This window comes from Lichenostomus cassidix, chromosome 2 (assembly GCF_008360975.1).
Source record: "Lichenostomus cassidix isolate B80296 chromosome 2, HeHo_3.0, whole genome shotgun sequence".
NCBI classification, from domain to species: Eukaryota; Metazoa; Chordata; class Aves; order Passeriformes; family Meliphagidae; genus Lichenostomus; species Lichenostomus cassidix.
The window spans coordinates 78,883,257-78,955,345 of NC_139482.1; the positions used below are offsets into that span (position 1 = coordinate 78,883,257).

At 36.0% G+C, this 72,089-nt stretch overlaps 1 long non-coding RNA gene across 2 annotated transcripts; it reads left to right on the forward strand.

The window, feature by feature from the left end:
* The first annotated feature begins 28,688 nt into the window (after positions 1 to 28,688).
* Positions 28,689 to 38,671, forward strand: LOC146441658 (uncharacterized). 2 transcript variants are annotated; one of them, XR_014850468.1, is made up of 6 exons: positions 28,689 to 28,886; positions 32,948 to 33,092; positions 34,559 to 34,638; positions 34,753 to 34,936; positions 36,212 to 36,299; positions 38,549 to 38,671. It is a non-coding gene; the product is annotated as an uncharacterized LOC146441658 (long non-coding RNA). The 2 variants fall into 2 exon arrangements; XR_014850469.1 differs by lacking the exon at positions 34,559 to 34,638.
* Positions 38,672 to 72,089: the final 33,418 nt, after the last annotated feature.

The window sequence follows — 72,089 nt, forward strand, 5'->3', positions numbered from 1 at the left end:
TCTCTTCTCTGTCCCACTGCATTCAGTGTCTTCTAACTCAATGAAAATTGAGACAACTTTGTGCATTTCAAAGAAGTAACAGACAAAAAGATATCTTTATTTTTAAGAGCCTTGAGTAAAATGAAGGTAAAGACATCGTAGAATCTGCCCAGGAAAGATTACCACACAATAGACAGAGTAGCACCAGGTGAAAGAAGAAACATCTTTTATTTTTCTTTCCCTACTTGGATTGAAGACATGTTAAGATCACCGTAACTGAGTGGTTAAACCAGCAGAACACAGGGAACAGCATGTTGTGGTGAGCACAGCATGGCAGTTACCTGCTTAACCCAAACTAGCTGACGGTGAAACGATATATGTATCAGTGCTCATTGAACCAAAATTAAACAAAAGGTAGCCTTGACATAGTTATCACAACCCTGAGAGAAGCAAAAGGCAGAGAAGGTAGTTTCTGTGTAAAAATATTTTACGCCATCTTCATCCCACCAAAGTTGTTGTGGCCTTCCTTCTTCAATAAGGGATAAAATGTGGCAAAAACTCTAGTCTGGCTCATAATTGGGTAAAAGAAAAATCCCTATTTGACATACTCAACACAACACACTTGGTTCAACTGCAGATTTTACTATTACAAAAAACCCACAAAATCATGTATTTAGACTAATTGTTCTACTGCTACACAATGGGTGCTTGTGGAGTTACAGGATACAAGTACCAAAGCAACAGGCCTTGAAAGCCAAAGTGACCTTCTGTCTCTGGTCCAGAAGAAGCCCTGGGATTAGTAAAAAGCATCCTGATTACAGGGGAATTGGAAAGAGTGCAGTGTGGGCCTGTGAACTGCTAGACCTGTCAGAAGTGCAGAACACTGTTATTACATTAATAGGTACTGTTTACCTGTTGCCATAAACGGTAATACTGTGAAACATGATAGTTAATTGGAACACTTTGTAGTGTAGTCATTTCCTGTCTGTGTTGTAGCAGATAAGAAATTTTCACTGCGCAATAAATGTCTTCTTTGCTTACCACCATCTTAAGAAACACCGCAGGTGCTTATTGCTTTGTAGAACTGGTAGCCAAAATGGCTTTTCATGAGTCACAATTTCCTCAGACACAATTACTGACACCTAAAGCTGCATCTCACAAGCAGTGCTTGAGTGCACAGACATCCTGATATCCAGAAACTTAACACTTATCTAGAAAATCTGTTTTCTATTTTGTTTTTCTCCGAAATGACACCACATTTGGGAAGACCTATAATTTGCCTATTTTGAACATTTATTTTCTAGAAACCCAATATTGGCAAAAGCTGTGCCAAAGCTTTCTGCTTTTTTGAAGTAAAAGGGGAGCAGGTTTACCACCAGTCTGACCCATCACCCCTCTTTCTGCTTTCTCCACAGTTTGTGCCTTTAATAGGAAGGGGTATTAACGTTCTACCTGTGACAGCAGCTCAGCAGACTGTCATGTTCAGAAGCAGATTTTGAAAGCAGTTCATGCAAATTACATGCCAGTCTTCAGTAGATGAGAACATTAAGAGTATAAAAGTCTTCAGAAATGACAAGTTAAAAGAGTAAATATGAAAAGTTCTCTGTCAAGACAGAAAAGAGAAGCAAGGTGACAAAAAGTAAAAGAAAGTAGTTTGATTCTCATGAGCAAGGTACAGCTAGCAGCAATGGTTAATAAGTCAAAACTTCTGAATATCTTAGGTGAAGATATGTAAAGATTAAGAGCCCAGTAAGTCTTGGAAATTAGTGATACTAATGAGACTACAGAAACTGAGAGAAATATGGTGCCATATTATGAAAAGAAGTAGACAAATGAAATTTGATGGTAGGAGAAAATTAAATCCTCTTGTTAAAATCTAAAATGACTGCATTTAGCCTAGGGGCAGCAAATACTGAAAACTTAGTGGTATTTTCTGAGACTTTTCCTGAATGTATTTCGCATGAAACAATGTCATTACCCTGGTTAATCTGCATATGTTCATCATGATTAGATAGTGTATAGCCTTGTTAAATGGGAGACCACAGAAAAACTTCTCAGACATTTTCCATGCATTCAGAGAGGCAAAGAGAAAGCACCAAGCTGAAGCCCTTGCGCCAGCTATAGTTGGGGAAACACATTGCACCTACAGGAGTGCAGTGTGTGGTTCTCTTTAAGAAAACTGTCTCTGCAATTAGGCTGTGATGCCCAGTTTATCACAGGCCAACAGCTAAACCTTAGACACCATGTTTATAAAGATGATAAAAACTTCTTGCACCATCTAGATGATGGAATAAGAGTAGATAGCCAAATATTTGCATGCAATAATTGTTTTCCTCAGAAATATTATCTCCAGAAAAAACCCTTTGTGTTTAGATGAAAAAAAAGGATTGTGAGGAAGGCTCACCTGGTTTAAAACTTTCCTTCTCTCCTATGCTTTTGATTAATTTCTTTGTTTCTCATGGTGACTTGGTGACAAACGTTCTGCTATCAGTTTTTACGTATTCTCCTACAGAAGAAGAAAGAAGCACTCTTCATTATTTTTTTCTGCTAAGTACAAGTAAGTTTCTCAAACGTGTGAGGTCACTCAGATTTGTGAGGCACTATTCATTAAATGCTTTTTCTTCTCTTCTACAGATAAACATTATTTCTCTTGTCTCAGTAACTTATCATCATTATGATAATAACCTCCTTTCAGTGTCAAAATCAAAGTGACCATCACAAGAATCCTGTGCTAACAAGGGAGGAAAGAAATGCTATAAATTCTTTTAATTTGTCCAAATACTTCATGTGTAAGCAAAATGAATCAATAAAAAGCATCCAAGAAATAACTCTAACTTATCTTCTTCCTGCGTCACTATAATTTTCTTTTTTTATTATTATTTAATTTTTCCTCATTGCAAATAAGATAATTTGAGAGGATAACAGCAGTTCATTTTCTGTCCTAAAAATTACTGAAAGTACAGCTCTGTGGAAAACATTAGCAAACTGAATACTTTTCATATTATGCAGAACACTTAATTTTTTCAGTAGTTTATTTTCCCACTAGGTATTTTGTAACTGTACAATACGAACATAACATTTAATACATTCAAAATCTTTACAGGCTGATATCCATCAGGTTTCAAATTATTACTCTTCCTTCTAATTAAATATGCTATAAACCTCATTACTTTCTTAAAGAAAAAATATTGAAGCTATGATAAAAGAATTAGATTTACAAATTTATGTGTGTGTGTGTGTGTGTGTGCATGCAAATAAATTATGGCAGAAGTGTTTAAACATTAAAATCTCTAATGTAGCCTTTAGAAATGTTACAGCTAGAATATATTACTATGAAGTAAACACATAAATTTAAGTTGAAGTTATTATTTGAGGTAGCTCAGTTTAAGAGTCAAAAAATTAATCAAAAGCTAATTAAACCTCACAATATAAAAACAATGTTTTTTCCTCCACACTGAGATAATTTCATGCTTTATCAGCTGAAATATCTTAATCTCCAACCTGGATGTTTCAATGCTTTCTCCCACACTGGAGAGTTTTCACTTTACAGAGGACAGAATTTCTTGTTCACTTGCCTGTATAGGTGGTTTGGTATCATCCGTATGATCATCCAACAGGATGATCCTGTCAATCCAGCACTGACCGCTTTTAGTACATTTTCATCCTCTTAAAAATATTCTGAATTGAAGCTATTTATGTATGGGAAAACAAACGATGCTGCAGACTCTCAGCTTAACAATACATTCTTCATTATTTCATTGGTTTGCCACATTCACTTAAGTGGATAGATGTGGGCAGTTTGAAGCAGCCTTTACTTCTACACAAGTTGCCATAGAATCAAGGGGGAAGAAAAGTGCTCAAAGCCAAAAAGAAAAAAAAAATTTTTGAAGTTAAGTGGATGATAAAGTGATCATTAAAAACTGAGTTTACAAACTACTCAAGATCACAGACAAATGAAAGCTGCAGATTTTTATATCTCTTTTTGATTCTGAAATGGCTCCCTGAAATCTCCACCACTGTGTTCTAAATTAAATTACTCTGAAAAAGTAGAGATTCCACAACTTTTTTTCTTACCATAGGGTAATGTCACAACAGTTCCTTGGTAGTTTGTGTATTTTTTTCCCTAAATGAACTAGATACAGGTAATTAAAAAAAAATACATATTCTCTTCCTAAAATATATATTGTTAGTTGCAGACAATAAATTTACCTACAGAAAGTTTTCAAGAGCATAGTACACTTTTAAAAATTGTAGCATTCACTTCATATTTAGAAATAGTTGCTTTACATGACTGCATATATACCTGCCTTAGAGATAATGATTAGCATGAATACAAATTCTTCTAATCTGCTTGTATGTCTTTTAGTACTTGAAATTCTCGATTTCAGGTTCATTTAAAAAAAAAAGTAAATACAGGTAACATTAAGACCAACCAAAGGACAAGTCAATCTAGAATGAGTTGTTCTAGTTTTGAAATATTCAAAGCTTATTACTTTACTGTGATGACTTTTAAGGAAGGAGTGACTTGAACATGAGTTGTAAATGTTCTCTAGGAAACTAATACATTTTGTAGGTTAGGATTTCTGAATTTCAATAGCTTAGATAAATATTGCAGAGATAATGGTGTTGAACTGAAAATATCTGTGTATACAAAGACATAGAATTTGTACTATACACATAAATTAAATATGGAAATGTAAAATGACAACAAAAACTGACAGCTGAGCAGAATCCAGGAGTAGAATCCAGACAGAATCTGTCCATATGTATCTTGCCCTGCAGAAATAAAAAAGAAAAAATATATTCCATGGAAACTATTTAGGGATTTTAGAATCTAATGTGCTTTTCTAAAGTAGTGAATTCTCTGTCCAACTACAACATTGCTAATTCCATGTCAGTCAGTTAACAGATGATTAGGAGGAAAAAATTGTGATCCTTTTGTTTCACACTCCAGCAATAGCATGTGTAAGAGATTAGTTTTGCTGTGCTTATCAGCCTTCAATAGCCTTCTTCAGTTTACCATGCTCAGGAGAAGACACGACAGAAAACTGTGTATTTGGCTCTTTTCCCAAATTGTGCATAGCACTGTAACAGACTTTCTGCTTCCTCCCATAAATGAAGCTTTCATTTCATTTTCAGTTTGTTTGGAAGGGATAGTGGCATCAATAATAAGGTCATTTTGAATCCATCACAAAGTTGGAGAGAAAATAAGTATAAAATAAGCTTTTTCCTTCTTGCAACCAAGTTTTGAATATTCAGAGAAAAGAAAAAAATCTACACGTAAAAATTGTCTTTTTCAACACCAGTCTCCTCCAGAGTGATACAAGTTTCCAAGAGAGGTCAGATGCGCTGACTCAGATTTCAGCCATCCAAAACCATCCAAAAATTCAAACCCATATGATATTGGTGTACTGAACAGCAAATTTCTCAAATTTAATAAGGTTTGTATTCAAAATAATATTAAAACTTTTATCTCTGACCACAATCCTAGGCCTCAGACTTAGCACCAGAAACACTCTCTCTGTAAGTGTAATTTGGCCCATTTTTTCTACAACTCGTCAAACAGTCTTGGGTTTTGAGTGTATCTTATCATCTGTATCTTATTCAGTGGTATGAATATACATTTCAGTCTAGCAATGTACTCTTCCTGCCTGGAAAAGTGAATGACAAAATGCTGAGCACTGACCAGCCACAAGCATTTAGCAAACTGATAGATCACAATGATGACACATTGGAATGTAGCATAAATATTTGTATGTACTGTTTGCACTAACTCAAAAGCTCCTTTAATATGCATGTTGTAAATTGCTCATATTAATTCCCACGCAATATAATATAAAACTTGGATAGCCTCTCACCACTGTGACTAACACACATCAAATAGGGTGCGCAGGATAATAAATTATCTTCTTGTTAATCTGCACTGCAAAGTTCAAACTGTCACATTTCTATCTTACTCTTACAGTGAGAACCAGTAAAAAGGTATAGAATATTAAGAACTATTGGTTATGGAAAACAAACCAAACCAATTTTTTTCAGTGACACTTTAAAACTTCCCATCCTCAAGACTTACAGCAGAAAAAGAGTACGTGCAGAAAAGAGCAATAAGGAGAAACCAAGGTCCATATTAAGGATCTTTCTCTGAACAGCTACCGAAGGGATGAGGGTTCTTACTGACTAAAAAGATGACAAAGAAAATGCAATAATCTACTATAAAGTCATTAGAGACAGGGCAACAACCCAAAGAGGTGTTGATTACTGATTGCCTCTCATAGTATGAGAAAAAGTGGGCATCAAAACAAAGTAACAGGAGGTACATTGAAAATAAAATTTTGAGTACTTTCAGCATGGAACTAGATGGTACCATAGAAGTACATGATGAAAAAATGCACATAAATTCAGAAAATAAGAAAACTAATGGTGAAAAAAAATCTGTCTTGACCTATTTAATACAAGGAGATTACATCCAATTCATTAAGTACTTGGTTCACAACTTGCTGGGAGCTAGGAGATGATAAAAAGGGAATGATTACTACATTGTTGGGGTTTGACCCTGACTAAACACCAGGCACTTCGACTCTCTCTCGCTGCAAAAAAAAACAACAAAAAAACTGTAAAAACACACACCAATCTCATGAGTTAAATGAGATAGGACACTGGTAGGAGGATGCACAGAAGAAAAGAGCAGACAGGCTCCAAATTTAAAGTTCCAAATGGTTTAATTGCCTAACAGAGTTGGAGGATAAATGCAAGGCAAAAATAAACTTTTCATACACTATTTTGTTCACTCACCCCCTCCCTCTTGCAAAGCCATTTTTATTCACCCCCTTTCCTCTTCTTAACCAACAGCTCAGGTAGGGGGGCAGGGTGTGGGGTATTTTCTCAGTCCATAGAGCAGGTCCATAAATCTATTCATCACCACAATTTTTCTACTACAAATACTCGTTATCTCTACTTATTTCTCTCTCTCTCCAGACAGTTTTTCTGCTCTCACCCCCTCCCTCTTAAGAAGCAGTCTCTCTGCTCACCCCCCTTCTCTCTTTCCAAACCAACAACACAGACAGGGGGCAGGGTGAGAGGGGTTCTTTGGTCAGTCCATCAGGGAGAGGAGTTCTCTACTTAGCCACAGGGTCCCTCCCATGAGAGACAGTCCTCTGGGAACTTCTTTGGCATGGGTCCAATCTCACGAGCAACATCCCGCCCGAATTCTGCTGCAACATGAGTTCTTTTGTCCGTAAGGTGCTGTGCAGACTCTCCCGAGCTGAGGCCAGGCTGCTTCCATCCCAGGAGCAAGGCCTTTCTCTCCCTTGAAAGGCCTTTGCAGTTTTAACTCTTTCGATGAGATTTCTACTGGTTCACAGTTTTTTCCAGGCATCCACCTACTCCTCTGGCGTGGGCTGTGGGTAGATTTCTGCACTCCTGTGGACTCCATGGGCTGCAGGGGAGCCTCCTGCTCCCCCCATGGCCTTCACCACAGCTAGCAGAGGGTTTTCAGCTCTGGTGCCTGGAGCATCTCCTCCCTCACCTTCTGCACTGACCTTGGTGTCTCCATGCTGTTCTCCCTTCACATGTTTTTACCTCCACCTCCTCTTCCTCCAACTACAAAGAAGTGCGTGCCTACCTTGTTTTGAATTTTTCTTAAGTATGTTTTCACAGAGGTGTAACTAGCACCTCTAATTGGCCCAAACTTGGCCGGCAGCATGTCCATCACCTTCAGAGACATCAGAGATTGGCTCTGCTGGACTTGATGTAGAAACTTCCAGAACTTTTACTCAGGACACACAGGAGCTATCTTAGTGCCACACCCTGTGGCTAGCACAGGTTTTTCCCACGAGAATTCTTCTTGTGTTTTATAAATAAAGATAAAGTTTGGATGTTATTGGAACAGTGTCCCAGAACTTGGACAGTGCAGGCCTGGCCAATCAGGCCTGGGGGAAGGCTTCTGACTGACCAATCTGGGTGACTTTTGAGAACTCTATATATGTGATGAAATCAAAACAATAAAGGTCATTCCTTCTTGCCACCGAGAACTGGTGCCTTCATTACTCTGCTAGCTGCTCAACAGCGACAACACCCCACTCCTCAGACACCTCCCCAGGCCTACTACAACAGCTTCTGAGGGGTCCAAATTTCTCCTAGATGTTAAAAATTCTTTACTGATGTTTTGGGCCAATCAAAACCACCAAATACATTCATGACTCATTTACTTTCATTGTTAGTCCGAATCCATGTAAGCATACTATTTATTTTTTCTGGTATAGATCATGTCCTGCAATGTTTCTGTTCAAAGGCATCAAAAAATATCAGTAAATTGCACTTTATATCCTCCCATGTGCATGATCCTCCAGAATTAGGTGACTGCAGTAAACTCTGCCTGGGGCCATTTTCAAAATTTTCTTGATCATTTCAGTCGCAGTTCTGTGCTGTACCCATTAGATAGACACGCAAGTTTCACAGCCCTTTCAGGATACAATTGTGGATTGCAGTTTTGACATAAACATAAAACTACTAAATAATAAACAGAATTGTTGTTCACTTTGCATTGCACGTGTAAACCATCATATTATCTTACTGAAAAATAAAATATTTTTAATTAAAGAATCATATCTACAAGTCTCTGCTGGAATCAGAATCTGAAGTTATTTACTGAAAATAAACTCACTGGGGATTTTAAAGCACAATCATTCTGCAGAGTCAGACATATACAGTTCGAATGGCAAAAATTTATCTTTCTTATCCCAGGCTGACCAAACCTAATTCTCTAACATAAGAATGTAGCAGCAGCACTCTGTTAAGTTAAAAAAAAAAAACCACTAACACAATGGTGTGAATTCACTAACTCATAAGATTACTAAATGGGACAAAGTCTTGCAACTAACTATAGGATTTTTACCTTTGAGTTTTGCAAATTCTTTGACCTTTACAGTTATGAGCCCTCAGTCATTAAAAAAAATAAAGTGAGTGTTCTGAATGGTTTTGCTATGTTTCATTTGGAATATCTGAAATGCACCTCTTTTTCTGTTTTGTTTTATTTGGAGGGTTTTTGTTTGCTTTGCTTTGTTTTGTTTTTAACTTATAATCTACAGCTAACACAAGTTAAAAGCAGCAGCATCAGACAATGAAAAAAAGAGCTGCCATCTCTCACAAGATCAGACCTTTATAGATAGCATTGTGACTTTCATTCAAAAGCTATAACAATTCAAATATAATGAAATCCTTCAACAGCATGATGGCATTTTCAGTTTCCAATCTGACAAAACTACTGTCCAGGACATTCCAAGGTTTCAGTATTACTGAAAGCACTTCACAATTCAAAATGCTTTCAAAAGCTTTCTGCAGAGACTTTGGCTAGATGTGAAGCAGTGAACTGTTAAAGAACTGGAAAAAGAAATATGCAAAATCATTTGGCAGATAATTTTCTTCTCAGAGTGTACCCAAGGCTGTTTAAGAACAGCACAGGTATTAGCTGCAGCCTACTCATTCTTTCATGAGGGAATTCTGCTTCTGCAAGCTGTGTTACATTATAGGGGAGGATGGCTTTCCATTGGAAAAATAAAAAATTTGGAGAAGCAACAAAATATAATTGGTTTATAACACCCCAAATTTTCCAGTTCCAGTTTACTGCATGTGAATGATAAGGAGAAGAGGCAAGTATGAAATAGACAGGGAAATGTAAGCAATACTTTATATTGTTATACATAGCAATAGGGAACCTCTGAGTTCTGTCATGGCCCATTTTTAAATTAAGGTCATGTTCTCTCTCCTTTTTTTACTGTCAAAAATATTGAATTTAAGTTTAATGCATTACTAAAATGTATTTCTAACCCTTTACATATTGTTCAATAACATGAAATAAAGGCAAATTGAGCAGCAATTAATGCAGGTGAATTCTCTTCTTCCTTCTCAGTACCACAGTCATCTAATGGCTACATCAATAAATGCAGTGTAAGCAATCTCACCTTCCTGCTGTTAGCTAGTGGGTTCAAAAACCTGAAAAAACCTTTTGTTTCCAGTAGTTAAAACTTTAAAGTAGAGTACTTCAAAATAGAACAGAATGAAAAGATACCACCAATTAATTCAGTATTGACTCTCTCAGGGAAACAATAGAAAATTATTGCCATTTCTGGGTGCAAAAAGGACTGGCTCAAATGATCTTTCAAAAATGATGGGCAACCCATAATGCTGTAAAGCAATGGGACAAAATGGTGTAACAGAAGGACCTTCAATGCAAGGTGAAAAATCTGTTTTCAGCAAGGGTAGGCACTGTTTCCATCTATTTGTCTTGCACTTCAGGAGTATGTAGCAGCAGGATAAATGTGTTTCAAGACCAGCCATATAATACTCAAGGCTCATTTGAGCATTTAATTAGCTTTTTGAGTCAGTTTATAGGAGTCATATGAATGACAGATTTTTGGTGTTCCACAACAGTGGATTGTCAAAAGCTATTTCTTTTCACTTTAGAGCACCCTGCCTTTTTATTTCCTCAGTCAGATGAGCAGCTGATGACCCAGCGCTGGTGATCCGGAGACTGTTTGCCTGCCTTTCTGCTCACTGCACAGAACAGAAACCCCTGCAGATGTACAGAGCCTGTAACAAAGAATTGCAAAGTAGAGCATTGCTGCTTTACAGCCAGTTTTCAGAAAACAGCGCACGACAGTCTTGTAAACCACCACCAATTTATCTGCCATTCATGCCACATGCCACTGGTCAGCAGTTTTATTAGGAATGCAATGTTGTAAGTTTATACATGCAAGGAGAAATCACTCGCTTGCCCATTTAGCATATCTGATTTGCACTGCAGGAGATGCATTGGCAGGTGGTACTGGTGAGACTAACTGTACAAAATAATTTTTTTCTATTAGCTAATTCAAGTATGCAACAACTGTACTTCACTAACAAATCAAGCAGCTCGAGGTAAGTGTAAACTGATTTTTGTGCTTCAAAACTTGGATGTTATAAACAAAATGTAAGCATAGTTGGAAAATAAAATTTTTACTGGAAATAAAATACATTAATCTGGAGTATGTATCATACTGTCTTTCTATTCAGTATTAATAGAGTGGAGGAGACAGAAAAATGAAACGGATATAGTCTCATTTAGCTCCAGTGGCAGTACAAAGTTTTATGAGATGATGCAACTTCCTGGTCATGTAAAGCTAGACAAGCTCCCTCTAAGGAAGAATATGATGTGGAAACAGATGCAAAGTCAGAATCAGAAAAAGGTGTAAGATTTCCATGCTTCGTAATTCTCTTTCTGATGATCTATGATCCTGATGTAGACTCCCACCTTGAGTGATTTGGCAATTCACTAAAACCTTTGGCTTATCAGTGCTGGACATTACAGTGCTCTCTCTAAGACCTCTAGGTCCACAGATTTTCCATAAATTTTTCTTGTCAACAAAAGAGCACAATTACTCTTTGTTGGTTACAACCAGGAGGTACATATGTGCTAACCAAGTCCTGTCACCTCTGGGAGGTTGCAAATAGCTACTATGTCTTTTTGGGAACCAAAAAGCTGCCTTGCTTACGTCATATGAGCTGTCACATTTTACAGAGTCTTAGTCTGCATCCTTGATGACTTATTTCCTGCAACCTTTAAAAGAGGAAAGGATGTTTTATAATTGCCTCATCACCCATTAATCCTAGAGTGGGACTGAAAAGGCATTATTTCTGTGGATCTTGTAGTAAGAACATGGTATGAATGGTAGATATCCTCAGATTTGAATTCAGAAGTTTCTTATGTGCTCTATTATATCAGTTCTGATCTGGATTCATGAAAATATTTACAAATCTGGGTTTAGACCAAGAGAACTGAGGTGAACCCCAGTAAATCTTTCTCTGCTATTATATTTTAAATCAAAATGAAGCACATAATGTTAATTTAGACATATTTGCTTAAAAAAATATAAATGTTTTAGAGGAAAAGTACTGCAATCCACCATTCAAACAACAGGTTCCTGAGCTAAACACAATCAAACAAATCAAGCTGTAAATGAGCTGATTTACCTTGAGAAGCAGTTTTTGTTCAGAGAGCTTGTCCTTCCTTAGTAATATTGCCGGATGGAATTTTGTGTCAAATATCTGTCTGATGTCAAATGTAATAAAATTGGGATCCACAAGACCTTGAATGTCTGGCCAAACATCACAGCATTACTTCCAAACATCACAGCAGTATTTGAACCATTGTCAAATCAGAGGAATTTGCTGATGATTTTACTGATATTGCAAAGTGGTGAAAAGTTTTTAATGCAAATGGCAGTGTAATGAGTTCTTTTGTAAGTGTTATTAAAGTTCCTATAAAGTAGTTGTCTTTCACAAACTTTTAATAGTGATAACAGAACTTGGTAGTTTAATGCATTCACTGCGCAAGGTTTACAGGAACATTGTGTAAGAACAGACCAGGTCCTAACACACTTGACAAAAGAAAATTCTCCCCTTTGTCTCTAATGTTCATGAACAAGGCATTAACTTAAAGAAATAGATAAGGCTTTTATTTCCCCTCTGGATCTCAGGAAGGTTTTTGGAAAATAAAAAAAATTCAGACAGAACATTTAAATGGGGACATATAAAAAGAGAAGTCACACAAACCGATCTCTTGGGAAAGTAAAGGTGAAGGAACCTGCCTGGAAGAGTCAAATTAAATCATGTCTGCATAAAAAGTCAGTCCCCTAAGACTGCCAAAGGACAGGAGAACTAGACTTCATCGCACATGGATGCCATATGTCAGTTACCTTATAACCACGCTGTATAAACACACCCATAAACATTTAAGAAAGAGAATTTTGAACAATACAAATTCAGATGCATTTGTTTACTTATACCATCCTGACACTTAAAAAGTGCAAGTGTAGACAAGGCATGCAGAGACGGAATTATAAAAGTAAACTAAATGATAGACTGTGGAACTATAAGACATATACACTGAGTTAAAACTCTCAGATTCACAAGCAAGTACTGGAAGAATGTTCAGTGATCACTGAAGGGTCACAACCTACATTCAGTTTAGGTTCTAAAATAAGAAACTGAGAATTTTGACAGATTGAGAAGTAAACTGACAAGAAAAACTCAATAAATGGGTAGAGAGCTCTTTCTGTCCATTTGGCTGCATTCCTTTCTGTCTTCAAGGAAATATTTGAAAGTATCTATTAGCTCCTCTCATCTTTAGTTCAACACTGTTTTCCCATTTCCATGGAGTTCTGTTAGGGCCAGCAGCACATCAGTCTGAAAACTATTTTAAAATTTAGGGAGAAAAATCCCACCAAAAGCTGACATGGGTTTAGATAGCAAAAAACTCAAGTACAAAAAAAATTATATATATCTTTGAAAATACGTGAATACTGAGGCACTTAGAAAAAAACAGTGTAATAACATGGTTAGTGTGGTCCAGGGACTGAAAGAAATATGAAACACTTACCACTTTAATTAAGTAACTTTCTGGGTACATTGTAGGAAAACCACTATTGGTATCACAAAAGTAATGGTTTTAAATATTTATTAAACAGGCACTCAAGTCAGACTTATCTCATCATTGTGGAGATGGCACTAAATGTGACTCAGTGCTTTAGGTGTGCTTCCAGTACCAAAGCCAAATTTACTTTGAGTCAGTTTAACTACATCATATAACATTCTTCAGTCAGGAAGAGTTTTATTTCTCACATGTTCCAGATCTTTGTGTGTGTGTCTGTGTGTGTAAACATGAGATCACAAGTCAACTTGATGCTAAGGAAAAACGTTTGTCAAAAGTACAGAATTTTTGACATAAAAGAAAAAATAATAATGGAATGGCTTGACAAGTGGAGCAGCTCTGCTGAATACATTTCTGTAGCATTGTAAACACTTGGATGAGTACCTTACACAATAATAAACTATTTTGTTCTGCTTGCTTTTCTTAAAATTAACTATACACTGCTAAAGAGGACTGTTAACCCTGCTTTTTTTTTCAAGTCTGATGAAAATTTTAGCCCTGTATTTCTAATTTTACAAGCTGAGGCATATGGATACCCTAGTTTTTAAATGTATACTTCAATTGTCAGAGACCAAACAATCTATTAACAGTACAGATCTTCCATACCATCCAGCAGAAAGTAGCTAAAACTTCCACTATGAAGTCTTATTGAGCCTTTTCACCCTGTTGTTTTGGCATGGGATTTCAGAGAAATCTCTTCCTTTGTAGTAATCCTAAAAATGTTACTGATTTTTTTTACCTGAAGGATACTAAATACTTTTTACTTATGAGATATAAGTATAAAATAATTAAAATACAATAAGAAATTTAACTTTTATACATAATAGTAATTCAGATAAAAACTCTGCAATTTTTAAAAAACAATCCCTAAAATAGTTTAAGCTACAGTTTTCTTAGTAATTACTGATCTTATTACGTAGAACCAGAACAGATTTGGTGAAAGGATGAAGGGGAAATAACTGCCAGTTTGGAGACTTTTTTGTCATATTCTAGATACAATCGGCTTCATAAGGTCCCCATTTTCTTCCTTGCTAAAAAGTAGGCTTTTTCTTCTGAACTTAGGATTCATAAATGCTGCATTTTTAAGTAGAGCCAACTGGTTTTCCCAGAACACATTTTCAAAAAAGCAAAGCCTCTTTAAGGTCAGAATGTTTTAATAATTAATCTTATTTGACTCACTTCTTTCTCCCCAGCTCTTTATTACCATATTAAGAACTAAATATTACCCAAATGTGAAGAAGAAAGACTATAATTTGGTCTCTAAGACTGAAAGATTTGAATTTGATCTTATGAAAAGGAGTATTTTTAAAATTATGGTAATTTGCAGCCAAAAGCTAAGTATGAATTCACAGGAATTTATTTAATTAAACCTTTTGTAAAAACTAAACAGTATTTTAAGCTAAAAACCCTGATACAAGACCTGAAGACTCCTGAATTTAGTTATCAGAGCATGGCCTAGTCAAATTAATAGAAATTATTTATTATTACCTGAAATTGTATTGGCTTTAGAATCACAGTGAATTTTTGTCTAAAGCTTTCATGTTACATTTGTAGCTCTTTTCCAGTTCAGACACATTTAACACACTGCAGTGACTTTGCCAGAAATTTCTGACCTTTCAGATTATTCATGAAGTGTAACACCATGAAAATGTCAAAATAAACCACAAAACCTGCTTCCAAACCTTAATTAATGTTGTGATGTAATTGGTATGAATCAACACATTCAATCCCTCTTACAGGCACAGATATTCCAATAATATTGGAACTTCATTTAATAGGAAGGGATAGAAGATATGATAGCCCTTCTGAATTGCTATTAACATACTCTCTAACATTACTCAAGTAGTTTCCATAGTGACTGATTTTACACTGGAATGTAAGACATCCTTTGCATCTGTGTTATTTGTGCTTTGGAGTTTTATACTTAAGAGCACTTAGAAGAATGTATATAGCACTGAAGTGGTTGCACAGGTATATGCTTATTGGCACTGAGGGTAACATTCATTGAAAGTTCTTTTTAGATATTCTCAATATCAAATATTATCTAAACTGTGTCACCTTCAATAAAAGTGAGCTTTAGAGTTCCCTGTAGTTTTGCTCTACAGGGATGATCTTTTTCTCAAAGAGTGTGACTGCTCTGCTTACAGGGTCCAGTATCATCTTTTTCTGGCCAAGCGATAATGTTGTATCCAACGTCTCTGTTTGTTCATCAAACATCACTGAAAACTATTTTTGTTTTGTCTCATTTCCCATCCAGTACAGGTGTACAGTTCTGTACTTAGTTCTCCCCCTTCTTCCTCAGGTGTCTTTTGGATGGGTCTTCTTGCGTCGTTTTACTTGCATGGTTGTTCCTTTGCCTCTCGAATCTGTGTCAAATTCAAGGCACATCCTTTCAGATGTTCTTTCTAAGCATATAACTCTCAAGGCAGTTCACTGCACATGATTGGCTTCCCTATCAACACCTTGCTTCAAGACATTTTTGACATCTTATATGCCACTCCTTGAATGATTTAGCAAATACTTGATCTCGTGATAGATATCAAACTGTGGTATCAGAAGAAGGGCTAACTGAAGTACAAAGGACTTTTCTGCTCAAAATGATTCCTGTATGCTGATTCAGCCGAGAAAAGGCTGCCTGTTATCTGTTCAGTGAGTTCATAATTCCCCAAGTTGAACTAATGGCTGTATAATACTGTGGCTAAATCAGAATTCCTCAAATGTGTTTGACGGGAAGTTTGATGTGCTCTATTCCCTTATGCAATTAGGCAAAAGTAAATAGCACCTATATTCTCTGTTGCAATCCTTTCCAAGTATGAAAGATAACACTTTTTCAGGATCATTTACATTTGTGAAATATATTTAATTTTTCTTTAACTATACAGTGTCCTTTGAAACAATAGGCTGCTCCTAACCTCAAAGCATTTTTATGGATTGTAAACTACAATCATGACAAGGAGTTGGATATTTATGGTTGCATGTTCTAGTTCAAAAAGTGTTTCAGAAAAAAACATCTGAAATCAACTCATAAAACACCAACCCCAAACTCATAATCTTATGGATGTAATTTCTTCTTGGATGTACTTCTGATCCATTATGACTGGCATTATACACCTCATGTCAGAGATATTTCTATGCTAACAATGCCTTGTCCATTGTTGAAATAATTTATTTTCAGTAGAGAATTTTCTTTATGATATAACTCCTAGGAACTCAGGAGAGAGTCTTTTCACAAGGGCATGTAGCGATAGCAAAAAGGAGAATGGTTTTAGACTGAAAGAGAGCATATTTGGATTGGATATTAAGAAAAAATTCTTCATAGTGAGGGTGGTGGGGCACTGGAAGAGGTGTCCCAAAGAAGATCAGCATAGCCCCTCCCTGGAAGTGTTCAAGGTCAGGCTGGATGGGGCTTGGAGCAACCTGGGCTAGTGAAAAGTTTCCCTGCCCCTGGCAGAGGGGTTGGAACTGGGGGATCCATAAGGTCCTTCCAACCCAGACTTTTCTGTGATTCTAATTAAACTTCTTGTCTAAAAGTTAACAAAAGGTACACCATTACTGAGACTGAGTGTACTGTTAAATAAAGTGATGTTGTTGCCAAAATCAGCAAGAAAGTAGACTCTCTGACACTGTAATTTTATTATTAGGGAACAGACATTTTTATTATGGTTCTGGATATATGTATATATAGGCTCCACCTATTGTAAATGGTGAGTTCAGGAAAAGCTCCTGTTTATATGCTGTATTTTACACACATATTCATGGTTTTCCCAGAAGAAACATAAATAAGATAATAATTTCCCTCAAGTTATAAACATATATTCCCTCTCATTGGCACATGCATTCTTCTGTCCTGGGGGCCTCTTTGGCGGTCCCTGGTGATCGACAACCCTGCAGTCATGTTTCACTGCCCAAGGAATTGGTGTTACTTTCCAAAGGAGGAGAAAGCTGGCATAATTGGCCTAATTCATTAATTTATGAGCCCTTAAATCAATGAAGATTAGTTTCTTATTCCTTTCCTTGGTTAATGTTTAGAGCCTAACAGTTTTGCAAAATGATGGTTGTATTAACCCTCTGGTACAAAGAATTCTTCATATGGCAAAAATATCAACAGAGCTTTATAACCCGGAGTGGCTGCTCCTCTTATTTATTGGATAGAACATAGTGCTAGTATTGTCTTACAGGTTCAGAGATGCAGGGCTACCTGGGGTCACCTGGTTGCATGTCTGAATGCCACCAGGTTATTTTTAAGGAGAAACATGGAAACAGATTACAAAGACCAGTAGCTGCTGATGATATGTTGCCTAGTTACTTCTTTGCAGGTCGGATCTTTGCCATTAATGCCAGGTCAGAAGCAATTTCTGCCTCTAGATTTTCATTACATATCCTCCTCTGTGTGGGTTAATGCTTATACTTTTGCCCGTATTACCTCTAAGTGCAAATTAGAAAGAGAATTGCTTGTTTCTCCAAAGTGTTATGACTGTTTCCTTTCTCTCTTTTGAGAGAAAAATTCTTATGCTAACATCTGGCAACCAAGAATTATGATCTTAGCTATATCCTTAAACATATATCTGTATGTTGCAAGAAATTCTGATATCCTGGAAAATAAAATAAATATCTAGGTAGCCTGCTCCATTTCTAATACCCAATCCAACATTTTGTAAAGTCAACAGAAGATTTTGCTGAGCCCCTTTGCTCCAGGAAAGAACGATAACTAGATGCAGGAGTAGATCTAAAAGTCTGAAAACTACCATTGCATTCCTCTAACATGTCCTGCAAAATTAATGAAATCAAGCAGAGGTAGTAGTATAACCAACACAATGTATAAAAGCTAAAATTATGTTCTGTTAATAAATATGTAAAATGTAACAGAGTAAGTTTTTGTAATTTAATATTTAATATTATTATTTTCTTTGTCAGACACGAATAGAGGAATAAAAATAATGAAACCCAAAAACTATTACTCTTTTCCTATTAAGCAAATTCAAAACACAAGGACAGTCAGTTCTGGAAACATTAGCTAAATCTGTTTTTTCAAATACATTCTTGCTACAGCTTCACCTACTACTTATCTCACTATTTTAATTCTTAGAAAAATCAGATTTAAATTATTAATCTCCTCTGTTCTTTGCAATTAAAGAAACACTACAAACTTTCAGAAGAGATGAGTAGAACATGAACGAAATTTATTTATCAGTAAATTTTATGAATCAAAAAGAGATTCACATAAGGAGAAAAATCCCTTTCAAGATTTTAAACTAATACAAGTTTAACTTTATAGATAATTTTTCAAAGCAAGTTTTGAATTTAGTTTGTCAGTCTGTCATTTATTTAGTCAGCTCAGTATTTTGTGCTGCTTCTCAATGCAGAGAATAACTTCAACTAGCAGTTTACTAATGTTTGAAATTATGTCTGCTTTGGGTAATGAATGCTGTACATGAGAAAAAATGTCTTTATTCCAATGAAAAATTCCTTGATTTCATTATTTCATCTATGCAAGGGTTTTCCACTTGTTATTTAGTTTTCTTTTTTGATTTTTCTCCTGGCATCCCTCCTCTATTTGATGTTGTCATTTTTACTCATCCTTGTGCTTAATCTTCTTTTATGTATAACACATATGGACCGTGTTTCATGTTTAATGGACAACTCCTGAACTATTTTTATTTTACTAGACAGAGGAGACAAACTCTTGCAAAATACGACTTCTCAAAAGTTAAGACAAGAACATATATTTCTGGCACCAGGAAAAAAAATGTTAAAGAAATGAGGTGATTGAACAAGCAATATTTTTGTAACTATACCAATATACTGTAGTTAAATATTAAATCCAAACCTAATCTCTATGGATCCATGGTTTATATAATTTAATTTACTTCCCCAGAAGTAAGCAAGTATTGTTATAAAGAATTAAAAAACATATCACAAGGGGTTTTTTTTATGGGTACTCACCTCTCTTCTAGGGAGTTGATATTGGGCAGTGAATTAAGCATCTGCAACATTAGATAATTTCAGTATCTTTAGTTTACAGGTCATAACCTTGGTTTATCTCTGTGCCAGATTACTTGCAGTGCTGGCCTAGCGCTGTGATACAGACAAAGAGCTGACCTAGATCCAAAGCAAAACCCTGGTGATTCTTAAACCTGAATGGGAGGTGACATATACTCATCCCTCAGGAGCCTTTGGTGGTCATATTCCCCCTAAGAAATGGGCAGATAATACTCTAAGATATCTGTGAGCATCCCATTCTTGGCAACCTGCAATAAGCCAAAAAGCAAATAGTAGAGAAAGTCAACCTATTTCTTGTATTAGGGCATAAATCCTTTGTAGTGGATTTAACAGTGAAAAAGAGATTTCTTCATATTGTCTGAAGAAGAGATAATGAGGTTTTGCTAAAGGGTATCACATGTACCATTAGCCAGATTGCACACAACACTTAGCAAAACCCAAGAGGAGCAGAAAACCTGCAGGTGCACAGGGGCTGCAGTTCTCACTCTTTGAAATACCTGGAAAATGCATTACTGCCAATGTATTGATGTTTTCAAAGTATCCAGCAGCCTCGTCCCTTGTAAATTCTGGTTACTTGGCCAATATTTTCACTTAAAAGTATTGCTTTGTCCCTAGGGTATCACCCTCCAAGGGTATTTGTGACAACTGTTACAGTTTTTTTGCCAGAAAAGCACACAATGGAGTTTAGTACATTGTCCACATAGAAACTGAATTACTGTTTCGTTTGTGTTCGGTGTGTTACTGCTTGAATACATGACAGCTATCCTTCAGTCTCTATATTTACTTTGGTGGAAGTTTTTCACTACTGAAGGTAAAAAATAAAATTAAAAGGCACCCCATTAAAACTTTTCAAGTGGGTAGGAACATTGCCAGGTGTCTGCTTGTTTAAAGAAAAGCTGTGTCCATTACTGCAGTAATAAAAACTTGTTCATTTATCTAGAGAAGGAGTTTAGCAAGAATATGACATTAAAATATTTTTTAAGCATGATTAAATAAATAGGAATTTTTCTGAATATGAAATTTCTGTTCACTAAAGATTTTTCAAGTCTGGCAGAAGCTGACACTGAATTGCATTAAAAATTCTAACTGGCTAGAACACATTGTTTGTCTTTGAAAAGTGTGACAGCCACAGAGAGATAATGGCAATTAAACAAGAAAGACCATTCAAGGAACACATCTAAGGGCAATGTAAAAGATAAAAGTAGACATCAGCAATCACCTTCTCATTGTAAAATTCTTCCTTGATAAAAATATAGGAATTCATGCCCTATCAATACAAGGGTGTGCAGTGCACTGCATTAAAACACTTGAAAAGGCACCCTATAAATATTTGCCAAGGTATTTATGAAGGAGTAACCAATTAACATAATTAGTTTATGTAGAACCTCTGTGGTGAGTGGAAAGTTATTTTTCATCTATTGGCTTTGTTGTAATTAATGTTTCCATTAACCATTTTGTCATAAAAGCAGGAGCTTCTTGATTACATCTGATAAAAATGCTAGGAGACATCATCACCGAGGCAGGCAATGGATTATCATGCAGGAACAACTTGATAACTGGAATAAAGGAATTGAAATTGGACACACTCAGGCTTTTGATATTAAGTAATTGGGGTGTGAGATGGGAGTTAAAAGAAAAGGGACTAATGAGTTAATGTTTTCATCATACAGAATCTGAATGATAAGGTAATATCACCATAAAAACCGAAAGTATAGTCCCTTGTTTTACCAGGAAATTTGTTTCTGTGCAAAATCAGATTACACATAGAAGGGGAAAGACGAAATTAAATACACACAAATACAGAGAAAGGCAGCTAAATTAGACAGATTCCCTAATGGCCCATAGTAGATCAGAACAGTTTTTCTTGTCTAATTAGTGTGTTTAAAACCAAATGAAAGAAAATGGACGCTTGAACTGAAATATACTGTAACCAGAACAATAAAAATCAAGACAGACATGGATAAATTCAAACTGAAAATTAGAAAATGGGTTCCAGCTGGCAGTAAAGAGAAATCATGAAAAGAATTAGAAAGAACCCAGACCTAACTACTCATCTCTGGGATATTTTAGAGTGCAGTCAGCAAAAACAAACACACACACATACAAACAAAAATATAAAAAGAAAAAAAAAAGAAAAAGTACTTACCTTCTAGTACTATGTAAAAGTATTCCTTCAGCCTTTTAACCACGTAAAGGCAAAAACTGGAACAAAATGACAGCTGCTATGAGGGTATATTTTCCATAATCACTCTACTGAAACCCTGGAGATAGTATAGCAAAGGATCTAAAAGATCTTCCATTTCTTGTTTTAGAGAAGGAACATGGATGTTTATGTTCTTTTGTTTATGCAGCAATATTGGCCTTTACAGATAATAGAATGCCAGATTTTATCAGATAACAAAAAAAAGTAAGAGAAATATCATATTTGGAAGTGTCCTGCACCTCACATAACAGTCTGTCAGTCACATATTAGAATATGCACATAAGTATACTGAACAGCTATAAACTGCCTTCTAGTAGAGTAGAAATTTCAGACAAAAAAAGTAAAAAATCCTCACTCTCCCAGAAATTTCTCAAAAAAACTTAGCAGCAGTATTTACATTTTCAACTTCTGTCTGTATTCTATTTAGAGAATTGATTTATGATTCTAGAAACTCCCTACAATGATTATTATTGCAGAATAAATTAACTAAATACAACTTTGTATAAGTAGCTTTCTTTTGTCAAGTATTATCAGAAGACCTAATTTGCCTTACAGTTTAGAACAATAGTATAAACCTTGCTTTCTCTTTAAAATACAACTTACCATGCATGCTAACAAAAAAATTTAGTTTAGCCAGACCATTCTTTCTTAAGTTTTGAAAGGGAAAGCATGCACAGCAATCACACAATACCCCAGTAAATAAACTCCAGACATACTGAATGGGATGGTAGGCTAAACTTCAAATATTCTGAAGGGAACCTGAGTCTAGCGTTATTAAATTGCTGAATTCTCTGTTTATCAGAATGATTGCCTGAAATACTGGTGCCAACTGTATATTTATATCAACTGGGTTTTATGAAGAAATACCATTACACAATACTGTAAAAAATTATCTGATCCACTGAATAATGAAGATAAGAAATATTAAAGTTCATTAATGAAAGGCTAATTAATTACAATATTTTAATGACAATTGGCCTAACACTTGTTTCCTTTTTCCACAAGACAATAATGGGATCACATTTAATTGGAGCATGATCTATGAACAAATTTTAAATTATATGATTATTCTTACTCTTTGATGTAGTTATCTATGGCTGTATCACTGGCAAGACTTTCTGATGGAAATCTAGGCAACCGCAAGCAAAACTTCAGTATGTTTAATGATCAACACAGTATGGAAATTACTTGGGAAGAACCTGCATTAAGGGAATGTGAAGAATGAGAAGTGAAAATGCCTCTGAGTTGCCTTAAATCACCATCTTAGATTAATGCAGTACAACAAAGAATTGAATTATATTCTTGCACATATTGCCAGAGCATTAGTGTGTTGATTAATGCCAAGATTTTTTTCAGAAATGGAAAAGGATTTCATAAAGAAGAAGGCTTTTCTACTTTATACCTTTATACAGTGATCTTACAAGAGATTTCAAAATGGCTTATAAGGGAAAATGAGCATTATTATTTCCTATTTCACACCTATGAATTATTTTAAAAAGGAAGTTTCTTGCTTAATATCACTGCCTGTCAGATCCGGTCAGTAATCTTGGGTGCTAGATCAAAATTTATATGTCAGTGATATGTCGCATTTATTTGAAGTGTTTATTTTTTTAAGGAAAGTTTTTGAAAAACATAATTATTATTCTTGTGGGTATGAAGGCCATCTCAGAGAACCAAGTCTTATCCCTCATGAGTATAGGGTATGAATGCTAGCAGTTCACTCAACCAGATGGTGCCTCATATTGCACACTTTTGGTGTCCATGGAATGACTCCCATGGCTAATTTCAAGAAGGAGATGAGCATTTAGCTATATAAGGAATTGCTGACAGTTTTTAATTTGTAAAATTGCAATTGTTTCACTACCAGTGCTCTAAGATCTGTCTCCCTTCTATCAGACACTCTCAGTTTTAAAATACTTAACAGTCCATGTGATGAAGCAAAATGCAGACACTTCAGAAACACCAAGGTCAATAATTAACTAATTAATTAATTAATAAACAAAGAAGCTGCTCTTCTTTGTTAGATACAGGCCTACACTTACTTGCAAAACAATCCCCTTAAAATTCCATCTTCACCTTTTATTGTTTCAATGGTTTAACATTATTGATACAGAGGGATTTGTTTTGAATTAGTTCTGAGAAGTTCCAGACAGGGGATGAGTGAAGTAAATGGTTTACCCACAGCAGCCAGAGTTTGCAAGCAGCTGACCCCTGATTTCCATGCATGCCCTGATCACTTCTCATGTACATGGCCTTCTTCTTTCAGTACCTTGCTTATGGCACTGATATGTACTTTCTTTCTTTTAAAACTGCACTCCTAATTCCACTTCTACAACACAAGACAACATTCCTGGCATTGCCCAATGTCTTTGTAAGATGAATAGCAGCAATTTCCCAGTTGCTCTTGTATGACCAGGTGTCACTTTGCTGTAATATTCATAAGGTTAAAAAGGTTTTCCTTGGCCCTAGGGGATTATGTTTGATGCACAGGTGAAAATTTTTGTTTCCAATTCTAAAATCAGACTACAGAAGACAGCATTTAAGAGAAAAACTGAAATTTTTAGCAGAAATACTAAAAAACAATCCCCAGCTGTACTGACATCACAGCGTGCCATTCCTTTTCAGTGTCAATAACAGTTTAGCTGAAGTTGACATCTGTGTTCCAAACACCCACATGAATGTATCTCCTATGAGATAATCTGTTTCTATTATTAAACATTGTGCATCTCTTCATGAAAACAGCTGTAAATACTGCTTGTCATAAAAGACCATTTGAATTGTCAGCATCAGTGAACAATCAGAGGGAAGTTACTGCAAATGTCTATGCATGAAAATTAAGCTAGATAACTTTTAATGTCCTACTCAAAGTCTTTCTCCATTTTGAACATTCCTCAAGAATAAAAAAGGGCTGAAGTGGTACATCAAAATCTGCTCAGTCATTTACTTATTTATTTTTGAATAATAATTGAATAATTTAACTTCATATAAAGTTTTGCATATATTTGTCACGACTACAATGAAGTTCATATAGGTTTCGTTCTTGAGAATATCTTTTACATAATTGAAAAGTGAAGATGCAGAAAGAAGCTCCGGTTGTTGATAAGGGTGAAGAAAATATTCTGGAGTGAAAACTAACATATCAGTGTTTTAAAACACAAAAATGGTGTTCGGGTTGTTGTTTTTGTTTTTTTAATTCTTCTTCAGTCCCTTGGAGGAATGCAATTGCAACAATCACTTTAAAGCAAAACCATATATAATAATCAAGGCCACAGAATCATCAATTATTATGCAAGTTAAATTTATTCATTTGAAATCTTAAACATATATATACAGATTTAAAAAGTTACAAATACATTTTTAAAAATCCAAAGGGAGGTGAGATTTCTTATCACTGTGTTAAAATTGGTCACTAAAAAAAAAATCATCTTTGTAATGTCTCTGCAAGGTTATAGAAAATGTCCTACATCATATAAAAGGAGATTCCAAATTCTCAGATAGTAAAGAGGTGACCAGAATAAAACTTATTGGGACAACTTTTCTGCAGCACTCATTTTGTATTCCTTTCTTCACTTAAAACACAAGCACTTCACGTAACATTTTGCCTACAGCCACTTTTATTCCTCCAGTCTGCTTTCAGATTTTTACAAGGAATTATCTTTCTTTCTCGTTTACAAGCCCAGCACCACAGAGAGCTCTGCTGAAAGAACTAATCTCAGGATAAAACTAGCTCATCCTGCACATGATGAGTTAGGACACAATTAGTAGAAGGGTGAATAAAAAATGCACAAAATGCCAATGAGCATAATTTTCCACCATGAAATACCAAACCAGAACAATTACCAAGAGGATGACTCCTCATAAATTTCTGGCTATTTCTGTAAAGTTGAAGATGAGTTTCTGAATGTGAAAGCCCTTGAAAAAAATTCTGACAATTAAAAGAAATTAAGAATGTGGATTTTTGCTCATTGTCTTCTTCACATATTTCGCTTCATATATTTAGCTCTCAGAAACAAAATGTCTGGCAGCCTTAGGAAAATAATTTTTAGTTCAATAGTTTAGGGAAACAAATACAAGGAGTAAAACCTAGGTCTTCAAAAGGGAATTTACAGAGAACCTCAAGGAAACGCTCCTAGCTCTTTCTTACATTGTATTTTACTGGCTACATTTACTGAGATTTTGAATGTCCAATCTTCATTCACTTCAGTCTGTCACAAACAATTTTGTGTAGACATAAATGTAACTCCTCGTTGTGAAGGGCATAGCCAAGCCTCTCTAATATCTTATGTCAAGAATCTGCTTGAGGCACCAGGAAGCATTTTATAATGTCTATCACTGTGCCAAAATAATTAAGCATTGAATTAATTTTAGCAGTCTACAGTAATTATACCTATATACAAATGAATATGTCAAAGAGTTAAAAAAAAAAAAGACGTACAAAAAATATATTCAGACTTTGTGCTACTCTGGTGAACCTCCTGGGAAACATATGTCCTAAAGTGGAATATGATTGAGGCCCTTATCTCATTAAATATTTTTCCCCTTCCACATCAGATTTGCAGCCTTGAGAAGAGGTCTCCAAGAAGGTCCAAAGACATGATCCCCTCCCTATCCAGAGTTTACGTCTGGAGAGTGCATTGCATACTGTAATGAGCTGAACAAGCACAGGGGGGAGACATTTTTAAAATGCAGAGGCAGAGAAGGAGTGAGTGTCCAGCAAGCAGTGAGCTTGGAGCACTGATGAAATCCTGAAAATTGAAGTGCTGCACATGATAGACACAGTCAGGCCTAATGGATCAGAGTGGGAAGAGACTTTGATTGGCGATGCAGAGGAGGCTGCAGAGTTTGCAGAAGCTGGGAAGTCTTGGCAACTCAGTGAAAACTTGAAATAAAAGATCTGTCCCACAAGGAAAGTGGTAGGGAAAAGTTTATTTAAACGTAATTTATTCCTTGAGTACTTCTAGTTATTCATTTTGAGTTCAGTTTCTAAAATGTTGCCTGTTTGTGTTTGAATTTAAAAATGAAACCAAGCAACAAACAAAAAACACGAAAAAAAAACCCCAAAACCCCAAACCCACACACAAAAAATAAAGAAACCTGGCTTTTTACCTAAAATTTTTTGCAGTCTTTTGAGGGTATTAGCTTGACAATACTACCTAGATAGACTAAACTCAGAGTTTGGTCCACCCTATAAAAGCTTTGTTATGAGACTGGTGAATTGCTTTGTTTCCCTGAAAATATCTTCCCTCTTGAGAAACATCCTTCCATTCTTGGGAATTGCCTATCTCCATCCATCCACTTCTGGCCATCAGGTTTGTAGAAAAACAGACTGTGGAACAGACAAGAAGCAAGAAAGCGCATGAGTCCCTGACATTCTTTCAGAGCTTTCAGAAAGGAAAAGGAAAATTGGGGACTGAGCCTTATTTTGGGAAAAGCAATTTCAACATTTATTTTTCAAGAACTGTACCACTAAAAGAGGAAAAATAAAAAAGGAAACAAAGAAAAGGAAGAAGTTTTGTTGCAAAAGATTGAATTTCTGTCTGACATGGTAGATCTAAGGTTTTTATTTCTTCCCAACATCTCTCAGTGCTGCAAGATATTGAAACCAGCATTAAATTCCATAAATCTAAATTTCACTTAAATAGGTAAATGTTTATACTTTTTGGAAAGGGAGGGAGATGTGTTTGGCCGGACAAACAAACATAAAGGTAACATATGTATGTTGGACCAAAACCAGAATGTAACAAACTAGCTCTTTTCCTCTAATGGGTTTCCAGCAGAAATAAGTGACTTTCTGAAGAGAAACATTTAGCAGTAATTAAACAGGTGTTATATTTTTTTTCAGATTTCAAAGGAAACAAGCAATAAAAAGGTTAACTTAAAAAATAGTTGGAACAAAAGTTAAGAAAACACTACTAAATGTAGTGGTTGCAGCTGTCAGATCATCCAGAATATGGGCTTTTTGATGTTGGCAGTATAAGTTTAGTCCTTGTCCCTGAAATTCCTTTGGTGGTGCTCAAGGACCAAATGAACACAATTTACTATATTCAACAAAGCAGTTACCCATGGAGCTCTGCTGATGCTGTGCTGGGTTCTAGCCTTTCTCAGCATTTCCTCTTACAGTAGAAAAACCCCCACCCATCTTTCTCATATTCCTCTCTCTCGACAGTCCTGTGATAGGAATACTGATGTAGTTCTGTGTGCTTTTTCTGATCTCTCTTGGAAAGAGCAGTGTGGAAGGAACAGATGTTAGCTTACTCATTGCCTATCAAAGTATTTCAGTGTATCCAGTTCATGCAGACTTCCATTTTAGCCAACGTAACCAAAAGACCTAAACAGAATGCATGTCCAAACAGAAATAATATCATTAATTTGGACATGCGAAAATTTCTAGTTAAAATTATGAATACTGTGATCCTGGTTGAAGGAAGGAATATGTTCTCATCAAGTGGGAGCAGAGATTCTGTTAAGGAACGTCTAGCTCAGAACTCTTAGAGTTAGACAAGAAGTGTCAGAGCCCCACAAGATGGTCAGAGGGGTGGAGTACCTCTCTTATGAGGACAGGATGAGATAATGGGCATGGTCCAGCCTGGAGAAGAGAAGGTTCCAGGGAGACTTTTAGAGTACCCTCCAATACCTTGTGGGTGCCTACCAGAACACTGGAGAGGGACATTTCACAGGGACAGGTAGAGATAGGACAGGAAGGAATGGGCTTAAGTTGAAGGACATTAGGTTTAGACACATATATCAGGAATAATTTCTTTACTCTGAGGGTGGTAAGGTACTGGAAGAGGTTGTCCACAGAAGTTGTGGATGCCCCATCCCTGTGAGTGCTTAGGGCCATGTTGGGTGGGGCTCTGAGCATCCTGATCTAGTGAAAGGTGCTTCTTCCTATGGCAGAGGGGCTGGAGCTAAGTGATATTTAAGGCCCCTTCCAGTCCAAGCCATTCTTTGGTTCTATGATTCTATGATTGATTATATGATTCTATGGTTCTATGACATGATCAGTCTAGGATAAGTAAATGGTAGCCACAGAGACAGAACTGACCATCACATTTGAGCAGGTCAAGGGATGAGTATGTACAAGTATTGAGGACTATCATTTTCCAGGACTTGAAATTCACAGAGCTCCAAGCTAACAAACCCCTTTGTCTCACTACCTCAGAACATACAGCAATAAATCTGGGTTTGTCCTGAAAAATTTTACTGGAACACTGAATGCTTTTCAACTGAAAGAAAAAGGTACCTCTACATCTTACTATATTACATAGGTGGCCCCAATCAGTCACTGTAACTGACTGTTATTATATAAAGTTAGAAATGTATTACAGAAAAGTTAAACACCTGGTATCAATACACAACCATTTCGAGAAAAGTGGTGGAACCAATCATCATTCTTCAAATAAAGTTTAGCATTAATTTCTTTAAATGAGCATATACCTAAGAGACTCTGCGTATACTGAGACTTCTCATTTCAGCCTCTCTCCTTCATATACAAAAGAACAAATTGAATACAGATGTAGTTTACGGAAAATTATGCATTTTCCTCACAAACACATTAGTCAAGTTTGTCTTCTTTGGAAGCTGATGGTAACTGGGGTTACTTTGCTTCCCTAGAGTTACAATTTTTAATCTTTAGCTCACAAAGAAAATTGAGAATGTATAGTCCACTGTAATTGCAAAACACAGCTTTGCCAAGTCTGTTCACACTGAATTTCTCGTGAACCAGCTGCTAACAAGCTGCAGTTAGCACAATGTACTCTCTCTTAAAGGCTCAGAACTGATGGCAAACAAATGAGTGTTTGGCAGATACACAGGTTTGCAGTTTGTGGCCAACAGAGCATTCACATCTGTATCTAATTATAGGATGGAATAGCTGAATTCTCATTTTTATCAGTGTGTGATTAGCAGGGCCTAGCACATTTGCTCCAGTATTACATAAATTAAATATAAAGCCACAGAACCAAAGATAAATGAACCATATTTCTCCTAATATATTCTTTCTATAGCTATCACTGTGTCATTAGCTTGTAATGATATGTGGAAAGCAAAGGAAAGATTAAGACATGTTTTTCCCTTGTAATGTAATTAATTGAAAGAGCAAACACACAAGATTGAGTATTTCAGCCAATTGATTTCTTGTTTTGTCACCTAAGCCAGAGGCACTTGACTGAATGTAATTTTTGTTCTGTTTTGTTGGATGTTGTTTTGTTTTCTCCATTCTTCATTCAGACACATGATTCAAAACAATGTTATTATTTACATCTAAGAAGGGCAAAATTTAGAGAGTAAAATATGCAATCAATACCCTATTAACAGGATTTAGATACAGGAAATTAAGTTTGTGGCTGTTCATAAGAACACCCTTATTGGAGCCATTCAAATTATCTAATCTATAAACAAGCCATTCTTGCCAGATTTTTCTGTAATATCTTTCTGTGAATCCACCTTCCCAAAAACATAGCTCTTTTACTAAAACAAGTTGTGGTTTAGAAACCTTATTGAAGTAACATTTAAAGGTATTTTAAGTTTAAATAATTTCACCGTACTTTTCAAGAAATGGAAAAGCTATGCTTAGAAAACAGCATTTTCAAAAACACATATCTACACTAAGCTGGATGACACATGCACTTCAATATATTCCCATGTTTCCCTGTGGTCAGGTACAATGTGATGGATTAAAGTAAACACATTTGGTTTTAATCAAAGCTGCTTGTGTTGTGTTGTCTGAAGTACTGTGAGTTGTGCTGTTAATGCAATTCAAACGAGCCCATGCCTTGCAAGGTTAAACTGCTCAGCCTTCCTGTGGCGCAGGGCTCAGACAATAGTGTGAGATGTCTTCGGTACTCTTTGTCAAGGCATTCCACATCTGTGTGCCAGCTCACTGCCTGGGATGAGCCAGTTGGGCTTCATGACCTTAAAGGCCTTTTTCAACCTTAATTACCTCTTACCTAATTGTAGATATTTTGTACTTACACTTAGATATTTCTTCCAATTCTGTGCAAAGTATTTTCCCTCCTGTTCTCTCCCTCTCTTGTCTGTTCTTCATTCATTTTACAATCTTTGGGTAACTTCCCCTTCCGTACCTCATCCTGCTGTCCTCGTCCTGGTTTGGTTTTATTTGTTTTTATGTCGTTGTGGTTTCTTTTATTCCTAGTCTGTCCTGCTAGCTATTTTCCTTCCTTCTTCAAAGGCAGGTGATTTTCTCTCCCTTTTCATGCCTTTTTCAACTCCTTTAACTCTTTCTTCAGGACAACTGACCCACCATAGGGAGGAAGCAACCATCCTTATGCGTGCCCAGCCCGGGGCAGGCTGAGCCCCTCAACCCCGGGGAAAGCCTGGCCAAGGGAGGGCAAAACGCTGCCCGGCAGCCGGGGCTGAGCCAGGGGAACCGTGCGGGAAACAGCCCTGCGAGCCTGAGGGGAGAGCGGAGCAGGGACGGAGGGAGGGAGGAGAGGCCCGGCAGGGATGGCCCTGCGGCCCGGGAGGGACACCGGCGGGACAGGGATTGCCTGCTCTCAGTGGAGAGGACTTTCATCCTGTGCTTCTGCTGTTGTACTTGGAGATCTTAGGACCTCCAAGCACAGCCGTCGTCAACAGAGGCAACACCCTATGGTCCTAGCTTTGTCTAAGTGGGATGACAGCATTCCTTCCGCATCCCACTTCACAGCAGACATAATTAACATGTTGCAAAATTATGTAAAACTAAATCATCATTTGGCAGGAAACATGCAGATACTACTGTGTAGCAGGTTTTAAGAGCAATCTTTCTATGCTTTCTAATCCCCATGTCATATTTCAAATTCCCCACTCATTACTGTCCATGACGATAAAGGGAATTAGTGTTCCCTGATTAGTTTTGAGCTGTGAAGATGTGTGCTTCAGTTTGCCTTAAAGCTGGATAATTCATTAGTCACACTATTGAAAGCTCCAAGTCTATTATATCCCATAAGATATTTTCCCTGAGAAATTTCTATCCTCCTTGTTTTTAATGCTTGTAGTCAAAATGATTAATATTCTCTAGTGTGTAACATTTGTTGTACACTATTTGTTTATTTGTTTCTTTATTTGTTTGTTTTGTAAATGTCTCATTTTCAGCTGGAACAGAGTTAATTTTCTCCTTAGCAGCTGGTACAGTGCTGTGTTTTGGATTTACAATTATAATAACCCTGACAAAACATCGATGTTTAGGTTGATGTTGAGCAGTGCTTACCCTTAGTCAGGGACTTTTCAGATTTTCCAGCTTCCCATGCTCTCCCAGTGAGCAGGTGCACAAGAAGCCAGGAGGGAGCAGCTGACCTAAACTGGCCAAAGGGGTATTCTAGATCATAATTCATTGTGCCCAGAACATGAAATGGAGAGACATGTCCAGGAGAGGTTGATCACTGCTCAGCACCAGCCAGTGCACCGTCATGGGGTGGTGAGCATTGATATTCTATATCACTCATTTTGCTTGGGTTTTACTCCTCTCTCTCATGTGTTTGTCTCCCTTGTAGTTGTTGTTGTTATTATATTATTATTATTATATTTTAGTTTGTTTCAGAAATTAAACTCTTCTTACCTCCACCTGTGGATTTTACTTTTTCCTGATTCTCTTTCCCATCCCACATGGATGGGGTTGGGAGTGAGTGAGCAGCTGCATGGTCTTTAGTTGCTGGCTGTGGTTCAAACACAATAGTAAGGCGTTGCTGACCAGAAGATTATGCTATTTGCATTTTTAGAATGATAAATATTTCTTCTGAGATTTTTTTTACCCACATTCATAAAGTAAATGTTGAGATAAAGTTCTTAAACCCCACACAGGGTCAAACTGTAACCACTAGACATCTCAGACAGGAAATAAGTGGACCTAGTCTCAAGTTTCAGTTCTAATTCCTCAATTTTTATTCTAAGTGGTCTAGCTTATTTAGCTTAATCCTTTTGAGACAACTGAGATATTAAGAATCACTATACATTTTAGAATACACATAAATTATGATTCTCATGTGTTCCCCTAACTTTAAAAAAATACTAAGCAAACTCCCTTGCTTGTAATTTCAGTTGGTTTATAGTGAAAAAAAAGTCAGATTCCTAAGTAAACTAATCCTGATGGATCCAGAATTACTTGCTTTTTGGATTTAAAGAATTACAACAATGCTATGATACTCATTGTAATGTAGCATAAACCACAGAAATAATTAATCAAATGAAGGTACATTATTCTTATTACAACAGTTATTACTGGTATTGTTATTGTTATTATAACTGTTGTTACTATAAGACCTAAAATAAAGATGAGTCTGCTCTGTTGATATGTCTGATAGGAACATCTACACATTTGCTATCCCTGCAAGGCTCCTCTGCATGGTACCAGAACAGAGGATGGTTCTGGACCAGGAGATCCATTGCAAAGAAACTTCCACAGCCTGCACCACATACCAGAAACTATAAGAAGAAGAGCCATCACTTGTATGTACCATTTCTAAACTGCAGCACAATTCATCCTAAGAAATTAACTATTAGGAAAAAAAATTCTAGGAAAAAAGTAAAACAATGGAACCCAAGGGCCAAAAGGTTTACCTGATTCTACTAAAAGCCTCTTCACACATATAGAACATATACAGCATGAATCAAGACATGTAGAGAAACTGACTGAGAATAAAATTGTTGTTTGTGGCTTAGGATATCTCTGAGCCACAAATGCTGGACACTAGGAGAGGGTTCTCAAGAAAAATCACTAAGTTTTCCATATTCTTCCTTAGGCATCTGCTGCTGGCAACCACTGTCTATAATGTAGATCTCAACTGATGTCACCATTCTTTTACTTTTGTAAGCCAACATAAGGCAGGGCTGTGATGACAACGATCACAGAGCACATAACTAGAGAATTATATTAAGAGCTTCTGGCAGGTGTAGCAAACTTCTGGCAGGTGTGCCTGAGCTAGGACATAGGACTAATGTCAGTGAAAAAAATGTCACAAGAGAGTAATTTGCAGAGTCCCTGCTCTGTGCCAAAAGGCCTGGATAGCAGCAGTTGGTAACATAGGAACCTGTGTGCCAAGTGTGCGGTTGAATGGACCATCCAAAACTCCCCAAGAGGGCATTTTCCCCAAACCTAGTGACACTAAAGACAAAGAAAACAACCAACATTAAAACAAGTTGTAAGAATAGGAATACTGTGAACCTTTGGAACCAAAGGAAGAATCAACCTGAGAAGTATCAAACGAGCCTAATAATTTGCAATGGTGGAGACAAAGGAGAGGATAACAGAACAGCAATGAAAATCTGATTTGATATTGCTAGAAGTTGCTCTGCTGTCATTTGTCCATGTCTGATGGAGTGGCTTCCTGCTGGAGGCACGAATGTGCCAGAGTGCAGCAGGGAGGGATGCACAGCTCAGTATGTATGATCCACACCACTGTTCATGTATCAGCTCATGGGCCATGCTCTTACTGTATGTGTGTGTTGGAGGGCTGCAGGAGGTAGTGTGGAGAGCAAGAGTTTGTGCATGCATCCTCTGACATAGGGTGGACATGTGTGTGATCACAGAACTCTTAAAGATTGGTTAGAGAAGGTTGTTTCAAAATCTGTAGGTATGTGTAGGCATTTTATATGTGTCTAGGACAGTGGTGTATCTGACAATTATGACACTGACCCGCAGCATACAGTTCACTGATTACCAATTAACTACCTGGTGATAAACCTCTTCACTGTTGATTCAATTTAAACTATGAGAATTGAACGAATTTCCCCTGTGAAATCACCTGCTCTAGCTGCTGCACTCCCCAACAATAAATTATGACAGATCATAAAGAGTGTAGTGATATTATGACATGAAGTGAGTTCCCTTTGTGATACAGAGGCAAGTTATAAGCATTTGGGATCCTACTTTTGAAAGAATGAGTAAGTGCATGCATGATCTGTCTTTCTCCTAGGCAGAGAGGACAACTCTTTGGAGGATTTTAGGGAGAGGCATTTCATGACAGAGGCAGCACCAGTGTTGCCAGAGTTGAGTGTGAGAATAAACATCCATTCCAGTGGCTGTATCAAAAGAAGTGTCCACTGCATTTGAAACATTATGCAATGAACACTGCTGACAACATTATTCCTCTCCTTGTAACATTTATAGGTTTCACAGGAATCAGTCACAGGATTCAGCTTCTGGAAGGCACATGGCCAAACTGCAGTCTTAACTCTAGCAAACATGCTTTAACTTTGAAGTCAGCCTAAGGAAACCTAATATGCCATTGTTCTAAACTCACCTTCAGAATTCATCCAAGACAGTACCAATCTAGTTCCCTCTCTACAGACAGGTACAGATTTACTGGTGAGAAGGAGGGGGAGAGAAAAGCTCACATCCTCACCTACTGCAAGCCAATACAGCATGTAGCCTGTCACACAGGAAGGGGACAGAGAGACTGCACCACCATCTTCATGGCTACATCCACAGTGATACACACCTCAATAAAACCAGTGGGAAAAAAATATTTTTTTTAAAATTTATTTGCTTTTATTTTAGAGGTATTTTATGCTGATATGCTTTAGTTACAGCATAATACTGAATGCCAGACATTATAAATTACCTGAGTAGTTCTACATAGCTTCCTGAATATTTCCGATGTGATGGGATCAATAAGGCTAATATTGAAAGAATGTGATCCTGTCCTTCTAAGCAATTTCAGACTGAATTTTGATTTTTAGACTGTGTGAATTTCATAACATAAATCAACTATATTTCAAACTAAATATTTCATGCAATCAACACCTGTAAAACTATACCTTCAATGTACTTCACTGTCACACAGACCTTACAAAAAAGCTGTTTATTGTGCAATGTGAGAACTGAACAAAGCGCCTGAAATCCTTACCCTTAGTAAAATGGAAGTGGAAAAGGCAGAAGAATGACCAAACACTGGACAGTCTTTTCTCTTTCCCATTGAACACATATTTATTGTAGCAGACATTAATTTTCAATTGTGAAGTCTTTATACAATTTCTTATCAGTTTGTTAAGTTTTTAGGTGGGACCCTTATTTATGCCATTCATACAATCAATCAATAAGACTCATTATTCACTAGCATATTGCAGTTTGCATGGCAAATATTAATCAGTAAAGTTGTACTCTGGTGAACATGTATTGCAAGTTAAATTATTATGCATGTTATTATGGGAGAGTTTCCTGGTGAATTTTATGTCTCCAGCATAATTTAACTTCATTAAACATATATATATAATAATATAATCATGTATTATATATATAATCATATAATTTTATAAAGCTTGTTAAATAAGAATAGGTCTAATTGTCATCATAATTGCAATTTAGATATTGTTCAGTTTAGCTGTACTTCTGTACAAAAGACCAGTTTCTAAATAATGAAAAAAACACTAGAATGAACTTTATTTTTTCCCATCAAATATTAGGTTTTATTCTAATTTAAAGTTAGCAAATTTGTTTGCTTTGTTAAGATGTGTTATTGCCATTTAATTCACAACTGAAGAGGAAGTGATATGCCTGCCAAGGCTTAGCTAACACTGACAGCTTAGACCTGCCATTTTTTCTCACCAGTTATATCTTATTCTGACAGCAACCATACTAATTTCAGTGGAAGTACTCAGAACACTTGCAAGCAATCAACATGAGCAACTGGAGCAGAATCAGCTTCTGTTTGAGAGGTGACATTTGTAACAGAACTTCCTGGCATCCATTGCTTCTCACATCTTGAAGTATTCTAGGAGTATGGAACATTTGATGCTTTGCAAAAGACTTTGAATTTTCCTGGGATATTTCTAGATGGAAGAAACCTCAGAAAGGCTTTAGTTCAAGCTCTTACTCAAAGAGGGTCAGGTTTGAGTAGGTAACAGAGATCTTAAATCATTCAGGGTTTGAAAAACTTCAGAACAAGTGAGAGTACAACCCTGCTGGGCACCTTATCTCTGGTCAATATTTGACTGTACCAGTGGTGAAAACTTTCTCCTCATATACAGTCAGAACTTGCTGTCATGTGTCTGTCATCCTCCCATAACACAGTACTATGAAGTGCTGGGCTCTCTCTTCTTAAGTGCACTTTGTAGATCCTGGCACACTGCTGTTAGTTCCTCTTAAAGCTACATCTTCTCCAGGCCAAACAAGTCTCCAGGCTTCTCTTCACAGGGCACTTGCTCCAGTCCCTGGCCACTCTAGAAGCCCAGGCTGATTGGGAACCATTGCTACCAGGAACCTGTTGATAAATTCCCTGTAACTGTAGTCCCAACATTGCATGTGGCATGCTAGATGTGCTGGGCATCAGGGGATAATCCCTCCTCTGCATGTCCTGGCTGTGCCCCAGTGAGTACCTCCCAGGGCACTGTTGGCTGCCTGTGTAACCAGGGCACACTACATTCAGTGTGTATCTACCAAGATCCCCAGGACCCTCCCTGCAGAGCTGCCCTCAACCAAGCAGGCACTATCCTGTACAGCTGCACAAGCTGCTTCATGACTCTGGCAGGACTTGGCATTCTTCTGTTCTACTCAAAATATTCCTCTTGGCCCACCACTGCAGCTTATATAGATCCCCAATAATGACAGCACAGTGTCATTCCTCTACTAGATAAAGTATGTAAACAATCACTTAAACAGCTGCCCTACCCTTTCCTCACATCTCTAAATAGAATTCTCCATCATGAATGCACAGCAAGACAAGAAATGCTATTAAGTCAATTGGGAATGCAACTCACTATGAACTAGTTGAAGAAGCATAGGTTTTACTGGATTCAGCAGCCTTTTTGGTCTCTGTCACGCATATTCTTAGCTTACAGTGATGAGCAGTTAGCAGAAAGCCAGAAGCACCATTACCTCCCTCCTGGCTTTCATAGTAGTCTGCAAAAGCTTGAGTTAGTTAGCATAGACCTCATACCAGCTGTTGTCTGAAGCATTTTCTGGAACACAGCAGTTCCACATGGAGTGTTAAATATGTCTAATGCACTCACAATGTGGAAGCTGGACAGTGCATCTAACAGAAACCTACATATCTGTGGGTGCTTGGTTTTCGTCACTGTGAAAAAAACACTGTGCATAAATTACTTCCTTGTTACATTTCAAAATGACTCATTTAGGATCTTCCACACATTCTGTTTTTAACTTTTGAAAAGTACTAGACAAGAAATTACTAAAAGGAGAGATAGCAAGATGAGAAAAATGTTTTCTCCTAGCCAGTGATAAATTATTTAAGAGTATTTAACTTGAGACATGTTTTAGGCAAAAATTAAAAAAGCAATATGATCATTCTCAGATTTTATGAAGTACTTTTAGCACATATATATATGTCTTCCTTTACATGTGAACAATAAAACCATGTATTTGCATTTTTAAAAAATGTACACAAATACTACAACATTAACTTTTGAAATATATATTTGCAGATTACTAATGACTGGCGTTTTTTACTGATATTTGTGGGAGTTTAAAAAGATTTAATAACCACAGTAATCATTTTGAAATTATTTTGGATTCAACAAATGCCTTTAGAAATTGTTCATACTTTTGCAAAAGATGTGCCAATTTTGATTTATGCTTTTGAGAAAAACTTTTTATTCAGCATGCCAGTCAAAATTATATACAGAGAATACAGAGAAACTACAAGACCCAGCTAATATAGTATGTCTTCTCAGTAATGCTGTAATAGAATTAAAATAAACAGCTTCTCTCTGTCAGGTAGTAAATTTAGCACTTGATGTATGACAGAGGTTCCTGGTCCAAAAAAAACAAGGCCAAAATTAAAAAGCAGCTTTCAAACTCTGAATGCAAAAGAACCTCTTTCTCCTACATTGCAGCTTCAAATAGATCTTGGATGACTAGCTGGACAAAGAGTAGGATACCCTAATGGACTTGCCTTAAGGACTCTTCTTAACAATTAAAACTATTTGCTTTTATTGTTTTTGACAAGCACAACAGTCTGGTAACAGGTGTGAGAATCGGCTTAGAAGGAGAACACAAGTGAATGAAGATGCCAAAAATGTCTGGCAGACTGGTCAGTATAATTTTCTTCATCATTTTGCTCACATTTCTGTAGGTGCCAAATATGAGTGTAAAAGTGGAGACATACTTTTTATGTGAAAATAATGCTTGCTTTGGGATTTCAGTCAAGGTGATCTGTTACCAAATGTTGGCTGGATTTATGACCATCTGCCATGAAACAAGGCAATTGTCAGAACTGGTAACATTTTAAGAAAAAAATATCTTGAGTTTTGGGGTTTTGACATTTCAGCTGCCAACACTACACACAGCACTTAGTATTGACATAAATCTTTGTATTAATACAATCTTAAAAAAAAAATGAAACTAAACCAATGACCAACCAAGACAGAATAAAGTCCTGGCAGTCTAAATCAGAAATTGTTATGTCAAGGTTTTCTGTTTTCAAGGATAGATTTATATTATTCTGTACAAATACCTTCTGAGTTTGCAGTTATTTGATAAAATGAAACCTAATCCTTCCAATTATAAATTATGGCCCCTTTTCAAACAGGCCAAGGGAGCAGCTTGACAATACTCACCCTTGGATGTATCAGGTCAAATTTTATTTTCACATCCAGAAAGTGCATTTTTTCCTTAAATCCCTCATCTGTACGCACAATCATACACACATAACCAAGTCTTTTTCTTCACATTTTTAACAGGGCATTGTTTTAACTGGTGGCAATATGATTTATATTTTTCTAATACCCCATTATTCATTGATTCTGCAGCTGCAGTGAAGAAAATAAACAGTGGCTTTCTAGATAAACATTCATTTGAAAAATCAGAGGTAACTCTGATTGGAGCAATTTCATTAGCAAGTTGAGAAAGAAGAGGATCCTTTCAGGAAATCAGCAAAGCAAGTCAATACTCAGAGTTTCACGATGTTCTCAACATCATCTTAATCTTCCCATTATTGAATAGGCTCATGAGATGAATTCACATTACTGCTATTTTCAAGGAATTATTTCTCCAGTACTGCTATTAATATGTATATCTTTTACAAGTGTAATTCTGAATAATTCAGATTTCAAAGGCATGTCAGTCTTTGGTCCCTAAGAAATTAACAGGAGTTGCATGAAATACTATAAGATTCACCTTCCAGAGAATTCAGATGAACTTTAGTGCACTTTCTAATGGCATTCCTTGACTTCAGGAATCTACTCTTCTCTCAGAAAAACTCTTCCTTCTCTGTGAATGCTGATGTTAGCAGCAGCAGTAACTAAAAAGCAACATTGCTTTTGCTGATGAAGGCAAGAACAGAGACATCTGGCTCATAGAAGCAATTTGAGTGGATTTGTCAGAAAATACTTTTACCATAATATGGAAAGGCCCTTGAGGTACACTTACTGAAGAAAATGGGAAAAGTTTGTATATATGAAAAAGTGCCCAGAATCCATGTTGGTTTTTAATGACCTCTTTGAGCCTTCAAAGCAATGAATTAACCAAACTGGATTAGATTTTGCGAGGTCTTCTAGTGTTCTTTTTGAATTTCTAATATGACAAAATAAATACTGGAAACTGTCACATTAGCTCAACCCCTCAAGTATTATTTTTTAAAGGAAAAGTATGATTTGATGTAAGCTGCAGACTTCATTTAGTACAAACACTTATCAAATTGCAGGATTAAATCTACTTGCACCCTGGAGAGCCTCAATGCCTTTATGAATAATAATACCTTCAACACTTCTCAGTCTCAGAGTAAAGGCATGAATCAAAGAGTTCTTAAAAGACATTTTTAAGTAGAGCCGACAGTTTTAGATTTAAAAAAAAAGTAGATCGTTTCAATCCTATTTATAATCAAAATAGATTCAGTAATCAAAAAAGTAAATTTTTCATCCAGTAGATAACAAGAAAGAAAAGTTGCAGTATTCTATAATAAAAAATAAATGAAATTTAAAATTATATTGCCTAAAATGAAAAGGATTTCTAGTTTGGTGCAGGTCAGAATAAATAAACATGCAGAAAAATTTAGAATTGCCTAGGTCATGGTTGTAGAGATAAGAGGTGGAATTTCTAGCGTCATTTAATTCCATACCACCCTCAACATGGCAGGAGGAATCCAGGGACTGGAAGCAGAAGGGATTCCATATTTTGACAGCTTGCAAGAAGGAGTGTGCTAGACTGGGGTCAGGACCAGACCCACTGCCACTGCTGCCACTACTGCAGCCTCAATGGGAGACAGCCCCTCTTTGGGAAATATTTTTGTTTGTTGGGCAGTGAATTCCCTTTCTGTGGGTAAAACACTCTCTCTTTTTTACAGTGTCTTGTTAATATTGTTATGGGTATTGCCATTTTTCACTAAATTGTGACTCCAGCTTATAATTTCTCCTGGTTTTTTCTCCACTTTTGAGAGGGGGAAGGTTGAATGAGTCTAATTTTCCTGCTGGGTTTTAAACTAGCACAGTCTTGGTCTACAATATTGGACTACATCTTCAACAGGAACAGACATGAATGTTTGCAACAAATGTTGAGATTAGCTGTAAGAGAAAGAAAATGCCCCATATGGATTTTCTGCAATAAATCTGTTAATTTTTTACTGAATCATAGAACCATAGATCAAGTAGAGATTATGTATGAGTCAAAAAGATCCTGACATCTGCATATACAGAGATACACAACAATTCCTTCATCCTGTACATGGGCAATTGTACTGGATATTTCCTAGTGGCCTGCTACATACTAGCAATCTTAGTATCAGACACAAATCATAGAATCATAAGATGGTTTAGGTTAGAAGAGACCATAAAGATCATCCAGTTCCAACCCCCTTGCCCTGGGCAGGAACATCTTCCACTAGACGAGGTTGCTCCAAGTCTCTTTCAACCAGGCTTTGAACACTTCCATGGATGGAGCATCCCGAGCTTCTCTGGGCAACCCATTCCAGTGCCTTGCCAACCTCACAGTAAAGAATTTCTTCCTAATATCTACTGTTGTCCTCTGCTCTAGTTCAAGAAAAGAATAAATTATTTAAATACACATGAGAATGAGACAAAATAGATATCTGCTCTTAGAGCACTGGATTTCTGCATCAGCTTCAAAGAAGTCTGAGGAAGCGGAGGAAGTATAGAAAATAGACACATGCAGCAAACAAAGGTAATTGGCAAACTATGGTTCTTGAGTGTCATTTTACAAGAAGGGTGAAATCGAGAGTAAACCACTGTTGCCAAAAATTTAGCCAGTAGAAGATGTCAGAATCTTTCATGAAGTGAGCTACATCTCGAATCCCAAAACAGGACAAATATACATTGCATGTATTCATTATGAAGAAAAATTTTAGCCAAGAAGAAATGTACAGTTATCCCCAATGAACTCTATTGTTTTCAAATTGATAAAGTTTGGTTTTCAAACACTGACCTGGAAAATAAGAGCTAAAAGAGCAATGTGTAGGTCTATGATTTTTAAGTCTGTCTGATACTAACTACATCTTGTTCTGCTAAATCTTGAAGGTAAAGGAAGTAACACTTGTGTCAGGTTAAGAAGCAGTTACTGCTGATAGCCTAGTAATGGTTCAGGTGATACAGACAGTCCTAAGTAATACTGATCCCATCCAGTGAAATAAACCCCTGTGTAAATATGTACTTTAAAGGTTAGGAGTTCTGAATCAGGGTTTTGGTCAGGGGATGAAAGGCTGCATATTGCTAGAACAGCTTACAACAAGTATCACACATACAAATCATCATCATTTTCTCCATAATTACTGTGCGCTGGGAATCCCACTGCAATATGCATAACTCAGAAACATTATTTTATTGCTTGGAGTTATTATATCATGAAGATTAGATGAGCTTCAGCTGTAATGTAAATCAGCGTGTGAAAAATATGCAGAAGAAAGTGAGGGAACCCTTGAAATTGTATATACTTAACCCATGGGAATTTCTTCTTCCTAATTACTATTAGCAATGAAAATTTTACTGTTTGTAAGTCCGTATTTTAATTAAATGTCTTTGTATGGGTTGACTTTGTTTTCTATATGGTTATATCATAGAATAACAGAATAATGGAATAAAAATGACTCTGTTCCAGTCACACTTTGCAGTGAAAATTTGTTATTTCAAAATCTGCACTAAAAACACTGCCCCATATCCCTATCCAAGTTACATATTTTATATAAAATTGTATTTTATATTTCTTGTAATATATTTTGTGGATTAGGGATTTTGGGTATCTTTTTTTTCTCCTTTTGTTTTTGTTATATCAGTTTGGTTTGGAGGGTTTCTGGCAGTTTTTGGGGTTTGTTTTTTTGGTGATGATCTTGTAATTTCAGGAGAAAGAAGTTTTTAATTAGGTGAGAATCAAACCTTTTCTTTTTCCAGTATCTTGTGGGAATTTTTTTAAAATCACAACTGTTTTTTACTAAACTCACAAAGACACAAAAAAGATAACTTTCCTTTTGACGCAATGCTCATTCCGTCACCCACAAAAGCAAACAGATAACCACTCAGTAGGGTTTTTTTACATATATTTATGTTTAATCAAAACCAGTGTTTTATTTGGGATGTACCTGTAAATGAGAAGTGCCCTGTAGCTGAGAATCTGTAGCTGGGATTCTGTAGCCAGTAGGGATTAACAGAGGTTCTGGTTGTTATAGACTGTGACACACGCTATATCAGTGAGATTGATTGTAGAGAGTTCTTTTGTCTGTCTGACACTTTAAAAGAACAACCTGCTCAGTTTGAAGAACAGAATCTGTTTTTCACTTCCAATGAAAAATTTTCTTCATTGGAAGACATTAATGTTTGCAAATATATGATTAATGAATATTTGCATTTTCATGGTGGGACACTTCTGTGGAATCTATTGCAGTTTTCTTCCCAGGTCCTACTAGACTGTACTAGTCCCTGAATCCTTTAAACATCCTACAACATGAATGGCCTAAACCAATACTTTTAATTTCCATAAACAATGCTGCCTGGAGATACTATCATCCAGAGCCCAGTTCTTGCGAACATGACTAAAAGCATCAATTAAGCTTTCTTTAATATCTAAATCAGACATTCAGCATCTTAGCTAGTGGTAATTTTTATTTCCATTTCTTTTCTTTTACAGTTGTTCTTTTCCAGTTTCAGAACCCTTCTGATAATACTCCAAAGATTAAAAGGTGAAAATAATAAAATAGATTAAATTTTAAAAAAGGATCATATAATTTTCATATAATTTTTACCCTGTTTTCAGAGATGTGTATTTTTCCACTGTAGATTGGTAACAAACTGTATGGATTAGGGCAAATACATGTATCCCAGAAAGTGTAAAATCTTGCAACATGGAATGATAAATCCACTTGAAAACAAGTCTGTTTGAAAGACAGAGGGAACAGAACTAATCCTATAGAAGACATGGCAGAGCACACATGCAATCTGTTCAAATACAATGATTCATTATAGAAGTAAGAGACACATCAGCTTTTTCACAGGGAAGGAAATATCAAAGTACTTATGAATACCTGCACTGTGCATTTTTTTCAACACTGCTGAAGTGTCGAACCTGTGTGCAGACAAAAGTCACAGTTAAATCCCATCCTAAACCCCAAATAAATGGTATTTCAATAAAATTAAACACTTATAAACTTCCTGCCTTTCTCATGTTCTTTTCTTCCTCATTTGTATTCTTGCCTGAAAACCATTGATCAAATATACATAGGTAGGTCTATAGCACCTATCTCTAGGTGATAGAAGTGAATCCATGCTCCAATATTCACACAATATAAATAAAATTTTTCTTCATTTGGGGTTTTGAGATATTTTTCAATGTTGAAAACCAGGATTGTGAAATTGGTAAAGACTTTGCTAAGGTAAAACTCCTTACTGTTAAGAATAAGGCATGTAAAAGCTATAGTGTCAGTAAAGAACATTATAAACCTAGATACCGTATACTTAGATATAGTTTTCTTATTAGCTACTTTTAAAGAAACAAAATAACAAGCAAGAAAATTCCAATGTTTATTGCACGGGGAACTTTGGGCAGTGGGAGTGGTGGAAATGCAAGTTTTTATCTCCACTGAAGTGCAAACCGTAATGAATCTCTCCTAAACTCAGCTTGTGCAATTTTACAAGCAAGAGCCCTTTGCTCTACCCAATGTGAGGTCACAAGTTCAGCACATAACAGTGAGAAGCTACTCTGAATAAATTCCTGCAGCCACTGAAATTGAAGACAATCCACAGATATTCAAAGAGCCTGACTACTCAGGGTTTGGAGTAAATATATCAAACCAATAGATAAACTGGTCCTAGTGGTAAGTAATGCTCATTTTGTAGGAACCAAGCAACATGGAAACACACTTTTAAAAAAATTTGTTTATATAGAAAATGATACCTCCATGTACCTTTTGAGATTTTTTTCTTCTCCAAGCAACATATGGTTGTCTACAGTGAATTAATTGGCAAAATACATTTGGAATAATTTTTACATTTAATTGAGTTTTCCTTATTTTCACTGAATTTTCTTGACAATAAAAAACTACAATCATATTTCTGCAAAGTCCAAATGACCCTGGTTTACAGTTTATGTTGGGAAAAAGAGTGTAATTTGTTCCCATAAAATGGAAACCACTACTTTTTGTTTTGGATACCTTCTGTTTTGACATATTAGATTTTTGTCCACAGAATTTACCCAATAGTCTAGTTCCCAGTGTATAAGTGTTGTGTATGAAAGTCCTTATGCATTGCCATATTTAGGGTGAATTTGGTTCAAACCATGCTTCTTTCCCTAGAAAGATGCAAGCACTTTCAAGGTTGCTTACACATCTTGCTCATAGCAGTTGTGTATAAATTGTTCACGTAATCACACACTTGGTCTAAGTTGTCTCCATGAATTTGTTAAGATATCTTTCTCCATTATTCTAAAACTGCTGAAAATATTAGCAACAAAGCAGTTTCAAGGCAGCCTACACAATATTGAAGTATGCTCTACTGTTCCAATACCAATCTAAGTACCTACATGCAGGTATAAGATATGTTTAATGTCCTGTAACCCAACAGGCTTCCACTTTAAATTCCAGACCAATTATTTGGCAAATATGTAGAGTCCAAATGCATTTTTCCTCAAAAGAGAGTGGGAAGAATAAGTTAAAATTTGAAGTTATCACTTCAGAGAGGATGGTAATTGGCTTCAGAGATGGTCTGATTATGTAGCAATCTTCATTTCTATGATTCTCCAGTTTCAGCATCTAGTCACAAAAACAGATATTGATGTACTGTGTAATAAAGAACATCAGATGCAAAAGTTACCATAAAGACACATACACACACATTTCAGGAAGGCAAATCCAAGAAAGATTTTTTTATCATGTTATCACTTCTAAGTATCTTTTTGTTTTTCTTCCAATCTAAGTACCTTGCATTCTTAAGGGCAACGTGAAGCATTGTAGGCACTTGTAAGGTAGGGTGTGCATGAGTGAAAGCCCTTTGTGACACACTCCTGTTTCTTTCCGATTTGGAATTAATTTGAAATAAGTGAATCATCAGAATAGCAAGGGACTTTCTGCTGCACATTGAATTCTGTGAAGAATGTTTCTAGAATCTCTGAATTTCATTGGCTTGAGCTACATGTAAAATAGCTGTTGTTTGATTGCCTATAATAGAGGAATGATTCACATATATAAATGAAACAGGTTGCTTAGAGCACTCTTATTACTTTGTCTATAGCTTTCTCCCCAGGAGGCTCATAAAGCCATTCCATATGCACAAACAATCATCTCAGAAACAAAATATTAACTGGTGTTTACTTATCAAGACTCTGGTTATTTAATCTTTATCAAGAAATTGAGTTCGCAGATTTTCAGCTCTTTTGACATATGGAGAGGCATAATCCATAGGTACACTCAGTGTTCATGGATTTTGTAACCAAATTATGGCTCATTTACTGGGCAATTTCCAACCTAGCTATTAAGACAACTGTAAAGTCTTTCATGCTGAGACTGAGAAAATGTGTCTGAGCTGTGATGCTCTACTGAAAAGAGGCAAATAAAGAGGCAACAACTAAAGACAGCCCTTTTTATACATATGTGAGTCAGTGAAATTAGGCAAAATTTTAAGTATGTATTATTGTGAAGTATAAATGTCAAAAGTCTAATGAAGATTGAAGACAATAGAGGAGAATCAATGGCAACAGAAAGATTCTTCTAAAGTAAATGAATACATTTTCATGAAGGGTTATTTCTAGTTTATGGAAGGACAACAAATATTTCTAAGTCTTTTACCATTAGTCCATACTTAATGAGTGTGCTTGAATTTTTTCAGACTACTTCTCCTGGATACGGTCCAGTCTCCAACAACATAGTTACTCTGTGACTTTTATTTTTGATTCAATATTTTTATTCTTGGTCTTATTGGAAAAATCTACATGTTGAGGTGTATTATAAAACAATAGCAAAACATCCTCCGTTTCTCCCTAAGAAAAAACACCTAATTCTAGCAATTTAATAAAAGTGGAAAGGAGAAATTTTTTCCTAGTAAGTCAGAAGAAAATTTGATTACAGAATAAAAATGTAATACAACACCAGCTTTTAGGTGGTAGCTAACCATCTTAAATCAAATAATGAATATGGGGACTTTGTAACTCAATCATAGTTTAATATCTAAGCAACAAAAATTAAGAAATAAACTTATTGAACAAAAAGAAAAGAAACAGAGTGATTCCCTGCACTCCAAAAGATGCAGGGATCCATATACTTACACTGTGAAAAGAAAAAGACAAGAAAACAATCCAACCCCACAGTAGAATGGAAATTGTCTTATAGCAATGCACGTGAAAATGTCAAAGAAAGGACATGGTTTAAATGAAGAATCACTCATAGATACAATTTCAACTAGCTGCACCCAATCCCACAATAAAAGTGACTTGCCATTTCACAAATGTGGTTTGAGAGACAAAACCACGGTTGAATGAAGAGTTCCTTCGATGAGTTTCAACAATTTGGGCTGTAAATATCAAGTGTGGCTAGTAATGACTGATTGTTTTATTTCACAGAATAACAGAATGGGTCAGGCGGAAGGGACCACAGTGGGTCATCTGTGCTGCTCAAGCAGAAGTATCCAAGAGCACATTGCATAGAATTACGTCCAGGTGGTTCCTGAATATCTCCAGGGAGGGAGGCTCCACAGCCAAACTGTTCCAGTGCTCAGGCACCCACACAGCAAAGTTCTTCCTCATATTCAGGGGGAACTTCTTGTGCATCAGTTTCTGCCTGTTACCTCATGTCCTGTTGCTTGGCACCACTTGGAAAAGCCAGGATCCATCCTCTAACACCCTCCCTTCAGGTACTGATAGACACTGGTGAGGTCCCCTCTCAGACATTTTCCTCTTGAGGCTGAAAAGGCCCAGTTCTCCCAGTTTGTCCTCTCAAGAGAGATGTTCCAATTCCCCCATCATCTTAATTGCCCTCCACTGGACCTACTCCAGGAGTTCTTGTACTGGGGAGCCCTGAACTTGACACAGCACTCCAGGTGTGGCCTCACTAGGGCCGAGCAGAGGGGTAGGATCACCTCTATTGAACTGCTGGCAATGCTCATCCTAATACACCTCAGGGTGACATTGGCCTTCTTGGCCACAAGGACACTGCTGGTTCATGGAAAACTTGTTTTCTACTGGGCCCCCCAGCTCATACTGGTTTTAAGAATTGCTTCATTTTTGTTCTCAGCACATATTCCAAATTCAGTCATTTTATGAGTTTGGTGGTGAGGTTTTCTTCCCTTGTTATTCGTATTTATATACACAGATAAGTCTTTGTTTTTCATTAAAGTTACCAACACAAAGACAAAGAAATGAAAGAAAACGTGTGAGCCTCACAATAAATAAAGCAAAAGAACCTTTTTTTTCTGCACTTCTTCCAAATTGGTATGTTAAGAAAATGTTCTTTCCCATTTCAAAACGTTTCCCTATCTTTTCAGCTCTTATTTTACATTGGGTCTTTCTTTTCTCATTTTTAATTTGAACATGAAGAAAGAATTTTTTTCTTTGTTTTATTCATGAGAGACAGTTTTCTTGAATTTCAAACTTTCATCGTGACACAGCTTTAAAGCACTTGTTAATGTTGCTACTTTAGTCACTTAAGGAAGGTAATTTTTAGTAACTTTAATGTGTATGAATAGCAATACAGATATATTGGCTAAAATTTCTTTGACCAGTACCTAAATATGTTTACTCAGGAATAAGAATCTCATTTTTTTCAGAAGCCAGGTGGTCTTACATACCTCAAGAGTATGGAAGTCCACCCTTGTAGGTATGCAGGGATATTGTAATTCCCAGGGCTCAAGGCTGAACACAGAACTCTACAAACTTACTTTTCACACAGCATTTGGGAGGTGTTCATAGCCAAAGGTGGCTCATTAGAGTAAGTGTATGATATTCAGAGTACTGAACCGAGCCACTGATCTGTTTGGTGAAATTCCAAGGTAGGGAAAAGGGAAAGGTAGGGGAAAATACATCAGTGCACAGAAATCCATAATTTTTTCTCCTTCCTTTAGCATTCCATTCCTTCATGTCTACTTTTGTTTCAAGGAATCTAGAGTAATGTGTCATGTTTCTCAAGCTTGAGGGCTGCTGCCTATGAGATATCAACAAGGACACGTTTTTGTTAGGCAACTCAGAGTTCATGTCTCTGAGCATTTCAGTTCACATCAAGTGTGATGCGAATGACCAGGCCATCCCCACTTACCGTATTAGGCTTCACATCAAAGAATATGATTTTCAAGAGCATGGCCCAGACCTTGGTAAGATCTTCTCACATCCACATAGATTCATAGAGGTTTGTTCTTTCAGTGCAATTTTTGCTTTTGTTATTTGAGTTTTACCATTTTTTCCCTCTAAAGGAAAGAAGATCCAGTCAATTAATTCTAAGATTATTACTTTGTGCAATACCACTGCACTTTCTCTTTCTACTGTAATAAATAGGAATTTACATCACTTGGGATTTTTCTCGATTTTATATGCTTGCCTTCTTCATCAATTATTTAATTTCTGTAAAGAAATGTTGTTTAAAATGTTGTATTTTAAATACTTTAGTTTAATGCCTGGTATGGAAAAAGAAAAAAAGGGGAGGAAAGAAAGGGAGGTATCTGCCTACTAACCAGATTTTATTTTAAAAACCCTACAACACTACTAAAAATCATGTAAATACCAATATTCAGGAATTTAGCAGTTGTTACCAGTGAACTGTCCTTTAGAAGACACAACTATTCTCTTATAATAGGTGGCAACTGTTGTCTCACACAAAGAAACTTGCGTAGGAAATAACATAGAGTGACATCACTAACAATGAGAAAATATTTGGTGTAATCATTATTACATTAATTTTAAAGCACCCATAAGGAGAAATAACTTCCTAAATTTCATGCGGTCCTTCTCATGCAAAACAATGTCTTACATTACTCAACAAAAACTAATAATTCCTTTTAAAAAACATTTAAACATTACATAGGTTCATATGCTAAAGAATCTTTGCTTCCAAATTTGTTTCTTATGCAGTAAAATGGCTTTTCTTGTCTGTGACCTTCTTTGAATTATGTCTACTAATTTCTGAAGTTCCCAAAGGTATGGATGCATGTTTCCTGTTGTTATTCATTAACACAAAAAAGCATAAAGATTTCACTTGAAATTTCCATAGTTTAACCTTATGTTGGATTTCTACACCTATTAAAAACAGAGTTGTTAAAAAAAGTTTTATGTGATTTTCATCTAACAACTCTAGTTAAATGTGTTTTGACTTATCTCTGATGTCAGTACTCTTCTGTTACAATTCTATTTTAAATAATTGAACAAATAATACTTGCATATTTACCTATTCTCTTCTGGGTTTTCTGAAAAATTTCCATCAGGAGACCATTTCTTAGACACAAATATCTACCAAGAGCAAATTATTGTCAAAGAGATAAAGAAAAGCATATTACTATGCACAGTATTATATTACTTTTCAGCTTAATAATAGCTATATACTAAGGAGATTACTAAAAGAAAACACAGACATATTCAAGATAAATTATCTACTTGAAACATTAGAAAAAAAGTTTTGAAACAGCTTTTCAATCTACAACCTGTGATTTCAAAGTAGCGTTAAAACTTGTTATACATCCAGCAATTTGTGACTAATTTCTCTATTGACTTTTTAGACCATATTTACATTAAAAACTATTTTCTTTCCTTTGTCCTCTGAAAAAATTTGTTTGAAATTTTGTCCATTGATAATAAAGTTTTAAAGGCATTGTCTTGATGAAGACACTTCATGGATATTGAACAGTAAATTAAAGAAAACATTTCCTAATATTTGATAAGAAAGCTGAAGAAATCCAACTTTTAAAGTTGCTGACTACTGTTTTTGATGTTTCCATGAGAAGAAGAAAAAAAAATAAATGTATTTTCTTGGTAAATAGTGAAGGGATGAGAATGAAAACAAGTTCAGAACAGTTTTCTTGACACATTTCACCCTGGGAATAGGCAAAGGTGGTTGATTAATAGAAAAGCTGTAATTACCTGGATATGAAGGAAACTTTTCAGAAAAGCTGTCATAGCAAAATGTTATTATATGCAATTTTCTAAGGAAAGGTTACTATTTTTCTAGGTGTCAGACTGGGAAAGTAAGTATTTTGATGGGAAACACATTTCAGGTAGGGCTCAGATAACTTGATTTAACCCAGAAATGCATTCTCTTCCCTTGAGTAAATGACACATTTAAGGCATGATGGCACTGATAACTGTTAGAAATATTGTGGTAGAGTTTCTTATTAGTTTTTTAGTGACCTCTTAAAAAAGGAGGCATAATGCAGCCTGTCACATCTTACATACAGCCATCCACATACTTGTTTTCCCTTGTTTCTACTCAGACTCTGCTATTTCTTTGAATTCCTTATTCCCATTTGTATACACAGAGTGACAATTCTGGAACTGTTACAGAAGAAATTCAAATACTGAAATTAATTATACAAACTTCTGCAGATGTCCTAAAGCGAGGCCTAGAACAGGTGTTCAAATGGGTATTTTTAGATTGACCAAAGCTACAGAAAAGTAACTTCTGCATGAACACTTCTGCAGGAGACAGTTTGGAAATTCTGCTTAATAAAAATTGTTAACAATATAGGAGATGGAGGAGGGGAAGAACTGGCATAAACTAATGGCTGGAGTATTTCTCTTGTCAAGAGTAGGGGTTGTAGAAACCTTCACAGATGATTTTACAATCAGATAGTGATAGGTGTTCCAAGAAAAATCAATGCTTTCAAAGAAGACAAGATTAGATGTCAGGGACTTCTCAGAAGAGAACTTGACCCTACAGAACTTCTTGAAACACCTTGACATTTCATTTTCCAAAGAGAACAAAGGAACCTCTCTGAAGCCAAATAGCTGGCTGTGAGTTCTGCTTGGAGTTCTCTTCTTTGTGTTTAAGTATATCAACAATTTTATTAATCTCTTGAAGCAAAGAAGATGTTTACGGATGGAGGCAGCTGGGAGAGTAGAATATGAGAGAGTGTCTTCTGCACTAAGAGTGGTTTAGAGTGCTAGCCAAGAATTTGACACTTCTGTGACTGGCTGTGAAAGCTTCGTGATTTCAAGTGGGAAGAACTGAGAATTTCCAATCTGATCCTAAAATATGATTCTCTTGAGAAGGGAGTTTGTCTTTACAAATATAAAATGTTAAACAAAAGTAAATATCAGTGGTTGATTACAAAAGCTAAAAAACCGCGTTGCTGTTCTTTAAAATCCCAAGTTGAACATTTGGATGTGAAATTGGAGAATAATTTTAAATTGTTCTGTCGTGCATTGAAATACAAGTTTCTTTAAGAGAGAGCTGTCTTTACAGATTGATCTGGTTTATTCTTCAGGAAAAGAAAATCCTGATTCTTAATTACTTATAAATAGTTAGGTAATACGTGCTTGCAAGGTACTTCAGGAGGTCAATTCCAACATTTATGTATAAGATTCTCACAAGAAAACAAAGGACTATAACTAAAATTTTAACTCTTCTCTTTTGAAGACATATTAGATTTTAATCTAAGGCATATTCTCATGGTGTATGTTTCCATAATTCAATAGGATGGTCAATGTTAAGGTACCAGGAGTTTCACCATTAGATTAAACTGAATCAGTAATTATTGATAAGCATATCCTATAATCCTGTCCTCTTGAGCACTATATAAACAGCTTCTAGAATTTCCAGAACTTTAAAACTCGATATGAACACTATCCTCTCTTTCTCATTTTCTGGCCAGTATTTCTTATCCTGAAGGTCCCCCATTTGACCTCTTTTTCATCCCCCCTCATGAAGGAGTGTTCAATGATATTAAAAGCAAGAGGAAACTCTGTTCTTCAAACCTGCTTCTGTATTGGAAAAGAATACTTGCTTACATCTGAAGAGGAACCTATCATCACACTCCAAATCTATCTTCTGAACCGAAGAAATGTAATATTGCTTTAAAGCAGACTCCAGCATGACCTGCATCCCATTCTCAACTGTGCCAAAAGAAGATATTTGTGAAAGGGTAAAAGAATAAAGAAAGCACAGAAATATTTGTCTGTGCAATATATTTACTGTCTTCAAGAACCTGCAGCTTAGTCTGAAGTATTTGTCAGTATGAATTTCTAGGTAAAACGGACTCTGTGGATTTCTTTCCCATCAATTTACTTGTGCAGTCATTTCAGGCCCCTGTAAAGAAATGTGATATCCACAACAGTGGTGGCAAGTAATTCAACTGCTAACTTTCAGGTCAACTTATTTTACTTGCTTTGTATCTGTTACTTGATAGGTTCATTTGATTTTACCTATTTCCCTTACTGGAATGGAGAGTGAATAGCTAACTTCTTTTTCACTAAGTCCCATTTATCTCCCTTTAATGACTTTCAAGCTAAATTAAAACCAAGTCTAACTAGAAATTTCTTCATATACTAAACAACTTCATACATTTAATCACTCTTGCTGACCTTCCAACAACATTTATGTATTTGACTTAAGGTTCAACCAGACTGCACATGCCATTCTAAGTGTGAAGACAACAGTAGTGTGATCGTTCTTTCAATTTCATTCTCTTTCTTTCTAGCACTTCCTGAGATTAAATTTGCCTTTTCCCTACACTCTTAACAAAGGGGAAACAGTGATTTCTCATTCATCTGAGATGATAAATGGAGAATTAACACACTGAAAGCATTCCTGTTTTCTAATAAGTAATCTTACCCAGCGTGGGAGTCCATAAATTATTCAAAAGAATCATCATCAGTGGAACATCTTCAGTTCTTTTTGATCAACCAAGAGTACTAAGCTATTCTCTTGTACTCAGACCACTTATGCTTCTGACTTAGGGCACAGGTAGAAATATTGAGGCATGATATCCTAGTGCCTCTGTTATGATCCAGGTAGCCTTACAAAAAATTTCCAGGTTAGGAGGCAAGTAATGGAAGCACTTCCAGATTTTTGCTGATGTCTAATTTTCAGAAGAGGTGAGTAACTCACTATAACAATTTAAACTTCTCTTAACTCTGCTACAGCCATGTTTTAGAAGGTGTTCAATATCATTGGTCCAGTTTCCTCGGCTCCATCTCCTAAAAAGGTACAGAGAGCTCTGTCTCTGTACCCCAAAGTTAATAAGCCATCTAGAGAAATAATAAATAGTGATAGAAGCATCAGTCTGATGTGTCTATCTCACTTTTAACCCCAGTTTGCAACTCTTAACCTTAAATACATTCTGGGCTGGGGTGTAGAGCCAACCTCCCTGAACAGCTAAGCATGCAATTATTTGCATTTGCACAAAAACTAGCTGGCAGCTCTTATTGTAGAATATAATGGAAAGCTGCTACTGTTTTACAGTAATTCTGATAAACTATCAAAATAAGCAAAATTGATTTTTTTGACTGATGAATAAAAATTAATCAATGAACCATCTCAGTTGTAACATATGAACTATTTTTAAATTATCAAACTTAATAACAGTGGCTAAAAATGGCATCTGATATTTTCATTCATTAATCAGTACATTAGAATTTAATCTGGTTTTAATCTCATTAATTCAGAGAACATCCTTGTACTTAAAATCATGTTCTTATTAACATGCTATATTCAACACTTTACAACATCTCTTCCAGTCCTTGTAATCACAGTAGAAGTCCATAAAAGAGCTGATGCTTAAATACCGTTTTATAGCCTTCTCATCAAGAGTATGGTGAGAAATATAAGCTACTGGCTCACACCTAGTAACTGAGAAAATCAAAATTTTCTATTATGTAACTTTGTGACAAATGTGGCTTTATCCTCTGAGAATTCCTCAAACAATTGAAACAGTTTACTTTTTTTGCTATAGGTAACTACTTTAAGTTTAGCAAAATCTTGGGAAGTGCATCAGTAGATGCAGCTTGTGGACAAGTATTACAGTTAGATTGAATTTCTCATCCTATTACTCTGTCACATTAAGCTCAATCAAAAATTTTGCTGAGAATACAAGGATTGCCCAAACTGAGATGTAATGCAGGATTTTGTGCAAGGAAAACATTCAATTCCTTCAGCCTTTCAAATCACAAACCAAAGGAACAAAAGGCGATGAAATAGGGCTTTACACTCACAGTTGCTATGAGCTAATTGTGTCAACCCTGATCAAGACTCTTGCATATTCAAATAATAAAATAATTGTAGTTTAATTTTTCACAGAAGCTGTATTTTCAACCCAGCAGTATGAAAGATGAAAGAGAAAAATTTTGATCTCTGGCATCTTGTTGCTGAATATCCTGAGCTATCATAGGTGGTAAGGATTGCATCAACTCTTTGTTCTCTTCCTTTGGGGCTTCTTCTGTCTTACTTGTGGATTAACTTTCCACCTAGTATTAGTCATTAAGTCACAAAATTTACCAGCCTCTTTTCTTGTCTAGGACAATATACTATTTCAGGAATTCAGTAGTCATTTGTACAGCCGACACGGAGGATTGTTATACTCACAAAGTGTACTAAGCAGGATGTAACCAATATTTGCTTTTTTTTTAAGACATAAAATAGCGTACTGAAACAGTTAAACAGTGACAATATAGAACATTTTGTAACAAAGTTAAGCAGAGGTTTATACACAGTAAATAATAACAAAGGGATAAATAGAGGTTTGCAGTACAATTTCACAAACGGTTCAGAAAAACATGTGAGAGTAGCAAAATTTCCAAGATAAGAACAAAGGATATTGAACAGACAAGAGACCTACCTTGTGAAATCGAAGTCATCCTGCAGAAGCAGTTTGAAAGATGTCTGATGGACACACAAGAAGCCCTTGTCTTAAAATAAAGGTAATCTCTATGGGGCCCTGATGATATCACACCCTTATTTTTGTGAAAGGTGGCAGGTCTACATAAAAATCAACAATGAATGAAAAACGATGAGGAAGAAGATGATACCCACTTTTTGATTCAGGTTTCCCTCAAACCTGATCAAGGACCAGAGCCATCAATGCTAAACTACGTAGCATGAGCTATAAGGTACTGTAGATTCACAGCTGTTAATTCTCTGTATTCTCTCCAGTCTTCTAGGGCTGTTTTGACTCAGAGAAACAAAAATATCCACTGTAATTAAGGTTTAAAATTCCATTCAAAATTGGAATTTGTGTAAGAGTTTAACAATATTCTTTAGGTTTATTCCAAATTCATTTCCCAATAATTTCAAACATGCACTGATTTTTTAAATTGCTGCTGATTACTATCCTTCCATAACAGGCCTTTCTATTATAGCCCTAGATCTCACTCTTGAGTGATAATGATGAACTCAGAGAAAATAATTTTGTAAATGAATTAGGAATGTTCACTGCTCATGTGCACCACTTGACATTTATCAATACATAATATCACTTGCCATTTTACTGTCCTATCACACAGTCTCTTCATGACATTTTTGGATTCTTAACCATTAACTCTTTTTTCACCACCTAAATTAGCATAATGTTTTTATCAAAATCACCTCAGTAGTCTGTCCTTTTCCTGATAATATTCAATATGTTGAACATTACATCTCCCAGCCAAAGTTCCTGTGCACTGCTTAGGATGACTTCCTTTTCCTGTAAAGATGCTTGATCCTATTCTCTGCTCTAAACTAGTTTTCAGTTGTGCCAAGATTTTCCCTCTGAAAGGATAATTGCCTTGACAGAGAAATCTGACAAATATGGTCTGGGGAAACTTGGGTAAACAGACCATAGAATTGTTAAGGTTGGAAAATACCTGTAAGATCAAATCAGCCATCAACATGGAATGATCTCCATGTTCACCATTAAATCATGTCCTCAAATGTCGTGTCCACAAATTTTTTGTATACTTCCATGGATGGTAAGTCCCTGGACAGTCTCTTTCAATGCTCAACAACCCTTTCCATGAAGACATTTTTCTTAATATCTGATCTAAACCTCCTCTGGTGCAATTTGATGCCATTTCCTCTTCTCCTGTCACATGGTACTTTGAAGAAGAGGCTGACACCAACCTACTAGGACTACTGCCTTTTTCAGGTAGTTGTAGAGAACAATAGGGTTTAGTGGTGGGCTTGGCAGTGCTGGGTTAAACTCTCTCTGAGAGTCATTGTCACAGAGGGTAAAAGACACAGAAACTATTAAGCAGGAGTGTTGGACCCTTACAAAAAAGGGAATCTTGTTTTAAAAGAGAAAAAAATATGACTTTGTAATATCTACTATTATACAGAGAGTTCCCTCCAATCTTGTTTCCAATGGTTTTCCCCCTTTTGCTCCCAACTTTGCTTTAAAGTCAGAGCTTATAATGACCTGTCAGGAGCAAAAGTACTATTTATACAAAACTTGGAAAGAGGATAACAGAACAGATGACCATGTTGAAACAAGCATAAAGAGAATGAGGGGAAGTGCAGTGTTCTTCAAAATGGCAAGACAGACAAACATTGGTGACCTTCATACAAACTGTCTCCAAAGTCGGTGCAGTTACACCAGAATGTTTATTTTTAATTTTGTTCTCTAATAAAGCAGCAGCATTTTCCAATCTCAAAAAAGTCATCTCTATTTACTCAGCTGTATTATTGCTATTAATCATTGATAGAGCATCATAAATTCGTACAATGTTTTACTACTAGAGACATATTCTGTACCTAAAAGAGTTCAGGTACAGAGGAAAAATTATATACTGATAAAGCAGCACCTCAGAGAATCAGGAGATATTATAACAGAAGAAATAAAAATATATTTGCAATGAAGTATTTCCAAGAGGGATTAAAAAAGAAGCATGTTTTTTTAGTAGAGCAAGGCTTTACTTGGTAATAATTACCTATCTAGGTCTGTAGTTGACTGAAAAAGTGCTCAGGTCAAACAAAAATGCTGGTAATTACAAGTCAAACAAAATCATTATGCTGAATTTACCTGAAGGGAAAAAAAAATCTCACTTAATCTTACTTTTCTATTCCCAATTTTGTCTCATAAATACCAATGAATATTACTCTGACAGTCTCAATTACATAGCACAAAATTAATTGCTTCTATTTCAAGTTAAGTCTTTTTCATTCCACCATAAAAATTTTCAAATGCTGATCAAAATGCTGATCTGTCTAGCAATTTCTTGAAAGTTTTTGTTTGTTTATTTCCTTGGATTGCATCAGTGTCTTCATAATTTTGCACTTTGCTAAGTCTTTCACAACATCATTCTAATTATATTATTTAGGAAAATAGAGTAAAAACAGATAATGAAGTTGGTTGATGGTTTTTTTCTTCTTGTTAATTAAAGGAGATGTGAAGCAGACTCAGAGGTAAAATGCAAAGGATTTATTAGTTTGGAATTTCTGTGATACAAACAGAATTCAGGAAAAGAAGTACAGATAATTAAATGTTTATATTTAAAATGAAGAAATATGAGAAGCTTGTAATACTTTCAATATCTGAACTGTAGTAGAGCACATACATCTAGGAAAAATGTTGTAGGCAGAAATACTTTTGCTGATTTGTTACACAGACCTTTCATGCATGTTAAAAATTCCAGGCGTTGCTTAAATACGGGAAGTCATCACCCTTTCTTAATGTAGACAATTCATTTCTAAACCATTTTGTTTTCCCTCACAGCGACCAAGAGACAATATATATCTCTGAATAAAAACAAAGACATAAATATAGATTTTAGAGACATACAGAAAGTAGTTCCCTTAAGAAATCCATCCTTCAGTATAGGAAAAAGCTATGATCAAATACAGTTGGCCATGGATTGATTCCTTCACTTGTGATTTTTGCAACAAATGGTGCAAAGTTTGTGAAAAACAGAGTTTCTTATAAAGCACACTTCAAGTTCATTTTCTAAGGAGAGCTATACTTTCCACTACGGTAAGCATGGATTTTTTTGTGAAAAACATCTGAATATTACAGTAAGACAATAATTTTTTCATTTGGGAAGCTCAATACTACACTGTCTGAACATTGAGTACCAGAATCTTCCCTCAGATATTTTAAAAGCAGTATTTCTTGTTAGTGTAATTTGAGAATAGCTTCATTACAGCACATGTACTCATAAGCTGTTTAATTTCACAATCAGGAGGCAATGGTTGTAAGATTCAAGGTAATTACACTATCATAAGAGAAGACAAGAATATGTTTAGCTATCCCTCCTCCATGTTGCTGCTAAGAGTGAAGAAGATTGAAGACTTAAATTAACGATACATATCCCTTTCTCTAAAATTCTGTGGATAATACTGACTGTTAAAAAAGAACACACCCTGTGTCTATTCAGGTAACATAGACATTAGTAAATATAAGCATAACCCTGGGAAACTGAAACAGCTAAAATGATTTTTCTGAAAATTTTTTAGGGTATTAATGTACTTTAAAAACCCTTCTTGTTTACTGAAAAAAAAATTAGTCAGTTTCAACTGTAATTGAACTTTGAGCTTTTTTGTCTTCTTGCCTGCATATATGTAACACAGCTTTGTGCTCTTTCTGCAAAGTCTGACCTTGCTTCCAGAGATCATACAGTTTCTTTTACTCTTGATCTCGTTCAGCCAGGCTGTTCTTCTTTCCCACTTCCTTAGGACACAGGGGAGTTGCCTGCTTGTGTGCTTCTCTTTGACACTGACCAATATTTGTGGACTCCTACACCCTCAAACAGAGATTCCCAGAGTACCCTGCTTCATAGCTCTCTGAGGAGCTTTGGGTTTGCTCTCATGAAGGCCAGGACAGCAACACTTTTGTCCTTTTTTCTCATTAAACTGAAAATTTTACACCCAAGCATTTTATGATCACTGTGGCCAAGGCAGACACCTACCACCACATACCTCTTTATTCACAGCAAATCTAGGAGGGCGTCTTTTCTGGTTGGTACTTCAATTACCCAAGACAAGAAATTATCTCCAAAAAACTTGAAATATTTCCAAGACCTATTTGTTGCAGCACTGTGATATTTCCAATTGTGTCTGAGAAGCTGAAATTTCACATAACAACAAGAGCTGCTGATGCTGAAATTTCTCCTATCTGGCTAAAAAATAACTCATCAGTGGTTACATCCTGGCTTGGTGATCAGTATTAAACACCACCTGCTACATCTCCTTTGTTGTCCATCCCCTAAATACTTACCCAGGGGCTCTCAACCTCATCAATGGTAACTGGAAGAGCTCTACAATTAAAACTCTCCCTCAAATATAGCACGACTCCTCCAACCCACCTGCCCTGCCTACCCCTCCATCCCAGAACTCCAGCTGTGGGACCCATGACACCAAGTTTCCCTGGTACAAATATCATAACCCCTTGATATATCTGTAAATACCAAGTCCAAGAAGACAGCTGAGATGAAAAGTTCTTGAGGTAAGTCATACCATGCACTGACAAATCTTTGAGGAAAGCCCCAAGAGGAAAAGTAAAATCTTTCCAAATATACATTCCATTAAAACAGTCATGTTTTGGGGTTTTTTCCCTCCTGCTTGTAATATTACTATAATTACAGTTTTTTGAGTATTCCTTTTTGACACCAATTAACTCTAATTTTTAATGCAGAAAACTTCTGTGCTCACTGTCAAAATATTATTTTGCACCTTGTGTAGATGTGTGTTGGAGCAAAAATGTCGTAGGTATATTGCTAACTAGTTTAGTGCTTTTATTTGGTCAAAATGAAAAAATAGCTTGATTTTTTTTTCCCTGTTCTTTTGTTCATTTTGCCAGATATTTCAACTTTAAAATAAGCAGACTTCAAAAGTCTAAGTGCCCAAAATATTTTAATGGAAACTTTAGCTATTCAGCTTTCACTTGCACAGAAGTGAATTATATATCCCTTGCACAAGTCTCTTCCCATTTTTTGTTCAGAAGAACATGAAGCCCTTCCACAGTTTTGAAATTCATATATGATTAAAAATACTCTATGAAGGATCCAACTGTTTCTATATTGAGAAGAAGGTTTTTTTATCTAACTTATACTATTTTCTTCATAATTTATTTTCCTCAAATTTCTTCAGCTTGCAATAACTGAATTTAGACTAAGAATGTTGAGCAACCACAAATTCCATTAAATAGGAAATTAAAAAAATCTCAAAACCATCACAGTGCAGGTACTGATTTTGACAGACGACTAAACTTCTCCAGAAAAAGGAATAGAAATCTATCAATATGTTAAAACAATCTTGACTGACTGAATGAATGGCAGTACCTACCATACAGCTAAAAATAACAAAGCAAGAAAGGCAAGGGAAGAAAAGGAACTTCTGACTTTTACCCTGAGATAGTTCCTTAAAAGCCTGGCTGCTGGCAAAAGTGGTGGGTGCTGTCAATTCATTTTTTGAATCTGCCTCTGACCTTCAGTAGTAAAGAAGGCTTTGGAATAATACTCCTAACAGAAGTTTTGAAATAGCAGATATTACCCCTCCAATAGACACAGAAAAACTGTCACCCAGTTTTCTAATAAACTATGGCTCTCTTGTCAATGAATTAGAACATCAGAGAAGATCCACATCACAGCCACACACATACATTGTCTAAAGAGGGGGATTGAAATTTTAGCTATCTGGGGACTGAAAGTCAAACCATCTTCCTATTTATTAAGTCTAAATGCACAATGGGTAACTCCTTTCCTCCTGGTGAAATTCTGCTGGAAATACATTATCGTTTGTTTCTTAAAAAAAAAAACCAAAAAAAAACTATGCATATTTACTAAAACGTACAGATACAACTTTTCCCATTCTATCATTCCTAGTAAAAGGTGACAGGCTTCATACTGACCTGACATCACAAAGTTGCAGGATGTGATGGGCTCTATGCTGACCATATCAAGTTTCAAGTTGATTTAATGGTGGTAAAAATCAAGGGATTTTTGATTTGCCTGCTTCAGCTTAGACCTGTAGATTCCTCATGTGCTAAGGCTGGCTTTAGGTTGCATAGCAAACAGTGACAAGATGTATTAATCACGGCCCACTATTACACAGAGGTTTGGAACTTCAGCTAGAAGTCAAAGAAAATAAAGTAGAATATATTAGATAACATTATTTAGAAAGAAATCCAAAGAAATGCAAAATTGAGGAGGAGCAAAGTCTCATTATGTACATTACATACCTTGAGTTAGAGGAATTGAAACAATGATGACTTACAGTAACCCCACCACCAGTATTCTGAGAAAGACAGATGTTGTCAAACTTAGGACTCAGAGGGACAACTGAAAGGTAGACACAATACTGGAGAAAAGGGGCAGATACTAAAAACTGTGCCTAGAACAATTTTGCATATATAATTTGTGAGGCTTTTCCGTGCAAATTTGGACTGTGTTCACATTATTGTACTGAGATTTGTATCAACTGTTGTATTATGGTAAGGCTGTTGAAATTTTATTTGAACTAAGAGCAAATTATCACTTTGATTTGTAAGGTGTGGGCTTTCTTTGCCCATTTCTGGATTTGGGCAAAATTTTGTAGACATTGAAATAATCCATTCATCTCCAAATGGAATAATAAAAAATTCATGTAATTCATCTGATATTATTTATGTGGCAAATGAGGGTCATATGCCATTACATGCAAGATCCCAGAGTACCAAATATGTAAAATAATGACTCTACTTTCTGGATACTAGTCAGTAGTAACACATAAAGCTGTATGATACAATAGTATTGATTGAATATAAGAGTATTGATTTTTTTAAAATAAAACTTTCTAAGGACAGAAAAGTTTGTTCTAATGTGGAGGAGAAAAAATTCAAAACCCAAACTCATACATTTAAATTTTAAGGTATACTTTTAGATTAAAGAAGAATGAGATTCTTTCAACAGGTCTTGCAAAATACAGACTGCAAGAGATAACTATCATCTGGGAAACAGGTAATTCTTGACTCAGCTATGGGAAACTATACAAGAGGCCAAAATGCCTATAGTAAAATATTGCTTATAACCATAATTTGACATGGCAGGAGTTAAAAAGATTAATCAAAATCTTAACAATCTCTTCAGAACAACAGCATTTTTATGATCTAGTATTTTTGTCAGTCTCACCATCAAACCCAGGGGCTTGCATAGACCCTTTTCCAGACTTATTTCAAGTCTAGTCATGAGTGTTATGTGGCTATAGTTCCAACACCTCATACATGGAGAAACACTAAAGTCTGCACTGCTACTTTGACCTTTTCAGTATTCTGTGATTCGGACAACCTCCTCTGTTCTTTACAATTGCATGACCCTGTGAGTAACAGCAAAAATCTCAAAAAAGGTCAAGATGCCATAGCAAAGTTCAGTTTGACAGAATAGGCTAGACACTCAAACCTAGATAGAATCTCTACCATTCTTAGATACTGATTTTTTTTTAATGGACCTGCCCCTAAACTCTAAATGAGAGCATACATATCAAGATCCTTGTTCTTCAGTATAATGTATTACAAATATCCTTTCAGCCCAGAAGTAGAGATTCAGCTACTCAGACCAGTGACATGTGAGAGCATGGCAAACTATACAAAAAACATCTTTCTTTAATGTTCTCTCAAAATTTGAGCATCAGTGCTAGAAACTATGGCTGAAGAAGCCTTATGAATGCATTTATCAGTCTTGCTATCAATAATGTCTGTGTGGACTTTGTGGGTCCTAAAGGCAAGTAAATTTCCATTTATTTTTGAATTTTTTTTTTCTTTTTAATAATTGGAGGCAGGAGAGATACAGCTGGCAGCAGAGTTAAGGAATGAGCCTGAACACTGCCTAAGGATGACTTTCCATGAGAAAAGACTTTCAAATAATCTCAAAGTTTTTCTGAGGGACACAAGAAAAAATTATAGAAAATGTGAAATGTTGAACTAGAATATGCATTTCTTCCTGTTTCATCTCAGCACAAATATGAGGTAATGTTAGTTGTTATGTGCATCAATTCCCTTGAATCTTTGGACAAGATTTCATTGGGTAGGACTTGTCCATGGGAGCTCTCTTCCACAGCAGAATGTGAAAAGCACTATGACAACTCCTCTTTCTGAGGTACTAATGAGGCCAGGTATAAAACAATGGAATGTTTTCTAGTTATATTTTTGTCACATTTTTTTCTCTTTCCTTTCTCAATGTGGAGCGCAGTAATGTTGCACAGGATCTAAGAGTAAAAATTGTTTGATCTGTACTTCCCATATGCTAAAGTTTGGCAGTTGCATATTTTAGACAAGGAGACATTTTTCAGGATGACTATATAGGGAAAAATGTGCACCAGCATTTTGCTTCTATTACACCTAGAAGTACACGGGCTCAGATCCTGAAGAAACAGTCCCACCAAATATGATAATCTCACATCAAACCCAGAGATATGGGTTAAAAGTAGAATTCAGAGAGTTCTCTTTTTTTAATCAAGTATAAACATTCTTTTATGCTAGCTGTTGCAAGTTCTAGATAACAAAGCTGCATTACCTTCTTTCTTGCGTGCAAGCTTTTCCTCATTAGGCATTCTCTTACTTCTTAAAGGCATCCTTATTAGATATTAATGCTGATGCACTTTTGTTTGTCTGTTTATCACTTATGTTACGTCTATTATATGTTCTGTTTTGTTAAAAATGTATGGCTAACCAACAGAGAAAAGAGCTGTCTATTTTGATCTCTTGGATCATACAGATTTCTCTGCAGGGAAGGGACAGTAGTTCATATATGAGGCATCAAGCAAGTACATCTGGGAGAAGTTTCTGGAAAACAGTGAATAGAAAAAGAGGGAGAGAGAAAAAAAGCTCCCACAGCAACAGAAGAATAGAGCAGGAACAAGAAGCAGACACAAAGAAAGAGCTGTAAGGCTAACAGATGTGCAAGACCAGGCTTTTAAGAACCCTCCGGGGCGAGTACTTGAAAGTTTATTTCTAATATTTCCAAGATGGATAGCAGTGTTACATCAGTTATGGCATTAAAAAGAAGAAACTTCTGTTCAACAGATGTTTCTGTACTTGATACTTGGAAAAATAAAATAAATGTTTCACATTACTGCAAAGTAATTGTGTGTAAAATTAGAAAACACAATTAGGTTTAAGACTAAACTAAGAAGTAGCTAATCTAGAAGACAACTGAGGCATTTAATGATCTTCAAACTAAAAACTCTTATGACTTGGAAAAGACACCATGTTGAACTGCTGCCCTCTCAGGGTCATGTCCAGCTGAGTTAATCGTAACATATCCTTGCAAAAACTCCAACAGCAGAATTTCTCTCAGCCCTGTGAGAACTGGTCCTTTCATAGAGTTTCTGTAAATGGTCTCTTTAGAGACTAATTTATCCTATCAGGTTCTCCAGGAAGTCATATATTACTTAAAGGATTTAGTGGGAACCTTGAGCCAGTTTTCCTTTACAAGGAATTGCATGCTTATAATGCCTTTTTATTGAAAACAAAGAGAACCATCTTCTAAGAGCATCTGTCATGCTGGTCACTTAAAGTATACTGAGAAAACAGAGCAAGTTACAGGATGATAGAAATCAAGACATATTAAGACTGCATTTCATCAGTTAAGATTTAGATATTTGAGGGTTTTTCTTTTATACATAAAACTCTTTTTCTTTTATAAATAAAACTCTTCCTTTATCATTTAAAATAACTAATCAATGATTTATCAGAGAAAATATTTGTCTTTGTCTTTGAATTTACAAATATGTTACTTATTAATAACTGGTGATTATAACAAGAATCACAATTTTTACTGCTGAGTAGAAAACTTAGTATGAAATAAAATATCCCCAGCATTTTGAAGAACCTTTTTTAAAAAACAAAATATCATTATAATGCTTTGTCAAAGTTAGCAATTTTATAACTGAATGCCAATAATATATTGGTACAGTGAATTCCTGTAGATCCACTCCATTGTCCCATATATAAACATTCACCTCTAAGATGGCATATCAGAGAAACCGTAGATATATTTTGTTTACAAGTTGTTTAAGTAACCCCACATTGTCACTGCTTGTGGGAGTAAAATTCTACAGTAGATAGAACCATACAAGTAACAATGTAGCGAAAGCGTTCTGTAAAATTCATACAGCAAAACCCCCAAATCCACAGTGAGAAGTAAACCTCTGAGTCTGGCAGGTAACAAAACAATTTTTATGTAGGACTTGGTATGATAGATGTTGAATGTGAGCAGAGCTTACAATATATGCATATTTATAGACATTCACAATACATACAGTTTAGAGCACAAAAGGGCAAAACCAGAATATTCTGGTTTGCCAGCCAGAGGAGGTGCTGACCTTTCTGGAGAAGATCTCAATTTTTCAAAATTTCATCTTATAAGCAAAGATCTGGTTGGGAATGCAAAGGTTGAAAGCAGCCTTGGCTGCAGGGACTGTGATTTGGTAGATTTCAGAATCCTGGTAAAAGAGGGGAGACCAAAAAGCAAGATTGCGACACTGGTCTTAAGAATAGCATATTATGGCCTCTTTAGGGATGCACTGGGAAGTGGCATGTGAGATAAAGCCCTGGAGAAAAGAAAGGTGCAAGGAAAGTGGGTGAAATTCAAGGATCAACTCCCACAGGTTTATGAGCAGTCCACTCCAATGAGCAGAAGTAAAAACTGCCAGAAGGCCTCCATGAATAAACAAGCAGCTTGTAGCAAAAGTCAGACATAGCAAGAAATAATACAGATGACAGAAGCAATAAAAGTATAGACTATAGAGACACAGTTTGAGCATGGAAAGACACAGTTAGGAAAGCAAACCCACACCTGGGGTAGAATCTGGTGGGGGATGGCAAAGGAGGAAAGAAGGAATTCTATATATAGACAAGTAACAAAAGGAAGACTAGGGAAAGCATGAACCAGCTACTAAATGGGTCAGGAGCCCTGTTGACACAGGACATAGGAAAAGCTGAGGTACCAAAGACCTTCGTCATCTCAGTTTTTAGTAGCAGAACCAGCCTTCAGAAATCCAAGGACCTAGAGAAAACGAATGATCAACTGGATATGACTCTATTACAGGCTTGGTAGATGGAGCATTTCCTGCCTAGAGAAGCTGGTGAAACTTGGGCTGGATAAGCAGACAGCGAGATTAAAAATCTGCATGAACATAGTCTTGGCCAGCTGGCATTGGATCATCCTGCTTGAGTAGAGCTTTTTATCAAATTATCTCCAAATGTCCCTGCAAACCTTAATCATTCTTTTTGCTGTGAGATACCTGGTGTGAAAACTCAAGACCTCACCTACATGTTCAGCTGTGAACAATGTTGTTGCTCTTTTTCTTTATCATTATCATCATCACCATCATCATCATAATCATCATCATCATCATCATCATCATCATCATCATCATCATTATCATCTTTTTCAGATGAATCAATGCTATCAAGAATCTCAAATGAAAACCAGAAAAAAGAAACCCTGGTCAATACCTGTCTGTTTGGACCCACAGATAACGAATCTGAAATCTTTCAGAAGAGTATATGTTCCCAAAGGCTGACTTGTAAAAAAGAATTGTTTTTAGCTTGTTTTTTTGTAATTATACCTTAGAATACTTTTTAAATTCCTGTTGTCAGCTGCATTCTTCACTCACCCATAAATGTGTGTTTTAACTAAAGCATGAAACCGTCTTTAGTCATACCATGACTTCTTGATGGAACTATATTAAGAACTTGTGCTGTGTGTGTTTGCAATTAAATATTTATTCTGGTTTAATAGCTCTTATAGCAGAAAAATTGCTATGATAGCAGAATGATCTGATGGAGTTTAGGAGTTTAAAACAAAAATCTGCCATATCAAATCTGTATCAAGAAACTAGCAAGAAGCAGTTAGGTCAGTTCAGGTAAGGAGATTTACAGTGTTGAATCCACAGGTCACATGGCTCTTATTAATTCTGGGATAACTACAGCAGTTTACAGAATAAAACAAAGAATTTCTAGTTGAATATATCTAGCTATTAAAGATATGAGTCAATGTCGCTGAAAAAGTTTTCCTACCAAGATATGTTAAAAACGTCAGAACAGGAAAATTAATATGGTTCCTTATGCTTCCATTTTCCCATGTGTAGCAAAATCCTGTTGAATGATATCACAAAGATCTACCAAAGGAGAAGCAGCAGAATGTTGTGAGGTCCCTAGTCCCTGTTGATATTCTATGCAAAGAGCATGGCACAAAGCTGTTCCCCTTCAAAATAAAAAAAAACAATTTTTCATTTGGCAGTAGAAATAAAGTCTTACTGAAGTTCTCCTCTGATAAGAAACTCAGATTATATCACACCTCTCTGGAGAGACCCATCCAAATAAAGGCTTCTGCTTTGTGTGTGGTGTCGTGGGTAATTTCTCTGCAGAATATCCCAGTCTGTACCACTTCTCCCTACCAGAACAGTTAATTTGAAACTGGGCAATGCAATGGACCATCCTTTCTCAAATGGCCATTTTCCTTATTAGAAGCTTCAGGAAGATTCTGTGTAGGCTGTTAGGAAACACACTCAATGGCTCAGACTCGTCAGAATATTGGGTCCAAAATGTCATGTGATCTCCACTGTGTTCTTTATTTTCAGCTTGGACTTCACAACAGGTAGGAAACCTGATTTTGTTTTCTGTTTTCCAAGGAAAAGAACTAGCTGCAAGCAAAACCTTCCAAAAATAGTATTGTCAGTGTTTTAATTAAACATTCTTAATAGTTCTTCCCCATTTAACAATATTGCAATAAAATGCAATTAAGCATATATCTTTTAATAGTCAGTACTAAGCCTTTGTAGAACAGCATGTTGCTTAGTAAAAAAAAAGCTACATAATTTTTTATTAACTTGAACAGTGATGATATTCAGTGTGTAAAAACTAGTTGAGTTATACTTCCCATTTTGCCCGGAGGAGCCTGGAAAAATGTGATCTTACATGCTTAGCCATCTTTTAAACAGAAATACAAGAAAAGGTATTTCTGTAGTGTTAAGTGAAATGAAAGCTTGAAGTGTGCAAAAAAAAATCATGCATCTTAAATATCCAACTGCGTCTTCACTTTTATATTATTCATAAAGCTTGGAAAACCTCATGTAGCCCAAGAGTCTCCAATAATTTAGTAGGCTTAAATTGCTTTTACTTACAAGTATCACTGAAAGGATAGCTGTTTCCCATTTTTATATATTTGTTTTCTTCATTTTGTTAAACTTATTCATCTGTCCTGAACAGAATGAAAACAGTCATAAAATCTGAGTTTACCTCGTCTCAGTCACTGATAAATTGTTTCTGCACTAAGAAGACAGACTCTATTAATCCTGTATTCTTTCATGTAATGGTCTCCCAGAAGCCCTTTCATTTGCCAGCAGCACACAGCTTTTGCTCATAGCAAAGAGCAGCCTCTCATCACCATGTAGTTCAGATTTTCTGTTTCCATGTGGCAACATCTTCAATTCATGGTCAAATGACCACTTACCTTGTAAATTAAATTTCCACAGTCCGTGTGGTTCACATTATAGCTTATTAGTCAAGAAACAATTATGTCATTGCGTGCACCACTGAGCTAGCACAAACAGAGACACTTATACCCATGGGCTCACAGCCAGCTCATGAAAAGCAATTGTGTGAACAACACAGCTGTATTACAGATTCAGTGCTTTGTGAAGAGCTGGACACCTACCACTGTCACCAAAGCAATGGAACAACACATGTGTCATGAAAAAGGCTCACTTTTAAAAGGTATACATTACTTGAATTGATTGATTGAAAATTATGGGGGTGAGGGAGGAACAGATAGAAGTAACCATATCATTCTTTGCATATAGGAACTATTCTTATCCTATACTAATTCTTGTAGAGATTCATAAATGAAATTTAATCAAGATCTTTACGAGTAAGGAATTATGGATATACTCAGAAATGCTATGAAATTGTGTAGTTTAGTCTCACTCATTTTTTTTCAGTACCTGCCCTTTCAGCAGCACAAACTCAACGATATATATGTGTGTATACACGCACACACACACACACAAACAGTACCTTTTCAAACCCTCTAGCCACAGCCAACTTTGCTTTTTCTTTCTGCCCATCTTACTGACATTCAGGCAACTGTACATATACAATGTGTATATGCCATATATCTATAAAGACAGAGTACATTTTCCTGTGTATGTGTGTATTCACACAGAATATATATATGAAAATGCAGAGGTACACTATGGTAGAGTGAGAAGACGCTACTTCCTTCTTAAAAATAGGGTTTTAAACTTTCAGAGAGAGCAGTAAAGTCATCCAGTTGTGATAAACTACTTCAACAAATCTTGAAAAATTACATGGGGATCCCCAAGCTTGACATAGTAGACATATAGCCAAGTAAAATTTATTCCTAAACCTATTATACTCAAAGACCCTGAAAATGTACCTATTCCTAGGTTTCCCATAGCAGACAAATAATTTTACTAAGTGCAAGATTATTAGGTTATATCTGGGCCTGGTAGAAAAAGTCCTAAGTGATTCCCTTAGTCAAGAATCAACCCCAGCTGCAATTGATTGTATGTATTTTCAAGAACTGGTTTTGAGAAACAAAGTTCATTTTAATTATTTCTGACACCACTAGTGCTATCCTATCTGAGTACCAGAATATCCCTGATAGATTGAGCATATCTAGCCATACCAGCAGCCATCATTGTGAGACTCACGATTAAGAAAGTTTAAAATATCTGTGCTGGCATCCTGAATTTGCTTGCATAGGTTTTGCATATACAGTTTACCAGAACCAAAAGACTTCAGAAAGTGCCAAATATATCAATAGGGTTTTTGGTAGTCACGCTTTCATAGTTACTAAAAAAATTTCCTATTGGAATAAAGTATTCAGCATTACAGCATTACTGGGTATAATTAGATTGCTAAACTTAATTTGAAGACTTATTTTGAAACCCCTCTAATCTTTCATATATTCTATAAAAAGGTGTTGGGAAGGACTGAAAAACTCTAAACCAAACAAATAAAACCAAAACCCAGGCAAACAACAACTAAAGAAACCCATGACTTTTTTGTGCAGCTTTAACTATATTGATCTGACAAATTTTAAATCTGCGGTGCATTGTTTAGATATCAAGCTCAGCTCTTCTAGGAAGCCTTTTGCTGTTATAATTCAAAGGTTTCTGAGAAATTATAGAAGGTTTGACAATTTCTCAGGAAGAACTTAGAACAGAAAAACATCACAAAGTACTGTTTCAGAATCCTGAGTTTATCTGTTTCCTTCAACGTGAAATAACTATACTGCAGGCTTTATCCCTTCTAGGAACATACTGAAATCTGAGCACAGAAGCCCTATAATTATGCATAGGAAGCCTCAGTAACTCAAGGAACATAGAAGGTTTGATTTTTTACATACTAAAAAAACAAGTTTCTCATCCTATCTATTTCAATCCCAAATTTGGTTAAGGCAGAAAGTATTTATCTATGTGTCAAAGACTTAAGAATACCCAGAAGCACAACACATGCTCTCTTTAGTGAGATCATGATACTTTTTTCCCCAACAAATAGCAGTTCAGTCTGAAGAATTAATTAGATCTTCACAGAACTTTTCACAGCAAGCATGTTTTCTCTGCTTCATGGACTGAGTGATCAAATTATAAACTGAAAAGATCTGAAAGGCTTTTCAAGTGTTTTACAATCCTGACTGGTTTTGTTTTCCTTTTTTTTTTTTTTCAATTACTTATACACATCCAGTACTAGATCTATCATGGATTTAAGCACAGTAGCCTTCACACTTCCAGATAACATATCCATGGCAGATCCTGGAATTGGTGTAACACCAGGTACTTTAATCTAGCTTTAGGAAGAGACACCTCAGTGCTAGGTGAAATACTTCTGGCTTTCAACACAACAGCTATTTGAAAGCGAGAGTAATGTTTCTTCTCTCACAATGCCTGAGAAGACAAGCCCTGACTTCTGGAAAATGCTGTCAAGGGACTCTCAGTTGCCAGATCTCAAATAAAATACCTAATTTTACTTGAACTGGCTGCCAGCAGCTGTGATTCTTATACAAAATAAGGTTTTCTGCAATGTTTCTCCATAGGCTGAAAGGAAACAAAACTATACTTTGTCTTAAATTAGTGTTGCTGAAAGGTGAAACAGCAAATCAAATACTTTTAAAGAGAAAGCTTCTAAAGCTAGTTAACAGCACTGTTACAGTTTAGAGCTATTGATTACTTAGCTATTTTA